Here is a 72,089-nt window from a genome sequence, read left to right on the forward strand (position 1 = left end):
CTTCAGCCAGAATGTCGCATGATTCTGAGATTTTCGTCCCATGCAAGGCGAAGATAACGAACAGTGATCAATCTCATGTAACGCTGTAAATGATAACATTTTCGATATGCGTTACACATCCTTGAAGGTCATGAAGAAAGGAATACATCATCCTTTGAAATATTTTGCATTTTTGATTTTAACAATGCAGTCATCGATTCTAGTAATCAGATATGAGTCTGTTTTGTAACAGAATTCGTTTTTCTTAAGTCATTACACAATCGGTAGGTACCAACAGGTTTCGATACCAGAATTCAAGGTGAGCTCTAGTCACCTTTACATGGTTCAATAATGTCATTGTCCAGCACATACTGCACTTCTGTTCCACCAGATTAGTTGAATTTGTTCTTTCTGGGAATATCCAAATGTCCAGTCTTGAATGATCTCAATACTGATGCCATTTTCAATACAATCTTGAAATATTGAAATGTCTTAACGTTGGCGAAAGTCAAAATGACTTTACAAGATTTCAGTCAAATCTATCAAAATACTCTTTCAACATGTTAAGAAAGCATACTCGTTTTTCTTTACCCCTATCAGACGCTTAACTACATATTTCATATCACTAAGCTTGTTGCCAACGTCACCTAGCCTGTAAAGATTGACCAGGAACAACCATAAATCCAAGATCATTTTCACCTGCTTTAAAAACACTCCACCTGGTATCTTCGCTACAGATAACTCAAACATTTTTTTTTTCAATAATGCATCAGCAACACGCAATAACTATCAAAAGCAGCTTCTAGATCTCTTACTCAACGCAAAACCACCAAAAGCAAAACATTCAAGAGCCAGAAATGGTTTGATGCAGATTTGAATCATATGTCATTTCGATACATCCATGTGAACTCGAAATAAAAGACACCAGAGTGTCTTCCACATCTGCTTCGTACTGAAAATATACATTTACTGTAAACTAACAACTTAGTTTTATGACAAACGGGATGTGTTCAGTTTCTCCATCGTTAACTTCCCATACCTATGTAGCAATATTTTACTAGTGCCTGTGTAGAGGCAAATTTTGACTCCCATAGAATAATGACAGGGAGTCATTTTTTGATGTCGAAAAATGACCCCCTAGCCGTAGAAAAATTGGATAATTTTGTAGAAAGAACACCCAGGGGTCATTATTTTGCGTGTCATACCTGAAAAATAATGATCCCCGTAGAAAAATGACCCCCTCCCTTTCTTAGCAGATTGATTTATTTTAAAGGAGTTGATACGGGTTTTTAGGTCATTATTTACCCAGAGTTATTGTTCTTGCTGCTCCTCTTATCAAATTTATTCCATGTGTAATTTTTTTTTCACGGTTAATAAAATAAAAGTAAGAACTAGTTCATTAAATTTGAGGAAAACCCACTGTAGGTTCCATGACCAATTACAACTGAAAAAAAACCCGCATATTTCAGGGACGGATCCAGGGAATTTTCAAAAAGATGTTCTACCAGAAATTTTAGTTTTCAAAAGGGGAGTTCCATTCTCAAAATGTGTTATTTTTACCTCATTTAAGCAACATTTTGTAAGGATAGGCAGAGGTACAACCTATAAAACCTCCACACCTCCCTCTGAATCTACCAATGTATTTATGCTATCTATTTACATGTATAGATCTTGTATAATCAAATACACACATAAAAAGAGCTGCGTCTAAATACAATACTTCTTGTGTCACAGAAAGGCGTGAAATCTTCTTAAAACTGATGAATTGACATACATTTTTTGCAACTGAAGTCAATAGCTTATTTCATTTACGCATCATTATCGTTTTTCAAGAATTTTGAAAAATGAGTAAGTGTTGATAGAGGTATTAGTGAGTATGCGAACGATAACTTTGGGTAGACTATAGCATTTCACTGGATGATTTATGCCTATCAGAGGTGTAGGACAAGGGGACGGGGGCACGTGCCTCTTCACTTTTGGAAGATGGGGAGGGGGGCACAAGTGGTTTTGCCCCTCACTTTTTTAACACAAAATTAACAGATTGATAAGATGAGAATATACCACGGTTAAAAGAATACTCAATTCTATGGAGCGCCAAATTAACATAAACTCAAATAATTGAAGATATCTTCAATTATTTGAAGATATCATCAATTCATTTCATGCGCGCAACAATTGAATTAAAGATCTCTTCAAATAATTAATGATATCTTCAATTCTGAATTATTGCGCGCATTAATTGAATTGATGAGAGCATTAATTCTTCAGCTGATTTGATGCGCGCTTTAATTGAATTAATGATCTCTTCAAATGAATTAATGATATCAACAATTGAATTGATGCGCGCTACAATTCAATTGAAGAGAGCAATAATTGATATAATGCGCGCATTAAATCAATTGATGAGAGCAATAATTGATTTAATGCGCGCATTAATTCAATTATTGCTCTCTTCAATTGAATTAATGATATCTTTAATTCATTTGAAGAGAGCAATAATTCTTTTAGAGAGAGCAACTATATAATTAAAGATATCTTCAATTCAACATATCCACAATTGAATTAATGATATCTTTAATTGAATTGTTGCTCTCTATAAAAGAATTGATGCGCGCATTAATTCCTTATACAAAAACATTGTAAATGATTTAAAGATATCTTCAATTGAATTAAAGAGATCATCAAATTATTTATACCGAGCTCTAACTTAATTATTGCGAGCAATATTTCTACTAAATTGATGCTCTCATCAAATGAATTGAAGAGAGCAATTATTGAATTAATGCGCGCATCAAATCTATTATTGCTCTCATTAATTGAATTAATGCGCGCATCAATTGAATTGAAGAGGGCAATAATTGAATTAATGCGTGCATTAAATCAATTATTGCTCTCATTAATTCAATTGATGCGTGCATTAACTCAATTGATGAGAGCAATAATTGAATTGAAGCGCGCATTAATTCATTTGATGAGAGCAATAATTGATTTAATGCGCGCATTAATTCAATTAAAGAGAGCAATAATTGAAATGATGATATCTTCAAATAATTGAAGATATCTTCAATTATCTGAGTTTATGTTAATTTGGCGCTCCATACAATTCTAATATGTAGGTTCTCAGCACTCAAAGCATTATTTTTTGACCTAGTTACATTTTAAAACGTCATAAAATTGTTAGTTACAAGAAAAATGTTCTCACGGTGAAAATAGTTATATATCATTTATATTAGAAGGGGATGCCCCCATTGCAATGTTCAAAAGTGCAGTATGTCGTACACAGTACAGGGAAGTAGGGGAAGGTACAGTCGGGGCACATGTCCCTCCACTTTTCAAAGGGGGAAGAAGTATGGTTGTGCCCCCCCCCCCCCTAAGTAAGGCTTTTTTACAATCTCATTAGAATAAGATCCCCGATCCGATCCTTTGTTTTCATATTGTCTCTACAACATAAAAACAAAGGAGCAGATGGAGGATCTCATTTTTATCAGATTGGGATTGTTAGTTAGTACCCACAAATAAAACAAATTTTAGTCATTACAGTTGGAAGACCCTCCAGAGGCCATGAATCTTGAATTCTTCAAAATTTTCTTCGGCAGACATGAAAATACATGAAACTTGATTAATGAAGTCAGTAGGAAATGGCATACGAGCAACGTATATAAAGTGTAAAAAAAAAAAAAATTGACAAGGGAAGTGTAAAGCCCCCCCCCCCCTCCCCCCCCCCCCCCCCAAATAGGATTTTGGAGTGTCAGAAGGATATCCTACGTGTTTGTTTATATTTTTTGCTTGTCAAGTTAAGATGCGTTTAAGGTGGATTTCTTTGGTGCCCCTCACTATTTTTAAACAAAATTACAATTCCTAATATGTTTTAATCTGGTTACGTTTCATATGATGATAGATTTACTTACAATATGACAATGTTGGACTGTCTCCCTTAGGCATTACCAGAGAAATAACCCTTAATAAAATTTACAAGGGGGTCATTATTCTACGGGGGTCATTATTCTACGGGGGTCATTTTTCTAAACGTGAAATGGACAAATTTTTTTAAAAAGACATTTTTTCTACGGGCAAAAGGGGTCATTATTCTACGTCGAATAATGACCGGGGATCACTTTTCGACGTCGAAAAATGAACCCCGGTCATTATTCTATGGGAGTCAAAATTTGCCTCTACACCTGCATATAGTACTTATGTTTCTCAACTGATTCGATACACAAAAGCTTGTTCTGTGTATTATCAGTTTTCAAATCGAGGCAGACTACTGACAAACAAGTTATAGGGGTTTCAGCAGTCCCGTTTAAAGTAAGCATGTAACAAATTCTATGATGGCTATAACGAGATCTAGTTTGGCAATACAACCTGTCACTGGATGAAATGCTGTCTGACGTGTTTCACACAAATTCTTAGGACGTTCTTGGCACACTGATTCTGACTACGGATTACTCCATTTACCAGATCAAGATATAGGGCTCAAGACCTGCGTGACCGGTCGAAAGGGGATGCTTGCTCCTTCTAGGCACCTAATCCCACCTCTGGTATATACAGGTGTCTGTGTTTGTTCAACTGTTTTGTATTGGTTATGGGCTTTATGAGATTGATCACCGTTCGTTATATTCACCTTTCATTGATCACTGATTGTTATCTTCACCTTTCATTTAAATCAATTTAGTGAATCATTCTTAATAGGATACGCGATTTGAAGGAACAATTAGCTAATGAAACAATTATTGGCAGCAATCGCTGGGCTTATTCCTCTAATATGTTTACCAAACCAAACATCTCTTCTATTTTATTATAGTATGATATTGGGCATGCACAGCGCGCATACAGACCCGTAAAAAGCAGTAGAGAGCACAACATTTGTTCCAGTTCCCACATACCAACTCGAAGGGCGCATGATTTCACCATCGAAAAAGTAACACAAGGTCTGAATTATCATATATATATTGTTATTTTTTCGAAAAGATCAAAGAGTTTTGTTTGCAAATGAGAGATTCTGGAGTCCATATTTCGTTGTGATTTGGTGCATGATATAAATATCTAATAAAACATACCTAAACGACTCAAATACACGTTCTGATTTTTAAGGGGGGGTATTCATGAAAATAGAAAACATTATTTGTTAATATTTTTTAAATCTACGGATAAAATCCCACATGTTTAGGTATGATTTACTCCACTAAGCTAGAGTGGATTTTACATGTCCTACAACACTGTCTCTCGTTGCATTTTACTGTAGGGCCATGCAATAGCATTCTATATATGAAATAATCTTGAACAGGCATCCATTTAAGAACACTAAAATATCACCCATGGAAGTCGGAGATATTTTCACATACTTTCATCTACTTTGATACACATTTTTCTAAAGTTTTTGTGCAGTACAAATCAACAGACATTGTGTTTTCTTTAACTTCCTCGTACATGTAAGTATATTACTTTTCATCCATTTCATAGAGTTTAAAAGATCATCATGCAACCTTTGCTCAATAACATCAATAGATTCATCTGAAATATCCTGTGATGTATCATCTGCATATATAGAGACATTTGAGTGTTTTAGGCATTTAGAATAATCATTAAGAAAAATAAAATGAAGAACAATGGACCCAGTATGGACCCCTGAGGCACTCCTTTGTAACATCTTATTTGTTAGACAAAACACTTTTCATAAAACAAATTGTGATCTTCCGCTAAGATAAGACTTCAATCATTTAAAAGAAGTTTGACAAATACCAAATGATAAAAGCTTGTGTAACAATACCTGGTGGTGACTTATAGTGTCAAAGGTTTTACCAAAATCAATAAAAAGAACACCTTTTAATTTGCTACTATCTATTCTACTTATCAATTTATCAATAATGAATCCGTTGGTTCAAAACCGGATTGATGTTCAGTTAAAAGATTGTTTTTTATCTAAATACTCGTAAAATGACTTTAAAACATTCCTTTCTAAAAGTTTGCTGACTATTGCCAAAACTGACACAGGTCAATAATTAATTGTCACCAGATTTTTTAAAAGGGGTAACTCTAACCTTCTTTCATTCGGATGCAACCACATCTCATTTTATATACATGTTCAACAAATAATGATTCAAAAATTCAAAAATTCCATCAATCATATTTGAGCTAATTTTCAATAACTTTACACAAATAGTATCTAACCCGGTAGCCTTCAAATTTTACATAGCGTTTATTTCATTTCTGAAAAAAATAATAGAAATATCTGGAATTCTAGATACCTCTAGGCATTCATTGTTCAATTTCAGACAATGAACTGTCCAATTCCTCTTCATGTTTGTATCCAATGCCGCAAAAGAAGTCGTTAAAAGTATTGACTATGTCTTTTGAACCTGTAACTGATTTTCTGTTCAATTCTAAGTTGCCGATTTCGTTGGCAAGAATTGTTTTATTTTTTCCTTTTGGTTTTGTATTGGCTTAACTTATATCATGGGATTGTTAACCTATATATATATATATATATATATATATATATATATATATATGATCTATCAAAGTACTACTATCGCGCGTCACACGGGTAGGCTCGTTTATCATTTGAGTAAGACCGCATGTTTCCATCATGGAATTATTTGGCCTGTATTGAAGTCACCCATGGCGACTTGTGCGGTACAGAAAGTTGATAAAACCTCCATCCGCTCCTCAAAATCCTCTATCCATTGTGCGTTAGTCGGGCGGTCTGTAAACAACTCATACATTGATTTCTGGTGAATTAAGAAGTTTGATATCTACTTTAAAAAATTCTAAATTTTCGATTAATCTTTCCATATGTTCATTACAGTCCATTTGTCCTTTATAAACATAAGTACACCTTCTTCATACCGATTACGATCCCTCCTTATAACAATGTATCCCTTCATTTGAATTTCAGAATTAGAAATATGATAATCTGTGGCAGTAAAAAAAAAATCAAATATTCCATCTTTTAGTAACATCGTGATTTGATAGAGCATATTGAGTATGCCACAGAAGTTAACATGCGCAAATATGACACCTTTAGGTAAAGTTGTTAAAATTCCATCCACATTCTGATCCAAGGTGGAATTTCCACAACAAAAATCTATTACATGAATCACAAATCCACTCAAACTTTCCAGTTCTAAATTCTGTGTTTATAATATATCTTTTATCACAGCAAATACATAGATAATGTTCAGTTGGACTGGGATTTAAGGGGGCAATGAGTCATCGTCATAATGGCGGTGATTCTGGTGAAACTTCATTGTCTTCCGGTAAAAAACTGACTTACTCGTGTAATAAATAGCTTAGGAACCCGCAAACAGAACTCTTCTTTTCATGAAGGTAAATTCAGTTGAAGTTATGTACTAAAATTTGTTTGTATAGCGGTATTTTTAGTATTGTATTGTATATCCACTGAACATGGATAAAGGAGTACCCAACGGCCATAAGGTACATAAAAAATGTACACGTCATAATGATCCAATTAAATCTACATAATTACTGTATACAGGGAAATATTCGCCCCGTTTAATATTTGTCTAATTAGCCCTCGTTTTCATTGGACGAATTTCAGAGTGGGCGAAACTGTTTTCTCTCATATCTCTCTTTTAACACAAGTATGTCTGGACGAATTTAAAACGGGGCGAAACTGTCTGCAAGTGAAGGAAGGCGAAATGATACGCGGCGAAAATAACGCTGTATAAAGTATATGAATACACCAGTTATTCCACTGTATCATCAAATTAAAATTTTCTCTCGCCGCTTTTGTTAATGAATTGAAAGTTATTATCATTATTATCATTAACTGATTTGATTAAATGTATTAATACTTTTAATTGATTGAAATGAAAACATTTCTGTCAAACTTTAAAAATAATAATAATAACTCACATAGTATCATTTCCATATTTCATTTGAACCCCTGCAAAAACTTGAAAACTTTCCAGTCGACGAGAAATCAAACGATTTTTTGTGCTGTAGTTTGTGATCAGACAGTGTTGAGTGACCTTCGCTTGCTAACCAGATATGAAATTCCCTTTTCTCCTAGGTGTATTTTTCAAATAGAAGACACGTCAATCTTGGGGGACTTGAATTTTATATTTGAACATCATTTTTGTCAGTTGTCTTTGAAGGTCGTTACCCTAATGCTGTCTTGTCATTGTCAATGCAAACATGTTCTGTACAGGGTTTGTTTGCTTTCATTGCAGCCTATTTGTGATCAGATGATATATCAGAAATTTCAATGTAAACTCACCAATACTGTGTGTTATCAAAAATGTTTGTCGACAAACTTTAACATCCTTAAATTCATAGATGTACCGAAGACGTTTTTTATTTGAATCTCCATCTTTTGACTGTCTACATTTAGATTTTATTTTCAACTTCGCCATAATATAAAAGTCTTTTTCATTTCTTGTCATCTCGGATAAGGAAATGGCGTGTTTTCTGATGTCTGAAAAGAAATGTAGAAATACAGTTTTTCGCAAACTCGCATCCCTCATCAATTAAAAATCATAATTTCACATCTTCTGTGCAAGGACCATGGGTCAAGTTGGAAATCCCTTCCCCCTCATTGTTGCTGTCATCAAATAAATTGCCGTACATCTAATCTTCAACAAACATATGTACCTGGGCCTCTGAGTTGGTTGAAATATCGTCTGATTCACTGTCATCACTGTTTTCGTCAACAAAACTCACACCTGCGTACTGATTATTAAGAGTCTTTTGGGAAAATGTTTATTGTTGGTATCGTCTAAATCTTGATAATTTTACAGAATCTTTTATCAAATGCCATAAGTGAAATAGAATAATCACATTTTACATACTGTTCGTTTAAAAAAAATTCAGATTACCTTCTACTAAAGCTGTATTTTTTGACAAAATAAAGTAAATTTGAATTTTTTCAACTTCAAAATATTCTACATATCCTCCACTTTTCATCTACATCAAATTTCTCTGGTGTAGCATGCCTCCTTAAAGTAAAACGTTTGTCATTGAATTTTTCTAATATTGGAGATAAATTAGTATTTGCAAAACATGTTTTATCATTCAAGTTTAGTGTTGCCAAAAGACAATTTCACCTATTTTTTAAAGTGAGAACAAACGATGATTGAGATAAATATTACTAAACGTACCGCTATAATTAAGCAATTGTAAGCATTATTGGTTATTTTAGGATTCTATTATCTGTAACAGTGCGACATTTAGCTCTGGACACGACAAAAGTCCGGACTTTCGCCAACCCTTTTATCAAGGTTACAAGTATATCCTTCACAAAAAATGATTGGCTTTTCTGCCCTCATGACATTCACCAAAATTTACATCTGTAATTGTTGTAGTTTTTAAGATATTTCACCTGAAATCATAAAATCCCATGGGATTATTGTGGGATTTTCACTCCTATCAGCTGTCCCATGAAAAATCCTATGGAAGAAATTAATCTTATGGGATTTTTCTCCTATAGGAATAAAACTCCCATTTTAAATTTGTTAATGGGATGAAATGTCCTATTAATGAAAAATAAGAGAAAATATCCTGTTTGTACTTGAAGTTGGAGGAAATATCCCAAATGAAAGACAGGATAGGAGTTTTTCTCCCATGAATATTGATAATAAAGAAAAATGTTAAGGATTATGAAGAGTTTTGAGCTTCTATTTTGAAGTCATGGAATATGATAGGTTTTAATATGACATTAATACTTGCAATTTGATTCATGCTGTACATGTACATACATTTCATAGCCCATATGTAGATTTTTCAATTAAGACGTTTGTGTCCTTTATGTACCTTAGATGTAGAAGATGAGTTTCATTTTTTCTTTAAGTGTACCTATTACAGTCATTTAAGAATCAAATTTTTGAAAAAGTATTATTATATCAGACCCTCTGTCTTTAAATTAATTCAACTCTTGTCGACACAGAATGTAAAGGATTTGTGTAACTTGGGTAAATTTATTAAGAATTCCTTTGAAATTAGAAATATCAATGCATAAACACAATTTCTATTCTTTCTTAACCTTTATATGATTTTAGATTTATTACATTGTATACTATGTCTATAAGCTGTATTTGCTTTTGACTAATACACAACAACAACAATTGAACATTTCTATTCTCCTGCAGGAAGTACTCTTCACAACACTTAAGGACCTAAGATACTCTAGCAAAGAACAGGTAAATAGAATGTTAATTGTGCTTCAAAACAGTTTTAAAATCCCAAGACTGAGGGGGGGGGGGGTTCTTGGGGTTGGTATTGTTCTTAATTCAACAGAGCTAAAGATGCCATTGAGCTTCTCTTATCGAAAATGTTGTCTGTTCTTGTTATTGTAAACTTTTCACATAAATTCCATCTTGAACTTCATGAGAATCACTGGACTAATTTCAAACAAACTATTTCGTATTCGTAAGTGACTCAAGTTAATTGACAAATAAAGGACCTAGGAGAGATAATCAACCAAACAAAAATTATCACAAGAACCACTTATGAAACTTCCTTACATATTACAGATTCACATTTGTATGGGGTAGATAGGAGCCACAATAGTCAAATCTTCTTCCATAAGGATCAAAGTTTTACATGCAAATATATACATATGTATATGGAAAATCTTTACATATGGGCCAAGATGACTCAGTTGAGCGATGTGGCCCATGGGCGTCTTGTTAAATGTGTGTATTGTTGGGATGGGAGGATCCAATTATTTTCCTAAAAGTTTTTGTTTTTCTAAGAGGGGTGGAGGATTTTGAATAGGTGGTGACCACTTCTCCTATATGGCTTATCCGATAGATTTGAAACCTTTTACAATGCTTTATTGCCATTTTTATATGTGCATATTGTCAGGATGGGAGGATCCAATTATTTTCCTAAAAGTGATAGGGAATCTAGGAGGAATGGAAATTGATGATGTTAAAATAGTTTGTGAACTCTTCTCCTATGTGGCTTATCAGAGTTCATAATGTCTATGTTCCTGCTAATGCTTTCTCCTCCATACCATGCAGTACATCAAGGGGAGGGGGTTTCATTTGGAGCACTTCTAATTTTGGGCTAGGGAGACATTTGTTATTTATATCAATCTCTAGTGCAATCAAGTTAAATGAATAACAATCTTGATATTGCTATATTTACATATATTGTGCAAAATATTTTAGGCCGATGAGAAGGAGAAGGAAAAAAAGAGAAGGCAGATGTTGCAAATGAGGTAATACTATTAACTTCTCTCTGTCATAAAAACTGTTTCATTGACAAATGTAAAACTTATACGGTACCAATTTTGATGCACCAGATGCGCATTTCGACAAATAATGTCTCTTCATTACATGTATGTGTGTGTCAGTGGAGCTTAACAAGGAAGGAAACATGGCTCCTAATTCTTTGATTTACTGCGATTTCATCATCGCCAATGGAGTTTTACAGAAATCTAATGACATTACAAATTAGCCAACTTATCCATTCACTACACGTTTATCTACTATGTTCGCTGAAAGGTCCCAAACCTCGTGTATCGGATTACAGGATTTCTCCAAAATTACTTCAACACTAGCCCCCATAAATCTAAGAATATATATGGCTCCCATCAGCCACATACCTCAACAATCACTTGACTCTACACTAATTAAGTGTTTCGGCGGTGTGAAAATTGAGCAAATTGATTGGATTGATCGATAGATTGAAGTTTAGCTGCATGTAGATCCGCCTCATCAGAAGTCTATTTGCACTTCACAATTATCATGCAGGTTGATTATTCTGAAATGAAGGTGTGAGCATATCCCTTAAATTTTTATTGCGTTGGTATGAACCACACTATAGGTACAATGTAGAACAGAGAAAACGTCTTTGTCTCTCTGGAGGGTGTGCCATTAATTTAAAAGCTTTTGCTTTTTGGTGGGTTGTATTTGGTGATAAAAACAAGGGGTATACCCGGTTTTTTGCTTTTATTTACACCCGATAACAGAGGTGGCTCGATCCTAGTTATTAAGTACCACTTGTACTTTTTTTATTGATTTAATTATCACTATAGCCCCTCTTTAGAGGGTTCGTTTTGAAATCTTTAAGAATTTCTTCAATCATTTCAATTAATTTATTCACTCAAATCATTCATACAATGGTACACGAGGTACATAAATATATAAGTTAGTATTTAAACAACATTGGCAAGGGTACAAGTATATAACTAATACATACACATGTATGTGCATTAGCACAAAATAAAGGTGGAGGACATAATGCATATAATTTAATATATATACATCTTAGGAAGGACAGCAGACTAACTTATGGATATACATAGTTGCTTTTTTAAAAAACTGTTTTAGGTTTCATGTTGTCATTAACTCTCTACATTTCGATGTATTTGGTACATGACAATATCTAGGAACCCAAAATTCTTTCCGTAGAGCGGATAGTAATTTACATTCTAAGATAAAGTGGTATATTCGTCGGCTAATTTACCAGTAAATATGGCAAATAGTTTCACCTTTCATAAATCCCTTATAAACTGAAGGATAATGTGCACTTTTTCGTTCCAATTTGTAGGTTTGATGTACGTTTTCAAATCTAGAATGCGAGTTGCCTCAAATCACTTTCCTCTATACACCGTACTGCCCAAGAAATGCATTTTATTTACAGATATTTCACACGTGAATTTAAGCAGTTGATGAGCAGAATTTGCTATAGCGAATAAATCATGGCCGGATTTCTTTTTCTTCACCATGAACATAATAAAATAAAGCCATCGTCATGATAACGCACTTGGTACGTTATGCGATGTTTACCTGGAAATCCTTGGTTATCTGATGTAGTCGGATATCGCATACAGATGGGGAGCATTTAGACCCTTATAACACATCCAAATATCTGACCCCAAATTTCCTGAAAATTCCACAAAAATTGCTGAAATATACTCTTATATTAAGTAGTAAATGGATAATTCTGCATACTTTTACTATATTATGAAACTTCCACTATATAGGTCCCCAATAAATAAAATAGCTATTACCCACCAAAAAGCAAAAGCTTTTAAATTAATGGCACACCCTCCAGAGAGACAAAGACGTTTTTTCTGTTCTACATTGTACCTATAGTGTGGTTCATACCAACGCAATAAAAATTTAAGAGATATGCTCACACCTTCATTTCAGAATAATCAACCTGCATGATAATTGTGAAGTGCAAATAGACTTCTGATGAGGCGGATCTACATGCAGCTAAACTTCAATCTATCGATCAATCCAATCAATTTGCTCAATTTTCACACCGCCGAAACACTTAATTAGTGTAGAGTCAAGTGATTGTTGAGGTATGTGGCTGATGGGAGCCATATATATTCTTAGATTTATGGGGGCTAGTGTTGAAGTAATTTTGGAGAAATCCTGTTATCCGATACACGAGGTTTGGGACCTTTCAGCGAACATAGTAGATAAACGTGTAGTGAATGGATAAGTTGGCTAATTTGTAATGTCATTAGATTTCTGTAAAACTCCATTGGCGATGATGAAATCGCAGTAAATCAAAGAATTAGGAGCCATGTTTCCTTCCTTGTTAAGCTCCACTGACACACACACATTATATTCTCAAAAACTGTTCTTGATTTCGTTTTTTATTTAATATTTTCGTTTTTATTTATTAATTTCGTTTTTTATTTAATAATTTCGTTTTTTATATAATAATTTCGTTTTTTATTTAGTTTTCGTTTTTTATATAATAATTTCGTTTTTTATATAATAATTTCGTTTTTTATATAATAATTTCGTGTTTTATTTAGTTTTGGTTTGCACTAATGGGCTTCCGTATTATGGGGGTTACAGGGTACAAAAGTTCGCTCCGAGAATGTCTCAATTGCGCAGTGGAAGGGCAAATTCTAGCAAAACTCATTGATCGAGGTGATATTGTGTCAAAGCAGCACATCATTGACTAGATGAAGTATACTGAGGAAATGGGGATTATTTTCCCAATCCCATCCGTCATGCTGTATGATCACCGTTACAGGGAACGACAGGCGAAAGAAAACTTTCGTTGGGGATATTGATAGCAGATAGCAGACCCCCCAAGATGACTGTGTGTAGCCCGTTGACTGAAAAAATACATTGTGGAAATCCGACCTCAACCTGACAAACATAAAGACTTCATAATATCCGGTTTTCGGTGGGGTTTTCTGATTAGTGACAAAAACCAGCATTTCGCAAATTATATGGTCGCTATAACGATCTAGTTTGCAAATATAACCTATCATTTGGGTCAAAAGCTGTCTAACGTGTTTCATACCGATTGTTAGACCGTTCTTGGCACACTGATTTTGACTAACTTAAAGGATAACTCCGTTCACTCTCTATTTTGTATTGCTTAAGGGGTTTATGAGATTGATCACTGTTCGTTATCTTCACCTTTCACAAATGTACAACCTGCAGAAGTTGAAAACTATAAAAGTTGTTTTTCTTCCCATTCAAATCTTGCAGCTACAGAGAAAACTATTTTGAAAGAAATCAATAAAGACAATTATGTAGTACCTGGTCAAAAACCCTGTATTCTTAGTGCTATAGGATATATCCCAAAACCTAATTCATCAGATATTCGTTCGATTCATAATGCCTCACGCCCATATGGAATATCTATACTGTAGTTAACAAAACAACTTCTGAATTTTTTGGACAAAGCATGTAACAATATTATTGGGGATTTTTGTGACAAAATTTACTTGTCACAGGTTTATCGCACGGTCCCAATTTCACCTTCCAATATTTGTGCTATACAGGTCTAAAATGGAAGACTTCAGGTTGTAAACAATTTACATACATGTATGACACCAGGCCTGGAGGTTATAAAACTTTTACCGTACTCATACTCAAACTCAGCCATGTTTGTTTTGAGTACAACTCTAAGCAAGATCTCAGCATCCTTGAAAAATCTTGCGCATTGTACTGTCCGTAATTGTCGTGCTCTAGACACTCATAAGAGGAACGCGTCTGTCCAATTCCATTCTTTAATTCTAAACTACATAACTAAGCAATTTCACAAACCGCGTGGCTGAGGCTGTCAACATCAATTACTGACTTAATACTAAATATATAGCTTTCGCTGATAGAGCACATTCCTAAGTGTGGGAAAACATTTAATCTGAATGAACTATTTAAGATATAGACATTACATCCCTCTTCACCTTAGACAAAAGCAAACTTTTAAAATTTTAGAAATGACAGCCTGTTGATTTAAATTTCAAAATGCTAACAAACTCATTTTTATAACATCAAAACAAAATTATAATCTAATAACTAATCTAAGAAGTCAGAAAATTATAATCTAATAATAATAAGTCAGGTCCCTTTTTTCCTCAAGTGGTCACATAGTCTCTTAGATACGCAGGTGGCTTGTGTTCCCGGGATGGTCTTCCGGTATCTGTGACAGAACGGTCTTTATCAGATTCATCTCCGGATTCTTCTGCGCTAATTTCCGGGTCACGCGATTCTGTTTCATTTTCGCGGTTCGATATGAATTTCTTTACAGCTGTGCAGTTTCGCTTTACTGATGATCCATTTTCATCTTCGAGTGTCACTGCATTCCTGCATTTCTCCCTCACAACAAACTTTTCAGGCGCGAACTCGGTTGACAGCTTATCGCGCTTAGGCTGAAGTTGTACAACTGTGTCGCCAATTTCAACTTTGGACTCTACGGCGCCACGCCTCTCGTCCGCCCTTCTTTTGAATTTTAATTTCTGTCTCGCATCTGTTTCTCGTAACTCTTGGTGATCGATCCTTTTACTCATCTCTGGTAACTTGGTATGGATTTTCCGGTTATACAACAACTCTGCAGGGCTTTTTCCAGTTGTAGAATGCGGGGTCGTGCGATACGCAAGTAAGAACTTTGGTAATTCTCGTCTCCAATCTTTACGTTCCGCGTTTGCCGCCTTTATAGCTTTTAGTAATGTTCGGTTTTGCCTTTCTACTTCCCCATTCCCTTGCGGCCAGTATGGTGTGGTCCGAATGTGTTTGATACCATTTAAATCCAGGTATCCCTTAAACTCCTCCGACACAAACTGTGGTCCATTATCACTCCGCATGCTGTAAGGTAAGCCGTGCCTTGCGAACATACTTTCAAGTTGGAAAATGATCCTCTCACTAGTTATCTTCTTCATTATGGCTACTTCCTGGAATCGGGAGAAATAGTCTATAACGACTAATAGGTATTCCCCAGAGGGAAACGGTCCCATAAGGTCTATAGCCAGATCCTGCCATGGCCCGTCAGGTAAAACAGTTGTTCGAACTGGTTCGGGTCTATTGCTGTTTGTTAAAAGTTGGCATTGATGACACACTCTGACAAATCGCTCGGCTTCTATATCGATACCTGGCCACCATACCTTCTCTCTTAGTCTCTGTTTCGTCCGGACAATACCCTGGTGTCCTTCGTGGGCCAGGGATACTGTTTGCCTCCTGAGGCACTTGGGCAATATGATGCGCGATCCACGTAATACTAATCCGTCAACGACTGAAAGCTCCGCCTCCACGGTACGAAATTTTGGACTCAGACGGTCGTCCCCCGTCTTGATCTTCCTCATAATCTCCGCGAGTTCTGGGTCCTCCGATGTTTTCTGACGAACTTCTTGGATGGTCAGTGCTTTTGGTACAGCATTTTCTGCGATGAAATACGCGTACTCCTCTGCAATGTGGCGTATTCGGCCAACCCGATTTCGGCTCAATCTCGATAGAGCATCAGCAGCATTCTTTGGCCCAGGTATGTAGATGATCTTATACTTATAAGGCTGTAGTCGCAAAATCCATCGCTCGATCTTGGCTGGTGGTTTTGACTTTGGAGAGTAAATGTAGGTCAGTGGCTTATGATCAGTCCAGATTTCGAACTCTAGTCCGTATATGTACATGTGGAACTTTTCACAACCGAACACTACACCCAGCGCTTCGCGCTCAGTCTGTGGGTATCTCTGCTCTACATCGGTTAGAGATCGACTTGAATATGCAATTGGTTTAAACAATCCGTCTGGTTGTTTCTGTACTAGTATGGCTCCCAGTCCTACGGGACTTGCATCCACTATTATCCTCGTCTCGGCTTTTGGGTTGTAGTATGCTAGTGCTTCAGCACTTACAAGGGCTTTTTTAAGCATGTCAAACGCATCCTGGTGTTTTTGCGTCCACCTCCAATGCGTGCTCTTCCTTGTTAGCTCGCGTAGTGGGGCTGCAATCGTCGAAAAATTCGGTATGAAACGGCCGCAGTAATTAGCTAGTCCAAGAAAACTCCTTATTTCAGAACTATTCGTCGGCGTCCTGGTCTCTGATACCGCTTGGACCTTTCCTTGGTCAGGCCGGATTCCTTCTGACGAAATCACGTGTCCGAGGAATACAATTTTCGACAGACCGAATTTGAACTTTTCTCTATTTAGAGTCAGTCCCTTCTCTGCCAATCTGTCAAGCACTTTTGTAAGCTTCCTGTTATGGTCCACCTCGTCTGTTCCGTAAACAATTATGTCATCAGACAAATTTCGGACTCCTTCAATTCCTTGAATGACTTGCCCTATCACCCTTTGGTAGATTTCGGATGCTGAGGAAATTCCAAACATGAGGCGCTTATAGCGATAGAGGCCCTCGTGTGTCACAAACGTAGTTATCTCCCTTGATTCCTCGTCCAGCTCTATCTGGTGGTATCCCCAACGTAAATCAAGCTTGGAGAACACCTTGCTGCCATTCATGTCTTCCAGCATTTCGTCCACCGTCGGGGTCGGGTATCGTTCACGTTGAACTGCAGTATTGGCCCGTCTCATATCGACACAAATTCGAATTTCCCCGTTTTTCTTTGGCACAACGACAAGTGGTGATACCCAAGCCGTGGGGTTGTTTACCTTCTCAATTATGTCCATCTTCTCCAGCTCCTCAAGCTTCTTGTTCACGCTTTTTCTTACATTAAATGGTAAGCGTCGTAGCGGTTGTGCTACTGGAGTCACGGTTTTGTCGACATGAATTCTAAGCTGAAAATTTTTAAGCTTCCCTACTCCATCGAAAACAGTATTCCTTGAGGCAACGATCTTATCTATTTCGCTTATAACCGAACAAAAGTCAGACCCCTCGACTCCAATATGTAGAACTCCTAGCTCGACTGTTGTATCCTTCCCTAGTAAGGAAATATAATCACCTTTAACGACAGCAAATTCTGCAGATGTTTCACGTAACCCATACTTTGCAACTGTCTGAAAAGTTCCTAGTATTTGTAGTGGTTCCTTTGATCCCTAAGAAAACAATCTTTTGGTATTTCTCGATAGGGACATATTCTCGTTGTTAGCGCGGATGGCGCTCCATATATCGGAGTTTACGATGTTGCAGGTAGCGCCAGAGTCGATTAGCATTTGCACTGTAGCTCCGCCCACATTAATGTCTATCATGCCATTTGTATACTTGTCGTGCACGGCAAACGCGAGCTCGTCCTCCGAAGATTCGCTCTGTACTAAATGAACATGTTTTGTACTGCGGTCCCTACCTGGTTATGTGCGCGGAGTATCCGATTTCGTTTTACACTTTTGCGAAATGTCCCTTTTTTCCGCACTTATTACAATTTTTGTCCTTAGTGATTGTACAATTCCTTGCAATGTGGCCCTTGCTCCCGCAACGAAAACACGTGGCATCCCTCTGTGAACTTTTCTCACTCCCGTACCTTTTTGGGTGATTCACCGACGGTCTGACAGTATTAACATCAGAGTTTGAAAACGTTTCACTGCCCTTAAAGCTGTCTGCTTGCTCGTCTACAATTTCGCCAGCTCGGGTTATATCCATCGCGTTTTTCAAAGTTAGTTCCTTTTCCTTTAGGAGCCTTTTCCTTAATTTTGACGATTTGCACTTTTCAACGATTTGGTCGCGAATATTGTCATCTGGCTTTTCAAACTCGCAGGTCACGGCCAACTTGCACAGCCTAGTCACAAAACTGTCGATTTTCTCTGTTTCACCTTGTGCCGCATTTCTGAACAAATGGCGCTCGAACGCTATGTTCCGTTTTGGTTGAAAATACTCATCCAATTTCGTTTTAGCGCCCTCCAAGTCGTCTCCCGTGTCACCGAGGGTATCGAATATTTCCTGAACTTCACTTCCCGCTGAATGCAGAAACAGAGCCCTTTTTTGCGCTTTATCTGTAATGCCGGACGCTGTTAGGTAGAACTCAAAAGTTTTCCATTTATCCCACCTTTGTGAGACACTGGTTTGGTCACCATTTACATCAAACGGACTTATTGCAGGTAGCTGCAATGCCTTTGCCATTGTGCAATTTTTTTTATCCTCGTCGCCAATGTACTGTCCGTAATTGTCGTGCTCTAGACACTCATAAGAGGAACGCGTCTGTCCAATTCCATTCTTTAATTCTAAACTACATAACTAAGCAATTTCACAAACCGCGTGGCTGAGGCTGTCAACATCAATTACTGACTTAATACTAAATATATAGCTTTCGCTGATAGAGCACATTCCTAAGTGTGGGAAAACATTTAATCTGAATGAACTATTTAAGATATAGACATTACACGCATGTACTCCATTTGAGTATGAGAATAATTTTATAGAAGTTTTATGCATTCACTTTTGAGTATGAGCACGATTTAGAGCACGGAGTTTGAGCTTGAGAATGAAAATGTGCTTTAAAAAGTTTTATAACCTCCAGGCCAGAGGCTTTATTTTGGAGCTGCAAAAGCTCCCAGTATTTTTCAATGTATAACAGAAAATGTGACTAGAATGATGAAATGTAGAGGATTTAATAGTTTTTGTGTACTTGACGATTTTCTCATTGTGAGAATTCTAAAAACATATGTATGGAGGCATTTGTGTGTCTTCCTCAGTTATTGTACAATATAGATTTTACTGTAAATTGGAAAAAGGTTATCCCTCCCACACAGTCTATTGTGTTTTGGGTGTGACAATTAACACTATTAAGTTAAATCTATATATACCATCATATGAATTGGATGCTCTTCAAAAAGAGCTAAAGAACTGGACATGCAAGACAGAAGTCACAAAACATCAACTACAGCAGATTATCGGGAAATTAAACTGGGCAGCCAAATTGTTACATGTGTCGGTGTCCCTCGGATTATCCTTCAAGATATGAAAAATTTGTCGTATGTACAGTCAAATGATAATCAGCTTTGGTAAAGATATCAAAATTCATATATCCAAATTAAAGATTGTCATGTTCCTTTAAGAGATATATTTTGATGATTCCTTTTCAGATCTCATGTGCTTGATCTCAAAATGTTCTGTAAAAAATGTAAAACTTGTGATATACTGATCACTAGAAATTAATTTAGTAGTAATATCACCGGACTTAGTTTCTGTATCAAAACTTTTGATAATTTGACTTGTAAATTGTCTAACTTTCCCTACGCCATTGAGTGTAACCTGTGTGTCTTAATTCAATTGGAAGAAACTAAGGGTTTACTTAATAAAAGAATATTGGGGCACAGATTTCAAATATATAATGGTGGTAACCAACTTCTTTTCAAGCATTTAAATATATTTTGAATAGTGAATGCGATGGGAATCTTTCCCAATATCCATAGGTCCACATCATATTCACACAAAACGTTACTCTGTTCCATTGAGAGTTTTACATGTTATTTCAAGAAGCCACAGCTAGTCTATACTTTGATTTTTCAACACCTGAATATAGACCGAACTCTATGAGTATGGATGTTACCAATCACAGGCTCTTTAAAGCACCACGGGTCATGGGTGATATTCCTTTCAAATCATACAGCCAGTTCCTTAAGCTCAAATTTGCAAACAAAGGAATAGATTTGTCATAAAAGAGTTCAATCGTGTATTCCAACTTATTTCAAATTCAAGTTTACACCCTGTATTTCTTACAAATATATTTCTACCTTTGCTTCCAAACTTTTTAATTATAAAAAAAACTTTACAGTGCCTAGATATAGACCATCTTCTACGTAATCCACCAACGTATTCTTGTTCTTCATCTTCTTTCAACTATAGTCCAGCTGCACATGTCATTACTGGTGATGTTGATATAGTTGAAAATGAGGATCTCAAATCACTTATTCCAAATGGTCCTAAATCCAGATAACCTCGGTCTTTCAATTGGCGATAGAACTTCATCTCTATTATGAATTCTGTCGAGTATTAGGCCAATCGATGGGCTAAATATGAAAATGAACTTGATACATTGTCAGAATGGATTAAAAGTATAAGGGGAATATTAAAATGCCGCATTAGACATATTAAAACAAAAGTACCAACCATCTATCCTTCTGTATTTAGTAAAGCAGAAGTGATGAAATAATTAGATAGGTTACATGAGGAATGTTTTGGTTCCAGCTGACAAAGCTTGTAACAACATTATCTTTATTTGTAAGGCTCATTATTACAACTGTATTTTAAACGAACTTGACATTGATTCCACTTTCGGTAATCGTACTTACACTCCAACTGCCCTTTCAAATGACGAAATTCTTCAAAACCATGCTTCGGTTTTAGGCATATTTAATATTTCAGTCGATGGGTCGAATGAATATGAGTTACCGTACCTATACTGGATTCCTAAACTGCATAAAACTCTTACAAAGATACATTGCTGGATTCAGTAAATGTTATACGACGCCCCTATCTTTCATCCTTAGAAAAATGTTAACAGCTGTGAAGGAGAAATTTCAAACATACTGTGCTACTACATATGCCAGAAGCGGTGTAAATCAAATGTGGATTCTAAAACATTCTAAAGAACTTTTAGAAAACCTGAAATCGCAAAACTTTTCTCAAATCAAAAACATCAAAACGTATTCCTTTTCAACGACCATTCCTCATGATAAATCAAAGACTAGACTTTTTGACATCATAGACAGTTGCTTCTTCAACAAAAATGGAAAAAGCAAATATTTGTATATAGTGATCAGTCATCCAAAAAATTACTTTGTTAAACGTCACTCTGATTCCACGTACAATACTCTGAAGTTGAAATGAAAAAAAATATGCTGGAGTTCCTCATAGACAATAACTTCGTGGTCTTTGGTCTTCAGGTCTTCCAACAGTCTGTTGGAATCCCCAGGGCACGAATTGTGCTCCTTTGTTGACTGACCTGTTTTTATATTCCTATCAAACAAATTTTATTAAGAAAAAACGTCTACTGTGAGAAGAAAAAACATCTTGCTGTGGCCTTCAATTCGACATTTAGATATATCGACGAGGTATTATCTATTAACAATCATTTCCATTTATATGTCGATTCGATATATCCCAGTGAACTCGAAATAAAAGACACCACAGGGTCGTCCACTTCTGCTTTATGCTTAGATATTTTATTGAAAGTAGATATTGATGGCAAACTAACAACTCAGCTTTATGACAAATGGGGTGATTTCATCTTTGTCGTCGTCAACTTCCCATATCTATGTAGAAATATTCCATCATCACCAACGCCATCATCAACTAATTGTTTGTTGTTTTGGTAAGTATTGTGGTTGATGATGTTATATCTGGCAATCCTATTGCTTATTGGGAACAGAACGTTACATATTTAAATGGTAAGGTACTTTGAGTAATAATAAACCCTATATAAACTCTTAAAACTCCAATCACAAAGACAATTAATTTGATTCAAATAAAAAGCAGGTGTCAAATTTAGTGCGAAGAAACAAACACGAAGCTCTGGAACAATCTAGTTGTATTTAGTGCAAATGTAGTAATATACACAACAACCTACAGGGTATTATAAAACATCTCGTAAATTAAATATAGATTAATACGTCAATCTTCCTCTTAATTTGACTCGAATAAAAAGCAGGCACATGTGAGTAAATTTTATTAAATGCATCCAAGGTACGAATGCAACAAACATTCACAAACTGCATACACTAAACCCTCCAAATCTCCCAAATGTCCAAGAAGAGCGGGGTCCTCCAAAATGTTAGCCAATTTCCATTGTAAGGAAGTGTCAACGTCGGTAACAAAAATAAGCGTTAGATTTCCAGTCACCGTGTATTTTTTATGTATTCTGCTCGAATACCACAGCTGAAAGCAAAAGTAGCACCACCTCTACGAAAGGAGTGACCAGAATACACTATCTGATCATAACCGCACGTAGATAACACTTGCTTAAGAGTTGTAACAAACGAAAGCTTATTTGTTTATAACTTTAAAAAAGCATGTTTGGATGTAATCTGTCCAATCTATCAAAGCACTGAATCTTTAATCATGGATAAAGGTAAACGCAGTTTCCTCTCCCTACATTGGATAGTTTTAGCATGTTTTACATACAAAATAGCACCCACAGTCATACATTTTACAGAATGGTAACACAAGTACTTCCTGTAATTAAATTCCTGAACACTCCGAGGTAACAGAGATGATTTTCGCATAAACGTAAAAAAACGCAACTAACATAGCCGCCCACAAGGCAACGTGTTGGGTGATTCCTGTTTAGGGGGAGCCCCGATGACTCTCTTGACACCTTTTACTAATGCACGTACATGGTAATTGACCAGCGAATTGTCAAGTCCCGCCTCCAGATGCAAATGCGAATTATGTTAAAGTATCCAGGAATGCTCGAAAACGATAATGACCTTGCTAGGACCGCGATATAACGACATATTCGACAAGCTCACAGGGACTGGTTCATAACCAAAATACAGGCAGAATCGTAGGTACATGTACGAATTTAGGTGAGAGCGATAAGTGGCCTTCGTGGATTCTGCAAATACTGACTGTATTTCTGAGCATCAATATCCAAATATTTTGCCTGAGAGGAAACAACATCTGATAAATAAAATGTGCACAACTATAGGACATATAGCTACCTAGGTCATACCATGGAAACAATATGTAATGCTCATAAGATAACAATAATTCAGCTGCCAAGATGGCAAATTTTTCATCACGTAGTCTGGATAATGCATCTTGGCACCTGATCCCGCCTCTGGTGTGTCCAGGGGTCCGTGTTTGCCCAACTATCTATTTTGTATTGCTTATAGGATTTATGAGATTGATCACTGTTCGTTATCTTCACCTTTCATCTGGGATAATATTATCACTTCCAGCGATGTGAATAGCAGAAATATGTATGTTGTACATCGCAAGAATGTAATATAGATCACGAACACCATTGTTGATGGAGAACGTTGTTATTTGGTTGTCTGTATGCAGTAATATGTTTATTTTTCCAACGATGACTCCATTGTGCGGAAATTAAGGATTCAACTAACAAGTCTCAATCCGCCTTTCCTGCTGTATCGTAGCGAGAGAGAGAGAGGGGGGGGGTGGCACAATCCAGGTCATTAAAATCATGACTGAATAGGATAGATTAGACCAAGACAAGCTACTGCCTATATCACAAACAATAAGAACGAGAGGTCACAGCATGAAACTGGCAAAGCAACAGAGCAGCCTCAACATCAGGAGATTCTCCATCAGTATGAGGGTAGTAAACAGCTGGAACAACTTACCGGATTGTGTTGTGTCCGCCAAAGATCTCAATGACTTTAATACCAAACTAGACAGGCATTGGGATGGTAGGAAGTGTAAGAGCAGATACATGCATACAAATATCGATTTACAAGTACGATGTGAGCTGGATTTACAGGCTTACTAGGCCTTTTTCCTTAGAAGAGGTATTGATCAAGGTATCGAGGTACCAAGAGGCATGATCACAATATTAAAAAAATCACAGTCAAAGCTACGAACAATTGAAAAAATTGAATAAACTATTCTAAAAATTGTGAAAGCAAACACATAAGCTTCGCAGTTGTGCGTGACGTAATAGTTGTCAAAATAATACACCCCTAGTACAGAGACGATGTATTTTCAAATATGTGAGGGCATGAAATGCGATACTTCACGCATGCATACTTCACGAAGCGCGTCAATGCTTCATGAAAGCGTTGTATAGTGTAGTTTATTGTTTTCAAAAATTAAATTCTTATATTTACATCCTGCCTTCATTTCTATCGGATTCCCAGCCGTTGAAATAGACGGACTATATTTATCAAGATTCATACGCACATTGTTCACATCTGCATCGCATTCATGATGAAATGGATATTATTACAGCTGATAAAGATATCAAAGGCAAACACATTGGAAGTATAAATATTTTATTTAGTGATATCGTTCTCTTCAAATTTGAGAAAAACATACTTTGTTCTATTTTTATAACATTTCATTAATCAACTCAGAATTAAGAACTACATGCATGATAAAATTCTAATGGCTGTATGATTTTCAAAGTCCTTAAAATATAGAGGGTTAGGAAAAGTTAAAACTGTGTTTTGAAATACAAGATAGTTCATGAAGCAGTATACTAAATGATTTCATAAATATGATCTTACAAACAAGAAGGTGTAAATCATAATTTAAATAGTACATAAGACGAATAGATTCAAAGAAATAAATCATCCAAAACAGACACGTGTAAAGTACCATGTCATTTTCATGTGAAACGGAACTTTTCAAAGCACTCTTCATTAAAGGAAAAAGAAAAGGGGTACAGGGGTTAATATTTATATCATTTGGGGGGGGGGTGTTTGGTTGTAGTAAGTATTAATATAAAATTCCTAATAAGGGACTTTTTCCATGGCTTTCAAAAGTTGAAATATATTACCTCTCCCTATATAACTCTATACAAACTTTCGTCACTGATTTGGACTTTAATGGGAAATCATGGGAATAATTTACATTCCACAAGGAACATTGTATTTATTTTTCGTATAAAACCATAAATATAGTTTTCGTTTTCACCAAATTTGCAAAACATTTGTGTGTAGGAAGTGTTGTTAAGAATCACCACACGGCTGATTGATTCCCGCTGTAGGGTTTTCTTTGTCCTGCCTGAAATGTGAATTAAAACATCATTGCATTGGCATATTTTTTTAATTATCATACCAGGGTACTATCATTACTAACAGTACATAGTCCCTACCGTTGGTTGTCTCCCTTCCCGTGACTCCGGTGTCCTGTAGGGACTATCAAGGACTTCTACCGGGACCCTGAAAACCTGGGGTCTTTTGATGGAGAACTAAAACAGTCAACACTTTCTTATAATATTTACAAAAATCACAAAGAACGAATACTAACTAGTGTAAGAATCAATTTTTCATTCCCATTGTAATCACGTTTACATACATGTTGAGATATATTAATATATTTTTGGTTAAACGTTCATGTGATTCAAAATATATACAATGAATCACGCTTATAACGAACAAGTTCATTGAGAAGTGATATCTATACCACTATGAGAGGAAATTAATGATTTTTGGGGGGATATAACAAAATTTGGTTACAACAAACTGTTTTCGTTGACACTGAATGTTAGTCATATTTGTGTTGTAATGTATTTAACAAAATGCTTTTTTTCAAAACGATGTTTTATCACAAGACAAATAACTTATGTAAGTCATGAATAACAACATGAGCATCTGCAATACTGAATGAAAAACAACAGTTATTGTTGGCGGCCTGCCTTTGAATGGAAACGATGACCTATGCCAATGTAGATTTCTAGAATATATAAAGATATAACTTTAAATACAATGTACATGAAATTGAAAGGTGAAGATAACGAACAGTGATCAATTTCATAACTCCCACATATAACTAATATAATATAATTATATGACAAGTATTGGGTTTTTTTTTAAATCCTACAATATTCAAATTAAGCATGATGATATTGCTGATGATAATATTCCCTCGCATACCGAGATATGTCGATGCTTACCAATGGCGGCTTGGTGCGGTATAGACTAGATGTATCGATGCTTACCAGTGGCGGTTTGGTGCCGTATGGACTAGGCGTCTCAGAAATGTATCTCCTCTGACTACTAAATTGTTCATAAACCTGCAATGAACTAGTATTCATTACAGTGGCGGATGCAGAACACTTTTAGGGGACGGAGTGCGACTCAAGTTTGTACCTTTTGTATCGAAAAGTAGGGAGATTGACGACCCAAAAATGGCAAAAAAGATCTTTTTCAAAACAAATATTCAACCAAACGGAGTGGGAAGAACTCCTGTAACCCCTTCTAGATTCCCACTGCATTATCACAATATCGATTTAATCTAAAGGATGTCCTTAACAAAGATTAAAACTTTGATATTTCCTACCTGGTTTGTGACACCCGCTATCCCAGGATGCCTGTACTTGTTTAGAGAGTCTCCCTCCGACCACTGGGATCTCAGATCGTCTGCATCATTCCATCGATATTTGTCTGAAATCCTGTACAGAGTACATATAACACAGAACACTTTATATATAAATTACTAAAATTAAATTATACTAATTAATTACTTGACGATGTTTAAATATACCTTCCGTATGAAAACGCTGGGTGAGTTCCGAGTGCACTGCATGCAGTATTACACGGAGTTGTCCAGCACCTAAGAAATATTCCGTGATACTCCGCGCACCTGATTCTCTGACGTGACTAGGCGGATTCCGCTTAAAATGTCTAACCATATTCAGACTAATTCATGTTTTCTTAAAAATGTCAAAGTAACAAATTTCGCTCTCAGTCAGAACATTGGGTCATTCATGTCAACTGATGCTGATCTGTTGTATCGGGCATTCTGGAACATAATCACACAAGAGACGTCGTACAAATGAAATATGATGTCAGATGTACGAGGGCTGTTCGATATGTAATGTGTATTGTACGATATCTCAAAAGCATTCGACTCAAATAGTGAAATGAACATTACATCCCTTCAAAGTATTCTCCGCTGTTTGAAATACATCATTTCATTCTCTGAGTCCATTTCTGAAATGCGTCACGGTACACTGATTTAGGTAGACCTCTGAAGGTCTTTAGGTAGAGCACTGACTGATGGCTGAGCCAAGGGCTTGTCGGGACTTGTAACGACGACCATATAAGAACTTTTTCAAGTTTCGGAAAAAGGACAAAGTCGCATGGGGCTAGATCTGGAGAGTATGGTGGGTGTGACAAGACGGTAACCTTCTCCGACTTCAAAAATTGCTTCACAAGCTCAGATGTATGTGATGGAGCATTATCATGAAGTAGACGAACATGTCTAAATCCTAACACAGGGCGTCGTTTATGATAATATTTCTTGAGCTTTTTTAATATAACATCTCGGTAATACCGACCTGTAACACTTTTGCCCTTCGGCACCGGAATTTGTATGGTTATACCATCACATGGGAAGAATATGCAATAAAGAACCTTCTTTGTGCTTTAGTATGGTTCTTTTGGCAACTACATGCCTTCTACCGTGTGTAGTTAGTCATATTTTGTTCCCAATGTTTCTTACCGGTTCAAAATAGTCAACCCATATTTCGTCACCAGTAACAATGTTTGAAAATTGTCTTTGATTGAATTTGGGAAACATTTTGAGCAATTGCTTAGCGGTTTGTACTCGCACCCGTTTTTGGTCATCTGTCAATATATGCGGTATCCATCTGGCAGAAATCTTTCATACTTTCAAAATACGCTTCAAAATGAAATGCACCCGAGATAGCGATATGCCAACAGCTTTGGCAATATCACGAATCGTGTGTTTGTCATCACTTTCAATTATTTCCCTGACTTTTTAGACATTTGCCTTGCCTGTTATACTCACAGGTCGGCCAGATTTTGCTGCATCTTTGACGGACTCTGTGCCAGTAAGAACTTTCTTTCTCCACCTACGAACTATCTCATAAGATACCTTATCAGACCCATAAATGTCCCCCAATTCAGTACAAAATCTGCATTACCGAATGACCGAGTTTTGTGCAAATTTTCATATAAGCTCTAATTTCTTCAATATTCTCAACCCGTTTCCCAACCATTTTTACAACAGTGGTCAATGACTGGCTCTATTCAAATGACTATAAGTTTAAAACTATGTGGAGCTGAAGACTCGTGTTTATACCGTTGGAAAGGTATTGAATAGTATGGAAAGCCATAGGGGACCCCAAGTCATGTTCTATATAATCCATTGTATCAACCCTGACCTACCCATGTTGACAACCCAGGATGTCAACTTGGTCATATCCCAATATTAACCTGGTATTTCCAACTTAAAAGCATGGCCAAGTCAAGATGCATCTTTGTCATCCCATGATTACAATCATGGCCTGCGCAAGATGTCATCTTGGCCCCTTGCCAACAGAGCTATTCAAGAGTATCAGCATCCACAAAATCGTACAAAGCGTTATCGCGCTGTGGTACAATACACATTACATATCGAACAGCCCTAGTATATAACCGTGTATCGTGGTGGTATGATGTTTTCGCGTTTTTTCCATTAGACTTCTTATCCAGCTTGTACACAAATAATTTTTAGGAACAAGGTTATGCACTCATAGAAGAACTAACAATGGCTGCAAATTTGATATCATTGCACACCTTTTTATTCAAGAAATAAATTCCATTGCGCTTCATGACAAATAAATGCCGGTGTGAAGCGTTGGAGTTCATACCCTCATGTATTTTAAAGCCTGAAATGTACATTCTACCATCATTTCTGTCGATATTCCCAGCCATTAAAATACACGTACTATAATTATGCATATGTATTCTTACTAACATTGAACGCATTGATGAAGGAATGGCTATCATTACAATTTGTACAGAACATTGGAAATGTAAAGACAAGTACTACAGTACAATATACGGATATAATTTTAATTGAGACAAGTTCGTTAAATACTCGGTTTACAGTCACGTTGTATCTTATTCAGTATATATCGCACTTCAACTTGGTTTTCTCTTTCTTTACTAACACAAACCTCTCAAGTATACTGTCAAGGTTCCCCTCCACCTCCTCCAATCCTCTCACAACCTCATTTGAATGTGATATATAACTTTACATGCATAAACCGGCGTCACTTACCTATCGTCTTTCCTTAAGTTAAAGAAGCGTCTGCAGCATACAACCAGTAGAATAATGAGGATCAGTCCTCCCACCACACCGACAGACAAACCAATGACGTATTCAAACCTCCCCGTTTTTTCCTCACAACGAGGTCCGTAGTAAACTGTCATCAAGTTCTTCTGACACCTAAAAACAGGGATCGTTGGTGTTGATTTCTTACACATCATATCATTTTAAAACAGATGGAAAGACTAACTTCCTCTTATCTTGGTCGGATGCATGCGCGTGGCCAGAAAGAAAATGGAGTGTACGCAAAGTATGACAAGTGGTTAGGAGCCGCCTTGAGGCCCCCAGTGGGTTCAAGGCAAAGCCCTTGTGGAGGCACAGGGGACAAAGCCCTTGGTTTTTCCAATGAAATGACCTATTTTTGTGCATAGAAACAGGGTTTCTTGTAAATTTCCAAAATAAAAAGAATTCACAAAATTATTTTCTAAAGTGTTTTATCATGCCAACTGCGTGTACTAGAACTGACTTTACATTCGTTCTACGAATTTTTAGAAATTGTTTTCGATAACAAAGAATATCCTAATCCGTCTACTACATGTACATATAGGATGTACATTAATTAAAGTGATATTCGACATGATGTTAATCGATATGAAATTCAAAAAGGACTTCTAGATTTGATTCAATGGACATCATGATGCTGATTAAATCATAAACCGGCACAATATATAATCTAGCTACGCGACTGGGGTGCCTTCTTTAACGTTGCTCTGCAATCAGATATTTTATGCTACATAACTTTCATAGATATTGCATTTCAAACATTCTTTTAAAATTATATTTATAATTTTCAGATAAATGCCAATGTAATGAAGGGCACAATACTAGTTTGTAATATCTACATTCATCCATCATGATTATACATGCAAATCAATATGAGCAAATATAAAGCGGCATTGGCGAGGAGCACATCAATGAACTGTAAGAGTTATTCCCCTTATACATTGACACCTTCAAAATTAACACAATACTTAAAAACAAACCTTACTATACAAATAATGGAGAGAGAAATCTACCTGCATGCCGGCTGTTGAGTTGCGGCGTCGTAGTAACAATGACCCCCGTGCTGACACTCCGGGTCCGAGAGGGTACACACGTGCGCGCACTCCGCAGTGTAGTTTAATGGCCGACATTCATATCCGGGAAAACAGAGTCTACTCGCAGGTACAGCATCACACTCATTCTTGTCTGTAAGTACACAGAGAAAATGATTGAAGAGGTTTACTGAGAGAGAGAGAGAGAGAGAGAGAGAGAGAGAGAGAGAGAGAGAGAGAGAGAGAGAGAGAGAGAGTATCAGAGAGACCTTGTATTTGGTTCTTGAAACTGCGTATTATATTAAGTGATGTGTTTAGGATTGATCCAGCTGTTGTGGTCATTTCTGTTAGATTGGCGAGTACGTTGTCAGAAACAATTTGCCCAAACTCCAGTAGGGTTTGTTTTTTTCCTCTTAGTTCCTCAACACTGACGTCCGCTTCCGTCTTAACTACAGTGCTACCTGTAGGTCTTAAAGATATGAGATACAATTCAGGTTAAGAAAAGACCTTCTTATTTAACAAAGAACAATTTCTTGTTCCATTTCACGAAGAGCGAAAACTGTTAATGTTCTTTTCTTTTTTAAATTGCAGATTAGTGAAACACTCTACGTTTTTAAAGTGCTCATGAAAGTATATTATACATATATACGAATTCTGGATTGAATTACAGTACTAACGCTGAAGATCGTCTGCTTCTTCTCGTGTGGAGTACATTGACGACATCACGTTTATGTCTGGTTTTGTTTGTGATTGAAGTCACCCTGAAGCAAAATACAGGAAATCTGTAGCGATAGTCTAATAATTGACACTTATATTACAATCATAATCCATGTTCTTCTTTATAGCTATGAAAATTGAATACCTTATTTGTATATCACTGTAACCAATGAAAATCTTTAATTTCAACTGAAAAAGAAAAGATTTTTTGGAAGATTTACAAACAAGAATGTATATAGTATATGATGTTATTCTCAGTAACTGTTAAATTGTTTTATGGTGGTATTGTATATACTTATCCGATATGCTATATAGTACAGGTATACAATTATGATACACAGTCATCTTGCTAAATTTACCTGTTCTATCAAGGAATCATTGAAAGCTTTTAAATTGGTGATACTACCGCTAAAGTCGAAAGACATATTCAGTTGGAATATGGCACCTGTCACTGAAAATACAAATTAGGGATACTTGAGTAAATATACATGTATTACTGTTTCGTTAGCCGCAAACACTTTTAAAATTGTTGTTCAACGTCTAATCATGAGAATGTAATATACTTAAGAAATGAATTTCATTTAATTTTTGAAAATATACGAGGGCATGGAAAACAATACTTCACATTATTATACTGCGCTAAAATAATAGAATACCGGCGTGAAGCGTTACAGTTGATAACCTCGTGCATTTTTCAAAATTAAATGAAATTCATTTTTATAATTACATTCTACTTTAATTTCTGTTAGAATTCCCAGCCGTTAAAATAGATGTACTATATCTATTAAGATTCATACGCCCATTGCTCACATCCGTTTCGCAATCACACACAAAAAATTGGTAACGCTAGAAATGTAAGCAAGAGGTACTGTGAGCAATGCTCACTAAGAATACCCCCCGCTTATCTCAATCTCCCCTAAGAGTGTTGTTAATAGGTATAAATTACCTCTTTCCTGAGTGTAAAAATATGGTATGTCTTTGTAGAAGAAAATTGAAGATATAGTCCGAACACAAATACATGGCATAAACCTAAATTTTGACCTTGAGATCAAAGGTCAAGGTCATAAAGAGGTCATGAATGTACATGACAAATAGTCTCATGGTGATACACCCATGTCTTATGGTATGATTATGTCAAAACCCTATAATCAATGTTGACCTTGATGTCAAAGTTAAAGGTCATACAGAGGTCATGAAGGTACCCGACACATCGTCTCAAGGTGATACACTCATGTGTCAAATATGGTATGCCTACATGTATGTCAAGAACAAAGAAGTTATGGCCCGGACACGAATCCATTGTAAAAAAAAAAAAAAAAAAACTTATAATTTTGACCTTGAGGTCAAGGGTCAAGGTCATATAGAGGTCATGAAGGTACTCGACACATCGTCTCATGGTGATCCACCTGTGTGCCAAATATGGTATGCCTAAGTCAAAGAACAAAGAAGTTATGGCCCGGACACGAATCTGCACAGACAGACGGACGGACGGACGGACAGACAGACAGTGATTCCTATATACCCCCTGAACTTTGTTCGGGGGGGGGGGGGGTATAATAAATGAATCAATAATTGTGCCAATTTTTTAGTCATATGTTTTTTATTGTGTATATACAGTTTTGTATTTATGATTGCTCTATATTAATTAGGGCAAATTTAGGATATGCTCTTATTGTATTGTATGTACCTTTTTGGGTTGTTCTTATTTTCCTTGTGACAGGTGTAACATATATTTTATACAGGACAATACTGCTACTTGTATATTGTTTTTACTTACATTGGCATTTGTAATAAACGCTCTTTTTCAATTCAAAGTATGTTGCTTTTATCTATTGACAAAAAACAGAGCAGAGTAGACTCTATTAGAAGGATTTGAAGGAAAAACACAGTCTATGGTATACAACATAGACGATGGTATAATTGATAATTTATGTTTTCGCTTATGAAGATTTTTGCAAATTAACACGAATGATAAAGAGAAGGCAATATTTGCTCTTGTTAATATGAAAGTGAGAATATTTCAAATGTTACTTATTTTACTGTCCAAAGAGAAGAACACATGTAATGTGAGTGTTTAAAATTCTAATGTGTGAAATACACGATCGTTTTGTATAGAGTTATAGTACTGTGTGTATATCATATATGTTTGATCATGACTATGTAATTTGAAATATCAGAGTCAGGGGATGAATTCAAAAAGGGGGAGGGGGTGCGACCCAAATTTGTACCTTTTTCCGCCTAAGGGGGTGAAGACCAAATATAGCAAATTTGATCATTTTTATTTTCATTTATTCAACGGAATGGGGAAATACAATTCCCGTAACATCCCCTCTAGATCCACCACTGACTATCATCCTTGGATTGATTGATTGATAGAATATTGTTTAACGTCCCTCTCGAGAATATTTCACTCATATGGAGACGTCACCATTGCCGGTAAAGGGCTGCAAAATTTAGACCTATGATCGGCGCATACGGCCTTTGAGCAGGGAGGGATCTTTGTCGTGCCACACCTGCTGTGACACGGGACCTCGGTTTTTGCGGTCTCATCCGAAGGACTGTCCCATCTAGTCGCCTCTTACGACAAGCAAGGGGTACTGTAGTTAGAATAATCTAACTGTGTCTCGGGACAGGCCCTCACCACAGTTAGAATACCTCCCATATACCCGTAATGTAGCAGAAAATTGCGGAATCGCTCCAAAACGATTTTAAACTTATCAAAGAATAAACGCGTACATTTAAAGTTAAATTTATATACAACTAACCTCATTGGTAATTTGTAAGTCCTTAACACTGTAAAAAATCGTATAATAATATTGTAAACTCAACACTTTGAAATGTCACTTTTCTCGATTCGAACTGACTGCCATTTTACCGGAAACTGCCATCGGAACACCCTGCTGCATGCTGTTTTCCAAAAACGAACGCTTACCTAATTTGCAAATAAGAACGGCCCAAGTGGGTCGTTAAGATAACTTTCCAAATGCATATGAGTGATGTGTTACATAATTTTACCGAAACATGCACTGTGTGCGATTTTCATTTTGCTACATTGCAGGTATATAGGACGCATTCTATCGTTAAATCGGGTCCGTAGGACATTATCATTTTAGCGATAGAACATTCTATCTAGGGGTACTGAGGACCTATTCTAACCCGGATCCCCACGGGAAGGACAGATGGAAGATATAGTTGACGTATTTTACAGTTTTCGGACAATGCACTTCTTCTTTATTTATGATTGGTAGAAAATACATGATGTCAAAATTGTGATGTTTTGTGCAAGGGAGATAATTTGTTGATGATCTAATTCACGTACGACTTCACAATTTTACAAGATTTTTACTTGAAAGATTAGAGAAAACGAAGAGATGAAAATTGCAATGTAAATAAACTGACATTTTAGTCTTATTCATAGCAACAATCAAAAATATTTCTATAATTCAATGACTAACAGAAATTGCCATTTTTGTACGCAAACCTTAAAATTCTTCTCGAGGAAATTCTGGTGATTTAAAACTATTTAGGCCCAGCTAGTATATTTTGTTTCTTGCTGTGTAATAATATAATTTTATTAAACACATTGAACATCTGCTTTCACTGTTTTCTTGAGGTTGAGAAGACAAAGTACTCTGTTTTTAATACAAATACGATGTCTACTTCGAGGTCATACTAGAAAAGATATTGTACAGTAGATTTTAGCAGGTGATTTCTATTTTTAAAAATTATCTTATGTAGATGAAAATAACGAATAGTGACCAATTTCATAACTCCTATAAGCAATACAAAATAGAGAGTTGGGCAAACATGGATCCTTGGATATACCAGAGGTGGGATCAGGTGCATAGGAAGAGTAAGCATCCCTCTGTCGACCGGTCACACCCGTCGTGATCCCAATATCTTGATCAGGTAAGCGGAGTACTGTGTGCCAAGAACGGTCTATCAATCGGTATGAAACACGTCAGACAGCATTTGACCCAATGATATGTTGTATTGGCAAACTAGATGGTTATAACAAACATAGAATTTGCGAAATGCTGAGTTTAAAAGAGACGGTTGAAACCCCTGTAAGATCAGTTATGCACAGATAGAAAAGTACACACTAGTCGTAATGTTTGGCGTGGAACATATTGAAAATTATGCATACGGACGCCATGTTAGGATACAGTCGGGTCATAAACCTCTTGAAATCATTGTGCACAAGAACTTGCATAATGGGCCCAAAAGGCTTCAAAGAATGTTGTTAAGACTTCAGAAATTTGACTACAGCATTGACTACAGAAAGGACCCAGAGATGCAGACATTTTAAGTAGGGCTTATCCTATCAATGAGTCAGATTCAGTCGAATAACATGCATAACATACACAACGTCAACCATCAGTATGAGATGAACGATATTCTCAGATAAAGGAAGCTACAGAAAAAGATGAATCTCTGCAGTTGCTGAAAAGATTATACTGGAGGGATGGCCTGACTCTTCTAAAGAAGTACACCCTGATGTACAAGTGTATTTTCCGTTTAGGGAAGAGTTAATTGTTCAAAACTGTGTCATCTACAAGGCTGAGCGAGTTGTCGTACCCAGATTCATCACGCACAGTATCGTACAGCGAATGCATAACTCTCATATTGGTATCTCAGATAGTATCCGTCGTGCCCAGGACTATGTCTATATATCGAAGGGCATTGAATCGTATATTGGTCAATGTACTGCATGCAATGCCTATCAGGATGATCAACAGAAGGAGCCTATGATAAGCCACGAGATTCCTATTCGCCCTTGGTAAATGATAGGATGTGATATGTTGGAATGCGAAGACAATGATTATCTCATACTCGCAGACTTTTTCCGGATTATTTGGAAGTAGAGGGGCTTTATGGTAAGACGGGAAGCTGAATCATTCTTTTGATGAAATCGCAATTTGCACGACATGGCATTCCAGATAAAGTAATGTCGGACAATGGACCGCCACATGGAAGCCGAGAGTTTGCAGAATTCGAGCACTTTGCATCATTGCCTAGATATGAGCAATCTAATGGAAAGACTGGGAACTCTGTAAAGATAGCAACACGACTTCTTCACAAATGCGCAATGGATACTAGAGATCCATTTTTTGCATTCTTGGATCTGCGCAATGCGCCTACTCAAGGAATAGGTTACTCACTTGCACAACGAATTTTCGGTAGACGCACCAAAACGCTATTACCCGTAGCTGAACATTTACTTAAGCCACGTCATGTCAACCACACTTAGGAAAAGCTCCATTAAAGCAAGGAACGTCAGACACACTACTATAATCGCGGAGCTAATGGGAATAAACCCTTATCGTAAAGAGATACCTTTCGAATTAGTCCTACCGGAGATGAAAAGGGATGGACAAAACATTCGTTCAGGAACAGAGTGATGTGCGATCATACAAAGTGAGAAATGAGGATGGTTGTATATACAGACGTCATCTCCGACTTAGTCAAAAACCATTCTGTCCTGATCAAGAAAGTTCAGAGCACTAATTGAACAATCACAGCGTCATGATGAACCGATTCCTCTCGTAATCAGAAATCAACCCACACCAACGTCAGAACTACGTAGTACACCAGATAACCCTCCCGTTTAGCATTCCAAGCCTCCATCACCCGCTTCAATGAAAGTGCTCGTATGATTGTGAAACCAACGTGTTACCATGATTTGTAGGGTGGAGATAGTTTCGTGTACTATTTCCTTGCACTTCATTGACACCTGTGATCTAGATTGTTCCGGAGCTTCATGTTTATTACCTTGAACTTCATGGACACCTGTGACCTAGATTGTTCTAGAGCTCATGTTTAGTAGAAAGATGATGGAATTCTTCTGATCAAAACATCTGGTTAGACACTTTCTATGCATAAGATAAGTTGAAAAGTTTAGCTGTACACTTTGGGTTAGAGATTAAATCTGCAATGGGCAAACAAAATATTAAAGATAAGGTCGCTAAAAAAAAAAACTTGTTGAAGAAAATATTTTTGAGGCATATGATTCTCCGAAACATACACTTGAACCAGCAAAAACGACGGAATTTGAATTAGAAAAATTGAAGATAGAAAGAAATGTGCAACTTGAGAAAATGAAACTAGAAAAAGAAAGGAAAGAGAAAAATGAATTTGAGAGAGAAGAAAACGCAATTTGAATTAGAAAAATTAAAATTACAACAGAAATCTGAAACATTGTCTGTCAGAAATAAATTTGATGCAGCGAAAAATATCAGATAAGTTTGAAAATTTCAAGAAAAATCAGTTGATAAATATTTCCTTCAATTTGAAAAAGTTGCAGAAAATTTGAAATCGTCACGGCAAGTTTGCTCCACTTTTTTACAAAGTGTTTTGATTGGCCGATGTTTACTCAGCGCTGGCCATAGCTAAAAGTTCAGATTATGACAAGGTCAAGGCCGCGATTTTAAAAGCTTATAAATTAGTACCCGAAGCGTACAGACGTAAAATTCAGAAAATACAGAAAATTTGACAATCAAACATATATAATTAACATATATATTTAATTGCTGTCATAAACTTTAGAAATTCATTTCAAAATTAAGGATTATCTCCCTCACGCATAGCTCTTATCCTTAGGAATTTGGCTCCACTTTTTGGCACACTGTTTTTCCTTATGATAGCTCTAAAACTTCATTGTTATTTCGGATTTCAAACATTTCGATTGAGCATCACTGAAGAGATATTATTTGTCGAAATGCGCATCTGGTGCATCAAAATTGATACGGTATAAGTTTTACATATAGAGTTTGTTAGAGAAAGAAAGATTTATTTGATCAATGGTTGAGATCTAATGCAATTAATGGCAATTTCAACAACTTTCGTCAGCTCATCTTAGTAGAAGGGTTTAAGGAGTGTGTTCATCAAGATTTGAAAACACATTTAGAAGATAATGTGAGAACTCCTGAGGAAGCCGTAGTTATTTCAGATATTTATACTCTTTCTCATAAGAAAAAATTTGTAGCAAAATCTCAAGCTAGTAGTTCAATCTAATTAAAATCAGACTTCTTAGATCCGCGCTGTATACTCTGCGTAAGTAGCGATTGTGAGCATATTCGAGGATCTGATTTTAATTAGATTGGCTAGTAGTTCATCCAAAAGTGTAGATATAGATAAAAAGAGTGCTTCATAGTTTCAATCTAGTTCCCAGTCACCACCTCACAGTGGCTCTGCGTCCACTCCAAGGTCAGGATGTTCTGAATGCTCCTCTGGTGTAGGATCTCTTCCTTCTTGTGCTTATTGTAAGAAACAAGGTCATCTGATTAGTGAATGCTTTAAGCTTAAGAGAAAAAATGACCTTGACAAACCACAGTCACATGCTTGTACAGCATTTAGAAATGATAGGAAAGCCTTTGTTTCGTTTTATGTTGACACTCCTGATGTTCAGGGTTCAAAGTCCATTTTGTTAATTATATAGAGGATTATAAGCCCTTTTTGTCTCAGGGACTTGTTTCACTCAATGGCTCAAGTGAAGTTAAACCTGTTCAGATTTTGAGAGATACTGGTGCTGCACAGACTTTGTTGTTAGAGAATGTTTTGCCCTTGTCTGAGCAGACTTCTACTGGTGGGCCAGGTTTATTACAGGGTGTTGAGCTTGGTGTCATTGATTTTCCCTAACTTAGAATTTATCTGAAATCAGATGTAATTACTGGACCTACTCTTCCTGTTCAAGGCGTTTCCTTGTTGCTAGGCAACCATTTACCTGGTGGCAAAGTTATACCAGATCTTATAGTTTTTAGAAAATCACTTCCAATGTTGCGTCCAATGAAGAAGAAGACTTATATCCAACCTGTGCTGTTATTAGATCGAAAAGAAGTCGAGGCTTACCATGTTCAACCCCTCAATACAACTGGCTCATGTCATAAAATTGACCTCAGTGCCACTTTCCTGTTTGACGTTGATGGCAGTTCACATGAAAACAGACAGCCATATAACTGAGTCTCCACTGAAAACCAGTGACAATGATGGTCCCAATATACAGTTAGGCCAGGGCAAGGACACCTTCAGTAGAGAACAGCTACTGTCGAGCAATATAAGGACCATGATATTATTCAACTGAGGAAGAGGGTACTTCTACCAGAAGAAGCCACCAAAGTTGGAGAGTGTTTCTATACCAATGACGGGATCCTTATGCGAAGATGGCGACCACCCGATGCCCCATCAGATGAAGTATGGCGGGCCGTTCACCAGCTAGTGATACCAGTGGTATACCGTAGGGACATCATGAGTTTGGCTCACGATACACCCATGACAGGTCATTTAGGAGTCAATAAGACTTTTAACAGAATTTTGAGTCATTTCTATTGACCTAAGTTAAGAATGGATGTTTCTGAATTTTGCAAGTCTTGTCATGTTTGCCAGATTGTAGGTAAACCTAATTAGAAAATTTAATCTGTCCCTATACAACCCATTCCAGCATTTGAAGAACCATTCAGTAGGGTGTTAATAGATTGTATAGGAACCTTGCCAAAAACTACGTGAGGGAACCAGTACAGTAAAACTCTGATATAGCGAATTTCTGGGGACCCTCTATAAAAATTCACTATAAGCGTAATTCGCTATACGTTTATAGCGAATTCATAATTCAAATATAACGAATTCGTTATAAAACTGATTTGTTCTACATGTATACCAGTTATATAAGAAAGCAGCAATGCAATCGATATACTTGCGTTTGTATTGTCTTTAAGTGAAATGAAGCCTATATATTTTCGAGAAGAAATATTTTTATACAAGAAATATACAAATTGATTTATATATGTAAATTTATCTTGATGGATTATTAAGTCATGCAAGAACATGTCGAGAGAGAAATGTCAACAAAATTTTGCGCAATACATACATGTACAGTCTATTGCAATTGTCATTTACTTGTTGCTTTACACAAATAAAGGAGTGTACGATAAAATAAATGCAATCAAACTTCAAATTTAATTAACGAAAATAGTAAACAATACCGACAATATATTTCCTAAACGTATGTGTAAGTATTGTTTTGCGTTAACAACCTTTTTTGAAAAAATACAAACAGAAATTTTGTAATAAGTGTGGATCCTTTATGTCAATGGAAAACGATTGTTAAAAATCACAAAGAGTTTAAAATGAAAAAAATAAATTCGTTATAAAAGATGATTTTTACGTTCATTTTTAATTCAAGGGGAATTGGAATTTACTTCGTTATATCCGTAAATTCGCTATATCCGTGTTCGTTATAGACGCAGATTTTTATATAGAATATATAGAGAATTTGCCGGGGAAATCGTTTTCACTTCGCTATAGCCGTAATTTCGCTATATCCGTGTTCGCTATATTCGAGTTTTACTTACTATCATGTGTATGTCCACTCGATTCCCTGAAACTATACCCCTTAGGAATATTAAGGCGAAAACCATAGTCAAAGACCTTACCAATTTTTTCAGTTCTGTTGTAAGTGCACTATATTAGGAACTTCCGGAACTTAACGACTGACTGACGGAGAGTGTCGAGGATTACCACGAGGAGAGATTCCTATGCACCACGAGGATAGTTTTTCCTGCGTAGTTCGAGAGCGTGTTGCAGACTACAGTACAACCACTGTTTGATCAGCGATATTGAATTAATTTAGACCCGCCGAACTTGCGGCCTTGTATCATCATAGCTAGTTTTGAAAAGTAAACACCATATTACATCAGTTATGTAGGAGTACCTAAAGCTATTTAATCAGACCAAGGTTCAAATTTTAAGTCAGGATTGTTTCAACAGGTCCTGCTTGAGTTAGGTGTTAGACAGTATAAGTCTACTGCTTATCATCCCGAGTCTCAAGGAGAACTTGAACGTTTCCATCAAACCCTTAAAACTATTATGAAGACATATTGTTATCAGTATGAAAAATTGGTGTTTAGCCATACAGTTAGAGGTCCTTTGAAATTGCTGAAAGAAAAATGGCTAACTGAAACTGGTGCTCTTAATCTTTTAAACTGTGTATCAAATTTCAAAGAGAGACTTCATAATGCTTGTAAATTAGCACAAGAAAATCTCAAGAGTTCTCAAGCTAAAATGAACGTTTGGTATTACAAAGATGCCAGGAACAGAGTTTTTAAACCAGGTGATAAGGTTCTTGTATATTTACCTGTTCCTGGTCATCATTGGCAGGCCAGGTATTATGGTCCTTATGAATTGGAAAGCAAACTAAGTGATGTGAACTATGTAGTCGGCATAAAGAAAAACGAGTTTGTCACATTTACATGTTGAAATAATATTTTGATAGATGGACAGAGGATGCTTACTCCTCCTAGACACTTGATCCCACCTCAGGTGTGTACATGGGTCCGTGTTTGCCTAACTCTCTATTTTGTATTGTTTATGGGAATTATGAGATTGATTGCTGCTCGTTATCTTCGCCTTTCAAGTGACCGAAATTCTGTAAAATCAGTTTCCACTTTATCTAATGTTAAGACATTACAGAAATGTACTGCGAATGAAATTAATGTCGAAACTTGTGAAATAGACTAAAAAACTCAGAGCTTCTTGCCAATCTTGATAACAAACTTAGACATTTGAATATTCACCAGAGAGAACAAGTTCAACTTCTCATGGCTAATTATCCTTCAATCTTCTCAGATGTTCCACAAAAGACCAATGCCGCTTGTAATGATGTCATAGTTAGTTACGCTTTGCCCATCAAGCAGCATCCCTATCGTTTAAACCCATTAAAATTGCAGTACTTAAGAACAGAAGCGCAGTACATGTTAGACAATGACATTATCAAACCAAGTAAAAGTGACTGGAGCTCACCTTGTATTCTAGTACCGAAACCTGATGGTACATGTACATGTACCTACCGATTATGTACTGACTTTCGAAAAGTGAATTCTGTCACGAAAACAGACTTTTATCCTATTCCTAGAATTGATTACTGTATCGACAAAATCGAAATTTGTAATTACATTTTACCTGTCGAAGGGTTAATGACAAGTGTCATTGACTGAGAGAGCCATAGAAATATCTGCATTTGTGACTCCCGGTGGTTTCTTTCAATACAAAGTGATGCCGCTTGGTATGAAAAATGTTCCAGCGACCTTTCAGCGGATGATTCATTCCCTTCTACATGACCTTGGAGGATGTGAGCTGACATTGATGATAATATCATCTACAGCGACACATGGGAGGGACATCTCCAAATCATACGAGTACGAGGGTCATGCATTAAATATTGCAACCTATGGCTTTCCATTAAATATATGTACAATTTCAAGTTTTTCTTTTCACGGTCTGTTAGTTCCATTAATTCCTTCTGACCTGTCGATAACCGCACGCATTTTGCTTTAGTATTCATAAAGTTCTTGCATTTCAAAGACGGCATGGTCACTACACTGAAGAATTTTTAGTTAAAAGATGGTCCCTCAGGCGAAATTGGAAATGAGAGACTATATGAGAAACTGTGTATTGCTAGGGATATCCTTAAAAGACACCTACAAGGAGATGCTTGCTATATATATGGGAAGGCTATAATTTCACACAGTACAATTTGTAGATGGATGAAGAAATTGAAACACGGAGAAACAAGTCTGGAAAATCGAACACGCACAGAACGACCAAAATGTGTAATGATCCAGAGAAACATTGATGTTACTATGATAACAGAGGATGCAAGATGCACAGTAAAAGACATTGCCAAGGCCCTCCAGATGTCCACTGGAACTGTACATAAAATTTTAACAAAAGAACTCAATCTGAGGAAAGTTTCAGCCAGGTGGGTGCCTCATTTGCTAACTGAAGAACAAAAGAAAACAAGAGTAAAAATTGCAAAAGAACTCCTTAAATCGTTTAAGAACTGTGACAAAAGAAAACTATCTAGTATTATAACTGGTGATGAGAGTTGGATTTATCATTTTGAGCCTCAAAGAAAGGTTGGTAATAGAATGTGACTTCAAAGAGGCAGAGGAAGGCCAATAATTGCAAGGAGATGTCAGAGTTCCAAAAAGGTTTTGTACAGTATTTTCTTTGATTCTACAGGTGCAATTGTTTAAATTCCTACACCTAAAGGGAGGACTGTTAATGGTTTGTTTTATAAGAACAGGGTATTTAACAGAGTGAAACAAGTTTTCTGTAAAAGACACCCAAAGACATGCCTTCGGGGAATTTGTCTATTGCATGACAACGCTGCCGCGCACAAACACAGAGATGTAAAGGAGTTTCTGAGGAGAGAAAGAGTTGTAGAGTTATAACACCCGTCATATTCGCCGGATCATATACAACTGGAGTCCATGCGACCTTTTTCTCTTTTCTAAGCTGAAGAAAATGCTAACTGGAAGACGCTATCACTCTAGATCGGTCCTTGTAAGTGCTGTCCATCACTGTTTTTAGGTATCCCACAGAATGAGTATGCTGATGCCTTCCGGTCTTGGATAAAAAGACTTGAGACGTGTGTAAAAGTAAAACGGGAATATTTTGAAGGATTGATGAAATAAATCATTTGATAAACAAACTGTGTTTTATTTTATTTAACCAATTGCATTATATTTTGAATGGCCCTTATATTCTTAGACATTCTGGCAAAAGCAAACTTAACAGTGAACCTTGCAAAGAGTTACATTTGTCATGCTACTGTACAGTATTTAGGTCATAAAGTAGGTCAAGGTTATGTTATACCTATTATGGCTAAAGTGAAGGATATTGCAAAGTTCCCGATTCTTACAAACAAAAAAGAGCTGATGAGATTTTGGGGTATGACAGGTTTTTACAGAGATGTTGTCCAAATTTTTCTTCAATAATAGGTCCACTTACGAAGTTATTGCAAAAGAGGGTTAAATTTGTATGGACAAAGAAAATGGATATAGCGAAATTACGGCTATATTGAAGTGAAATCGATTTCCCCGACAAATTCTTTATATTTTCTATATAAAAATATGCGTCTATAACGAACACGGATATAGCGAATTTACGGATATACCGAAGTAAATTCCTATTCCCCTTCCCTTGAATTAACAAGAGGCCCAGGGGCCTTATAGGTCACCTGAGTATCATGTAAGAACCTTCCAATGTTTGAATTAGGTTTGTGTTTAAATATAAGAATTTTACTTTTGGATGGAAGAAACATTGAATAGCTATGTGGTCATGAAGTACATGTTTCATTTTTATGTTCAATCAATAATCCTTTTCAAAAAACCTAGGTCTGAGACATCATAAAGAAAAGGGTTATTTACTCCTTAGATAAAACCAATATAAGAAGATTTTCAAAGAATTTCTACATTTTCACTATATGACCAATAGAGCCCCACCCTAACACAAGAACCCCTGCCCCAGGGGCCATGAATTTCACAATTTTGGTAGAGGGCTCAACGCTCATTATAATTATACCCTCAGTTTGGCTTCTTGATGTCCAGGAGTAAAGAAGAAGATTTTTTAAAATTACACTCATTTTGATGGTTTTTGCCCCACCCCTCAGGCCCCAGGGGGGCAGGGACCACGAACTTCACACTTTTTGTTCCCCTCCACCCACAGATGCTATATGCCAAAATTGGTTGAAATTGGTTCAGGGGTTTCAGAGAAGAAGCTGAAAATGTTCAAATGTTAACGCATGACGACGGACAAAAACAGAAGATTTTCAAAGAAATATAGCATTTTCACTATATAATCAATCAGCCCCGCCTTTGCACCAGAACCCCTGACCCAGGGGCCATAAATTTCAGTTTTGAAAGAAGCATCCTTGATCATCATTATCATTCTATTAGTTTGTCTACTTAATACCCAGCAGCAGAGGAGAAGATTTTCAAAGAAATAAAATGCATTTTCACTATATGATCAATAGGGCACCACCCTAATACCAGAACCCCTGACCCAGGGGCCATGAATTTCACAATTTTTAAAGAGGCATCCTTGCTCATCATTAGCATGTTATTAGTTTGTCGACTTAATACCCAGAAACGGAGAAGATTTTCAAAGAATTTCTACATTTTTACTATATGACCAATAGAGCCCCACCCTAACACAAGAACCCCTGCCCCAGGGGCCATGAATTTCACAATTTTGGTAGAGGGCTTAACGCTCATTATAATTATGCCCACAGTTTGGCTTCTTGATGTCCAAGAGTAAAGAAGAAGATTTTTTAAAATTACACTCATTTTGATGGTTTTTGCCCCACCCCTCAGGCCCCAGGGGGGCAGGGACCACGAATTTCACACTTTTTGTTCCCCTCCACCCACAGATGCTATATGCCAAAATTGGTTGAAATTGGTTCAGGGGTTTCAGAGAAGAAGCTGAAAATGTTCAAATGTTAACGCACGACGCACGTCGCACGACGCACGACGACGGACAAAAACAGATAGCAATAGGTCACCTGAATGAATTCAGGTGACCTAAAAAATGAACGGATATATCACGTTTTATAACAAATTTGTTTTTTTATTTGGTGTTTTTTTTCTCTCTTTCATTTTAAACTCCTTGTGATTTTTAACAATTCCTTTCCATTGCCATAAAGGATCCACACTTATTACAAAATTTCTGTTTGTATTTTTTCAAAAAAGGTTGTTAACGCAAAACAACTACACATAAGTGACGATATTGTTTACTATTCTCGTTAATTAAATTTAAAGTTTATTTGCATTTATTTCATCGTACACTCCTTTATTTGTGTAAAGCAACAAGTAAATGACAACTGCAATAGACTGTTTGCATGTATTACACATAATGTTGTTGACATTTTTCTTTCGACATGTTCTTGGGTGACTTAATAATTCATCAAGATAAATTATCGTGTATAAATCACTGTGTAAATTCCTTGTATAAAATATTTCTAGAAAATATACAGGCTTAATTTCTCTTAGAGACTATACAAAAGCAAATATATCGATTGCTGCTTTCTTATACAAGCATCTTTGGCATTAAATTTACTTGTTGCTTTACACAAAGAAAGGAGTGTACGATAAAATGAATGCAATTAAACTTCAAATTTAATTAACGAGAATAGTAAACAACACCTAGAATATATTTGCTAAACGTATGTGTAAGTACTGTTTCGCGGTTTGTTTTTTGTTTGTTGTTTTTTTTTGGGGGGGGGGGGTTTGGTTGTTGTTTTTTTTCTTAAATAACAAACAGAAATTTCGTAATAAGTGTGGATCATTTATGGCAAAGGAAAGCGATAGTTAAAAATCACAACGAGTTTAAAATGGAAAAAAAAATGTTATAAAAGGTGATTTTTACGTTCATTTTTATAATTCATGGGGAATAGGAATTTACTTCGTTATATCCGTAAATTCGTTATATCCGTGTTCGTGTCCGAGGGCAGCAAGAATCATTTTACATATCAAAGTACCTCATTCAGTGTCAACTTCTTGCATGCTATCAAATTTGAAATGGATGCCTTTGATTGACTATTTTATTTATCGAAAAATTATTCTTATGTTTAAAGTTTTACATCATATGACTCCAGAGTATTTACATGTTTTTAGATTTGTGAATGAGGTAAACACAAGAAATACAAGACAGAGCTCTACAAATTTTATCTATGTTACAAGAGCCAAAACAGAATATTTTAGAAGATCTTTTATCATTTCAGCAGCAATTTTATGGAACTCGTTACCAGATTTTATAAGAAAATGTACAACTACCACATCTTTTAAATCAGCCTATCTAAAACATTATTTTGACACTCAATGATACTCGTGTGTTTATTGTCTCTTTTCATTTAGTTCTTATCTGTATGCATATAAATTGTGGTATTTCCATGCTTTGTGATATATTATGTTCTCGATATGTATATATGTTATAGACAGGACCACAATGTAAACTAGTTTATACAACTAATTGTGCAATCCTGTATAAATAAAGGATATTATTATTATTATGTTCTAGACGCAGATTTTTATATAGAATATACAAAGAATTTGCCGGGGAAATCAATTTCACTTCGCTATAGCTGTAATTTCGCTGTATCCGTATTCGCTATATTTGAGTTGTACATAGAAAGACTTAATCTTTCTTAGTCACCTTGTGTACTTATATGTTTGTATAATAATTGAAAAAGACATTCCATTGTTAAATATACTCTTGAGTTATTCCTGACATAAATGCTTTCACACTTCTACATTGTATATGTTATTGATTACATTACCAATGGCAGGTTCTGTGGGAATTTCTTCTTTTGGGGAATCGCCTGGCGGGGAACGTTCTGTGGTGGAGACCGTCTCAGACGTCACTTCAAACACAAAAAAAATTAATTATTCAATTACTTCAGAATTGATAAAAAGGGTAATTATTTAATCAATTCGGAAATATTTTTTTAACAAGGAAATCATTTAATTACTTTGCAATTGTGAAAAACGGGTAATCATGAAATTGATATGCCATTATTAAGAAAGGTAATCATGTAATTAATTTAGAATCGTAAAATAAAACCCACAAGTAATCACTTAATTGATATACATCTATAAAAATTAATTTATTTATTTAATCTAGAATTATTTTTTAAAATCAGCATTTCATTAATTTATAATTATTTAAAGAATGAATCATTTAATAAATTTAGAAATGTAAAGAACATAAGGTAGTCATCTAATGCAATTAGAATAATGAAATAAGTAATGATTGAGTTAAATTAGGATTGTGAAGAAAAAAGGGGACCATTCAATTAATATACAATTATAGAAAAGGTACTAATTTCAGAATCATGAAAAGTAATCATTTAAGGTGGCTCACTACACTAAAATTTCAATTGATGGCTCGTTTTTAAAGCATCTCGTATGAAGCATGGTTTCTCCATCGAAAAAGTAATACATGTACATGCTCTCAATGACTTTATATGATTTTTTAAATGATTTTTTTTCCGGAAGGATAAAAAAGACGTTTTGTTTGCAAATAAGATATTCCTGAGTCAAAATTTCGCTGTGATTTGGTGCATGATCTGAATATCGAATAAAATCCTAAAAGACTCATATAAATGTTCCAATTTCTTATTAAAAATATTTATGAAAATTGAAAACGTTATTTGTTAAGCTTTTGAAAGGTATACAATATACAACCATATTTCATATCTAGTAAATGGATGGTGGGATTTTTGTAATCATGGTATTATTTTGAAAGGTTCATCAAATAAAAATAAAACACCATAGGAATTTTCAAAATTTTTTTAATTGCTTGATTCATTTCACCTAGAATTTAACATTGAAGTCCATGGGAAGAGCATGTTTATTTAAATATTTTAAAAGGAATTTATTTTCATATAAATATCTTGGTAGAAAGTTACATACTTTTTTTTTTTTTTTTTTTATAAAAATATGAAATAAAATTAATCATTTACCACACATATTTTCAGAAAATTAGATTTTTCTTATTTTTACAGAGGACATGTAACTCTTCCGAAAGAAAACAAATATATTTTTTAAAGAAATTAAAACGAAATTACCAAATTTCAGATATATCGTTGTATTTTAGATTTGAATCAAACGAGAGAAAAAAAGTACCAATCCCGATCAAAATTAATAGAAATTGATAAAATAATAATTTTGTTGTTAATTGTATGCAGCACTTTTCATCAAAAAATACCATTAGTTTCTTTTATAAATTCATTTTACATCAAGGGAATGTAGTTTTCTGATTACAATGTTCTTCATGACTACTTTTTTATAATTCTGATCGGGTTTGCTTCAAATTTTGAAAAATTTGCAATGTTTCTGAATTTTAAACATTTCATTTCAACTATTTTTAAAAACATATTTTTCCGATATATTTTTTATTTGATTGACATATTTTTTGAAGATTTTATCCTTAGATTTAAAAAATATTAACAAATAACGTTTTAAATTTTTTTTATTTTTTTTTTCAAAAATTAAAACGTCTATCTGGGTCGTTTAGGCGTGTTTTATTAGATTTTCATATCAAGCACTAAATCACAGCGAACTTTGGACTCTAGAATTTCCTATTTACAAACAAAACACTTTTTCTATCATTCCGGAAAAAATCATAAATATTCATATAAAAAATGGGAGGCTTGTTTCACTCTTTCGATGGTGAAATCATACTTCATAAGAGGTGTTTTAACGAGCCATTAGAGAAAATTTTGGTGTAGTGAGATACCGTGATAATTCAGAACTATTAAAAAACAAGCAAAATAAATTGATTAATTTAGAATTATTAAAATAAGATATCCATTTAACTTAGAATAAACATTGTTAAAAGGGTAACCATTTAATCAATTTAGAATTGTAAGGAAAAAGTGGTAAACATTCAAATAATTCAGACTGCACTTGTTCTCCCTGTTGGTCTTGTAGGATTTGGTGCTGCTGTAGTTGTAGGATTTGGTGCTGCTGTAGTTGTAGGATTTGGTGCTGCTGTAGTTGTAGGATTAGGTGCTGCTGTAGTTGTAGGATTAGGTGCTACTGTAGTTGTAGGATTTGGTGCTGCTGTACTTGTAGGATTTGGTGCTGCTGTACTTGCAGGATTTGGTGCTGCTGTAGTTGTAGGATTTGGTGCTGCTGTAGTTGTAGGATTTGGTGCTGCTGTAGTTGTAGGATTAGGTGCTGCTGTAGTTGTAGGATTAGGTGCTGCTGTAGTTGTAGGATTAGGTGCTGCTGTAGTTGTAGGATTTGGTGCTGCTGTAGTTGTAGGATTTGGTGCTGCTGTAGTTGTAGGATTTGATGCTGCTGTAGTTGTAGGATTTGGTGCTGCTGTAGTTGTAGGATTTGGTGCTGCTGTACTTGCAGGATTTGGTGCTGCTGTAGTTGTAGGATTTGGTGCTGCTGTAGTTGTAGGATTTGGTGCTGCTGTAGTTGTAGGATTAGGTGCTGCTGTAGTTGTAGGATTTGGTGCTGCTGTAGTTGTAGGATTTGGTGCTGCTGTAGTTGTAGGATTAGGTGCTGCTGTAGTTGTAGGATTTGGTGCTGCTGTAGTTGTAGGATTTGGTGCTGCTGTAGTTGTAGGATTAGGTGCTGCTGTAGTTGTAGGATTTGGTGCTGCTGTAGTTGTAGGATTAGGTGCTGCTGTAGTTGTAGGATTTGGTGCTGCTGTAGTTGTAGGATTTGGTGCTGCTGTAGTTGTAGGATTTGGTGCTGCTGTAGTTGAAGGATTAGGTGCTGCTGTAGTTGTAGGATTAGGTGCTGCTGTAGTTGTAGGATTTGGTGCTGCTGTAGTTGTAGGATTTGGTGCTGCTGTAGTTGTAGGATTTGGTGCTGCTGTAGTTGTAGGATTTGGTGCTGCTGTAGTTGTAGGATTAGGTGCTGCTGTAGTCGTAGGATTTGGTGCTGCTGTAGTTGTAGGATTTGGTGCTGCTGTAGTCGTAGGATTTGGTGCTGCTGTACTTGCAGGATTTGGTGCTGCTGTAGTTGTAGGATTTGGTGCTGCTGTAGTTGTAGGATTTGGTGCTGCTGTAGTTGAAGGATTAGGTGCTGCTGTAGTTGTAGGATTAGGTGCTGCTGTAGTTGTAGGATTTGGTGCTGCTGTAGTTGTAGGATTTGGTGCTGCTGTAGTTGTAGGATTTGGTGCTGCTGTAGTTGTAGGATTTGGTGCTGCTGTAGTTGTAGGATTAGGTGCTGCTGTAGTCGTAGGATTTGGTGCTGCTGTAGTTGTAGGATTTGGTGCTGCTGTAGTCGTAGGATTTGGTGCTGCTGTACTTGCAGGATTTGGTGCTGCTGTAGTTGTAGGATTTGGTGCTGCTGTAGTTGTAGGATTTGGTGCTGCTGTAGTTGTAGGATTAGGTGCTGCTGTAGTTGTAGGATTTGGTGCTGCTGTAGTTGTAGGATTTGGTGCTGCTGTAGTTGTAGGATTTGGTGCTGCTGTAGTTGTAGGATTAGGTGCTGCTGTAGTTGTAGGATTTGGTGCTGCTGTAGTTGTAGGATTTGGTGCTGATGTAGTCGTAGGATTAGGTGCTGCTGTAGTTGTAGGATTAGGTACTGCTGTAGTCGTAGGATTTGGTGCTGCTGTAGTTGTAGGATTTGGTGCTGCTGTAGTTGTAGGATTAGGTGCTGCTGTAGTTGTAGGATTAGGTGCTGCTGTAGTTGTAGGATTTGGTGCTGCTGTAGTTGTAGGATTAGGTGCTGCTGTAGTTGTAGGATTTGGTGCTGCTGTAGTTGTAGAATTAGGTGCTGCTGTAGTTGTAGGATTTGGTGCTGCTGTAGTTGTAGGATTAGGTGCTGCTGTAGTTGTAGGATTAGGTGCTGCTGTAGTTGTAGGATTAGGTGCTGCTGTAGTTGTAGGATTTGGTGCTGCTGTAGTTGTAGAATTAGGTGCTGCTGTAGTTGTAGGATTTGGTGCTGCTGTAGTTGTAGGATTAGGTGCTGCTGTAGTTGTAGGATTTGGTGCTGCTGTAGTTGTAGGATTAGGTGCTGCTGTAGTTGTAGGATTAGGTGCTACTGTAGTTGTAGGATTTGGTGCTGCTGTAGTTGTAGGATTAGGTACTACTGTAGTTGTAGGATTTGGTGCTGCTGTAGTTGTAGGATTAGGTGCTGCTGTAGTTGTAGGATTTGGTGCTGCTGTAGTTGTAGGATTTGGTGCTGCTGTAGTTGTAGGATTAGGTGCTGCTGTAGTTGTAGGATTTGGTGCTGCTGTAGTTGTAGGATTTGGTGCTGCTGTAGTTGTAGGATTAGGTGCTGCTGTAGTTGTAGGATTAGGTACTACTGTAGTTGTAGGATTTGGTGCTGCTGTAGTTGTAGGATTTGGTGCTGCTGTAGTTGTAGGATTAGGTGCTGCTGTAGTTGTAGGATTTGGTGCTGCTGTAGTTGTAGGATTTGGTGCTGCTGTAGTTGTAGGATTTGGTGCTGCTGTAGTTGAAGGATTAGGTGCTGCTGTAGTTGTAGGATTAGGTGCTGCTGTAGTTGTAGTATTAGGTGCTACTGTAGTTGTAGGATTTGGTGCTGCTGTAGTTGTAGGATTAGGTGCTGCTGTAGTTGTAGGATTAGGTACTGCTGTAGTTGTAGGATTAGGTGCTACTGTAGTTGTAGGATTTGGTGCTGCTGTAGTTGTAGGATTAGGTGCTGCTGTAGTTGTAGGATTTGGTGCTGCTGTAGTTGTAGGATTAGGTGCTGCTGTAGTTGTAGGATTTGGTGCTGCTGTAGTTGTAGGATTTGGTGCTGCTGTAGTTGTAGGATTAGGTGCTGCTGTAGTTGTAGGATTTGGTGCTGCTGTAGTTGTAGGATTTGGTGCTGCTGTAGTTGAAGGATTAGGTGCTGCTGTAGTTGTAGGATTAGGTGCTGCTGTAGTTGTAGGATTAGGTGCTACTGTAGTTGTAGGATTTGGTGCTGCTGTAGTTGTAGGATTTGGTGCTGCTGTAGTTGTAGGATTAGGTGCTGCTGTAGTTGTAGGATTTGGTGCTGCTGTAGTTGTAGGATTTGGTGCTGCTGTAGTTGTAGGATTAGGTGCTGCTGTAGTTGTAGGATTTGGTGCTGCTGTAGTTGTAGGATTAGGTGCTGCTGTAGTTGTAGGATTTGGTGCTGCTGTAGTTGTAGGATTAGGTGCTGCTGTAGTTGTAGGATTAGGTGCTGCTGTAGTTGTAGGATTAGGTGCTGCAGTAGTTGTAGGATTTGGTGCTGCTGTAGTTGTAGAATTAGGTGCTGCTGTAGTTGTAGGATTTGGTGCTGCTGTAGTTGTAGGATTAGGTGCTGCTGTAGTTGTAGGATTTGGTGCTGCTGTAGTTGTAGGATTAGGTGCTGCTGTAGTTGTAGGATTAGGTGCTACTGTAGTTGTAGGATTTGGTGCTGCTGTAGTTGTAGGATTAGGTACTACTGTAGTTGTAGGATTTGGTGCTGCTGTAGTTGTAGGATTAGGTGCTGCTGTAGTTGTAGGATTTGGTGCTGCTGTAGTTGTAGGATTAGGTGCTGCTGTAGTTGTAGGATTTGGTGCTGCTGTAGTTGTAGGATTTGGTGCTGCTGTAGTTGTAGGATTTGGTGCTGCTGTAGTTGTAGGATTAGGTGCTGCTGTAGTTGTAGGATTAGGTACTACTGTAGTTGTAGGATTTGGTGCTGCTGTAGTTGTAGGATTTGGTGCTGCTGTAGTTGTAGGATTAGGTGCTGCTGTAGTTGTAGGATTAGGTGCTGCTGTAGTTGTAGGATTTGGTGCTGCTGTAGTTGTAGGATTAGGTGCTGCTGTAGTTGTAGGATTTGGTGCTGCTGTAGTTGTAGGATTTGGTGCTGCTGTAGTTGTAGGATTAGGTGCTGCTGTAGTTGTAGGATTAGGTGCTGCTGTAGTTGTAGGATTTGGTGCTGCTGTAGTTGAAGGATTAGGTGCTGCTGTAGTTGTAGGATTAGGTGCTGCTGTAGTTGTAGGATTAGGTGCTACTGTAGTTGTAGGATTTGGTGCTGCTGTAGTTGTAGGATTTGGTGCTGCTGTAGTTGTAGGATTAGGTGCTACTGTAGTTGTAGGATTTGGTGCTGCTGTAGTTGTAGGATTTGGTGCTGCTGTAGTTGTAGGATTTGGTGCTGCTGTACTTGCAGGATTTGGTGCTGCTGTAGTTGTAGGATTTGGTGCTGCTGTAGTTGTAGGATTTGGTGCTGCTGTAGTTGTAGGATTAGGTGCTGCTGTAGTTGTAGGATTAGGTGCTGCTGTAGTTGTATGATTTGGTGCTGCTGTAGTTGTAGGATTTGGTGCTGCTGTAGTTGTAGGATTTGGTGCTGCTGTAGTTGTAGGATTTGGTGCTGCTGTAGTTGTAGGATTTGGTGCTGCTGTAGATGTAGGATTAGGTGCTGCTGTAGTTGTAGAATTTGGTGCTGCTGTAGTTGTAGGATTTGGTGCTGCTGTAGTTGAAGGATTAGGTGCTGCTGTAGTTGTAGGATTAGGTGCTGCTGTAGTTGTAGGATTAGGTGCTACTGTAGTTGTAGGATTTGGTGCTGCTGTAGTTGTAGGATCTGGTGCTGTTGTAGTTGAAGGATTAGGTGCTGTTGTAGTTGTAGGATTTGGTGCTGCTGTAGTTGTAGGATTTGGTGCTGCTGTAGTTGTAGGATTAGGTGCTGCTGTAGTTGTAGGATTTGGTGCTGCTGTAGTTGTAGGATTTGGTGCTGCTGTAGTTGTAGGATTAGGTGCTGCTGTAGTTGTAGGATTAGGTACTACTGTAGTTGTAGGATTTGGTGCTGCTGTAGTTGTAGGATTTGGTGCTGCTGTAGTTGTAGGATTAGGTGCTGCTGTAGTTGTAGGATTAGGTGCTGCTGTAGTTGTAGGATTAGGTGCTGCTGTAGTTGTAGGATTAGGTGCTGCTGTAGTTGTATGATTTGGTGCTGCTGTAGTTGTAGGATTTGGTGCTGCTGTAGTTGTAGGATTTGGTGCTGCTGTAGTTGTAGGATTTGGTGCTGCTGTAGTTGTAGGATTTGGTGCTGCTGTAGTTGTAGGATTAGGTGCTGCTGTAGTTGTAGAATTTGGTGCTGCTGTAGTTGTAGGATTTGGTGCTGCTGTAGTTGAAGGATTAGGTGCTGCTGTAGTTGTAGGATTAGGTGCTGCTGTAGTTGTAGGATTAGGTGCTACTGTAGTTGTAGGATTTGGTGCTGCTGTAGTTGTAGGATTTGGTGCTGTTGTAGTTGAAGGATTAGGTGCTGTTGTAGTTGTAGGATTTGGTGCTACTGTAGTTGTAGGATTTGGTGCTGCTGTAGTTGTAGGATTTGGTGCTGCTGTAGTTGTTGTAGAACTTAGTGCTGCTGTATTTGTATTTGTTGCCGCTGTAGATGCTTTAATACTTGATCCTGCTATAGACATTGTGCGTTGGTTTTTTGACCCTCTTGACATCACTCTGGTTAGATCCCGGAATTGCCTTTTACTTAATGTTACGATAGTCATTGGTTCCAAGTTTTTCATTGTCGCTACGTTCCTTGCTGTTACATTTTTTGATGCAGTTGATATTAGTGGAGATGTTATCACTGTGAGAACTCCAAGTAGAACTGAAAAGTAATTGTATTTAAATTTTTACTTTAGATAGTCATCAAAATTCGCTCAACTTATTACAGAAATATATAAAGGTACATGTCTGCTGTTTTTTATAGAATATATTCATCTTACATATTTTCCTGTTTCCTTTTTTAAAAGTGCATGTGTGGTTTTATCAAAGTTCTTCACTTCAATCGCTGAATTGCATATGTACCTCTGTTATCGCCACTGCTGTCGTGTAAACTCTTATATGAAATGCAGAATTTGATTGGTTATTGTTATCGTGTAACTAGTAAATAAAATACAAAATTTGGTTCGTCACTGTTATCTTGTATACTCTTCTATAAAATACAGGATTTGATCGGTTATTCTAAGGATTTATTAAGACGATAAAACTAATTTGATATCTATGGAGCGCCAAATTAACATAAACTCAAATAATTGAAGATATCATCAATTCATTTGATGCGCGCAACAATTTAATTAAAGATCTCTTCAAATAATTAATGATATCTTCAATTCTGAATTATTGCGCGCATTATATGAATTGATGATAGCATTCATTCTTCTGCTGAATTGATGCGCGCTTTAATTGAATTAATTATCTCTTCAAATGAATTAATGATATCAACAATTGAATTGATGTGCGCTACAACTCAATTGAAGAGAGCAATAATTGATATAATGCGCGCATTAAATCAATTGATGACAGCAATAATTGAATTGATGCGCGCATTAATTCATTTGATGAGAGCAATAATGGATTTAATGCGCACATTAATTCAATTATTGCTCTCTTCAATTGAATTAATGATATCTTTAATTCATTTGAAGAGAGCGATAATTCTTTAAAAGAGAGCAACTAAATAATTAAAGATATCTTCAATTAAACATATCCACAATTGAATTATGATCTCTTTAATTGAATTGTTGCTCTCTTTAAAAGAATTGATGCGCGCATTAATTCCTTATACAAAAGCATTGTAAATAATTAAAGATAAAGAGATCATCAAATTATTTATACCGAGCTCTAAATCAATTATTGCGAGCAATATTTCTACGAAATTAATGCTCTCATCAATTGAATTGAAGAGAGTAATATTTGAATTAATGCGCGCATCAAATCTATTATTGCTCTCATTAATTCAATTGATGCTCTCATCAATTGAATTGAAGAGAGCAATAATTGAATTAATGCGCGCATTAAATCAATTATTGCTCTCATTAATTCAATTGATGCGCGCATTAATTCAATTGATGAGAGCAATAATGAATTGAAGCGCGCATTAATTCATTTGATGAGAGCAATAATTGATTTAATGAGCGCATTAATTCAATTAAAGAGAGCAATAATTGAATTGATGACATTTTCAAATAATTGAAGATATCTTCAATTATTTGAGTTTGTGTTAATTTGGCGCTCCATAGATATCTTGCTCATATCGATTCTATCTACAACATGACGAAATGAATCATATTCAAATATCATAATCTACTCCACTAAATGCTTTCTATTGGGGTATTCATATATAGATTAATGACTGAATATGTGCCTACCGAGGTCTAAGCTTGCGAACATCTGCTTTCGCATAAAAACCGAGGTTGTTTTCTCAATACTCAGTCGATAAACCTTTTTTCAAATCGAATGCATTAAAATTAAGCGCACATTCGTTTGGATTTCACGGTAGCAGACGAAGTACTATATATCAGGTTTGTTACTGTCTACTAGGGATGTCAACCAGTGGTACTCAACTATCGCTCGGTCGGTATGACTAAATTTTTCATAGTCGAGTACTCGTTAAAAATAGCTTTTTCAATAATGTTCATAAATTCTAAACGCTTCAATGTTTTTGTAAGTAAAAATTATGTAAGGGTAAAGTCAATCCAATATTCAATGCGGGGTACTACGGAAGCGTATTGTTGTCAATTTGATATAATTTTTTGCTATGTCGTACGGATGAGATACTAAGTCGTACATGTACGTACGAGATATTAAGCTGTTATTACGAGATAATGTGTCGTACGTATGAGATACTGAGTCGTAATAACGACATAATAAGTCTTATTATGTTGATTAAGTTGATAAATCAGGTCAGTTACATGGATATAAACATTTACATTTGAAGTGCATTAAAAATGGTTTTGTGGTGAATCAGGAAAGTGTTCAATTGTTGCTTTAGGATTGATCCAGAAGGCGTTGAAATAAGACAGCCCCAAGGTTGCCCCGGGAAGTTGCGATTAGATCGTGGTACAGAAAACCTTTCAATTACTCAAATGGAAGGTGAAGATAACGAACAGTGATCAATCTTATAACTCCTATAAGCAATTCAAAATAGAGAGTTGGGTAAACACGGACCCCTAGACATACCAGAGGGGGTATCAGGTGCCTAGGAGAAGTAAGAACCCCCTGTCGACCGGTCACACCCTGATTATCGTGACCATAATCAGGGGATTTAATCATGGTGGGGATTTTTCTGAATGCATTGTAGCCAATACTGGATGGATACCTTTGAAACGCTGTGAATGAGGCCAGTTTTACCCGTGACTTTGTAGACAAAAAGTTCCTAGAACATATCTTAAATCTAAGGAAATTCTAAGGTCATTCTTAGACAAACTTTGGATGTACATTATGTCATGAATAAAGAAATGCGTCGTTTTAAAACCAGGTGTAAAACTATGGTCAGAACTATACACTGTAGTTATGATAATTTTTAAAAATCCCACTTATTATCTGGCTACCGCCACTTATTTAACTGGTGGCCGCCAATAAATTTATCTGGTGGCCGCCACTTGATTTATACATGGCTGTCAATTTCAAAAACAATTTAATTCATACTGCTGAGTGATTACTTTTGAAATATTTAGAATGGTACGCAGACACGTTACATCATTTTTCAAAGTGCAGGGACAGTCGGAGGAGAAATTGTCCTCTAAAATTGTTAACAAGCAGAAAAGGAATTTGATAATTTCTCTTTTGCCCAAATTTTATGCTCCTAAATTGGAGGGAGGGGCCTCCGTTCGTCCTTGAATTCATCAGTTTATTCATTATTACATTACATAGGGTAAGGGCACTGAATATAGCATAAGTGGAAGTGGATTCAAAGACAATTATGGACAAAAACTGCACAAGTCGCCACATAAAGATACGTCTCAGACGTGTCCCAAATATAAAAAAAATAAAATATGTTAACAAACATTTAACATTTGCAGTATGAATCAAAATTTATCCAATAGATAGTTATATTCTACTTTAAAATTAGACTCATTTTCAATATACTCCTTATACATATCGAAAGAATTAGTGGTTTGAAAGATGCATGGGGGAGAGGGGAAGGGGTTAATATGTACCCTTGATAATATCAAAAGGCTCACAAGCATCGTAGACCATTAAATTAGAAGGACCATTTTAAAATTTGGATGAATAATGACATGGGATAAAACATGTTTAAGCGTTATATTCTGTCTGTATTTCCGATGATAATTACATGTATTTTTATTCTTAACAATAATCATTTTCATTTTTAAAATCATTAATATGTCGATTCGATATATCCCAGTGAACTCGAAATGAAAGACTACAGAATCTGCCACATCTGCTTCATACTAAGATATTTTATGGAACAGAGATATTAACGGCAAACTGACAACCCAACCTTTTGACAAACGGAATGACTTCATCTTCTCCATCGTCAACTTCTCATATTTATGTAGCAATATTCCATATGACCTACATATGGTATTATGTCTCATCTTATTCGTTACACAAGAACTTGTTGTTCTGTGCATGATCAGTTTTTAAATCGACGCAGGCTATTGAGATCATTATTAAATGATTTGATTAAATGTATCAATACTTTAAATTGATTGAAATGAAAATAATTCTGTACAAATAAAAATATTAAAAACTCACACAGCAGCATTTCCATAGTTCATTTGAAACCCTGCAAAAATCGGGGGGAAATCACAGTCTGAACATTGAAGATTTTTTTTCAGGACTGGACTTTGTGATCATACAGCGTTGAGTGACCCTCGCTTAGTAACCAGATATTAAATCCCCCTTCTCCTAGGTGTAGTAAATCTCAAAACTTTGAATTTTGTGTGAAGTGATCTGCTTGTGTTTTGGTGTAGTAGAATAAATCATTGCATTATTTATCATTTTCGTACGAATATTACACTTATGTATCACTAAGTTTTTTGGAGTAACCCAGGAATTTCTTTGTGAAAGCATAAATATGGTCTGACAGGAACGAGGATGTAGGTTATCACAGGGAATTATTTATTTCTTGAAATGTCAGATAACGAGATAGGATAAGCTTTACATGTTTTCTCTTTATATTGGAGCTCTGAGTAGTGCATAACGTACGGTGATGCCGTTTGTCCGTTACTATATATATGACTAGTACATTTCAATGAGTATCGCTACCACTGCGTCTGTCTATCTGTCCGTCTGTCTGTACCTCTGCCTTTCCACTCTTTTATCAAGGTCACTTCAAGGTAGAAATCGTATGACACAATACCCAGTAACTCTAAAATCATTGCCAACCATCAGAATTCATTATCAACACGGAAGTAGACAGAGAAAGGCACATGTGGTTAAATTAACTAGGTCAAGGTTGCAGAAAATTTAGGATGAGACAACTCAATGTTTGTTCAGTTGACAGATATCAGATTTGGTAGAAAGAGAGGTAAAGGTAAACATTTATCAAAAAGACGCATATTGAATTCTTGACATATCTTAAATATCACATTTATAGACAAAAGCTTTTAGCGGAACTTGTGTGGTTTTTTAAGTACTAGTGCTGGTTGTGATTACCACATGCCTCGCCGAATCTGAATCTTAGTTGATACCAAATATATATAGTCCACTCACAATCCCCCACATCGAGAGTAAATTGTGGTTATCTGTACAAATATATCTAATTTTATATCAGTTCTTGTAAATACATGAACGGACATTTTATTGTCATGAATCAATTTTCACAATACCTAAGTTTTTGTGTCATGACAGTGAAGAACATGGCCTTCAAATAACCAATACTTAACTAGATATTAATTTGCCCTGCTACATAGATACATGTATAAACTTCCCTGTCATTTTCAGTTTGTTTCGTGATATTTAGGCAATGAAGTGTGGTTTTCTTGTCATTATTGGGGTTATTGACGGAAGACAGCAAACGCTCGATAGGGACGTAAAACAATATTCAATCAATCAATCTTTCTCTGATTCTCTGTGTACTGAAAGAAAAGAATGAGTGTTTGACATTAAAGTACATTTTGGAGTGGGTTCAATTATTCTCCCTCTGGGATTAAAGTGAGATCAATAAAGACAACATATATCAGAAAAATGCAAATGTGAAACTGTTCTACACTGATCTTGACCATTGTGCACACCTGTATATAACTAACTTTCTATCTAAACACCACTCCGACACTCAGAAGTTGATAAAGATGCTGAAGTTCCTCATTGACATTATCTTCGTAGTATTTGGTGATCAGGTCTTCCAACAGCCTGCTAAAATTCCCATGGACACGAATTATGCTCCTTTACTAGCTGAACTGTTTTTATATTCTTACGATGTAGAATTATTCAAAACCTTCTTTAGATTGAGAAGAAAAAAATATATCTTACTTTGGCCTTCAACTCAACATTTGGATATATCGACGACGTTTTATCTTTTAACAATAATCATTTTCATTCATATGATGATTCGATGTATCCCAGTTAACTCGAAATAAAAGATACCACAGAGTCTTCCACATCTGGTTCGTAATAAGATATTTTATTGTGCATAGATATCAATGGCAAACTAACATCTCAAACTTATGACAAACGGAATGACTTCAGTTTCTCCATCGTCAACTTCCCATATTTATGTAGTACCATACCATCATCACCTGCATATGGTGTTTATAACTCTCAACTGATTCGATACGCAAGAGCTTGTTCTGCATATGGTCAGTTTTTAAATCGAGGCAGGCTACTGACAAATGAGTTGATGTTACAAGGATTTCAACAGTCTCGTTTAAAGTCAGCATTTCGCAAATTATATGGTCGTTATAACGATCTAGTTTGCCAATACAACTTATCATTGGATCAAATGCTGTCTGACGTGTTTTATACCGATTGTCAGGCCGTTGATCTAATTTGCCAATTGTTTAAATGCTATGGGACAATGGAGACCGTTCCTTTTGGTCAAATGCTGTCTGACGTGTTTCATACTGAATGTTAGGCTGTTCTTGGCACAATGATTTTGACGTCGGATTGCTTGGTTTGCCTGATCAAAGTATAGGGCTTATGGCGGGTGTGACCAGTTGACAGGGGATGCTTCGTCCTCCTGGGCACCTGATCCCACCTCTGGTATATCCAGGGGTCTGTGTTTACCCAACTCTCTATTTGTATTCGTAATAGGAGTTGTGAGATTGATCACTGTTTGTTATATTTGCCTTTTTATATATGTACATGTACATCGGGGACTTTGTCATAGCTTCCACTTTAACCATAATAGGTGTAACATAACCTTCACCTACTTTATGACCTAAATATTCTACAGTAGCATGGTAAAAGGCACTCTTTGCAAGGTTCATAGTGAAGTCCATTTCAGCCAGAATGTTCAAGTACGCACGCATGCTTTGGAGATGTTCCTTCCATGTACCGTTTTAAATCATAGCATCATCAATGTAGGCTTCACATCCTTGAAGGTCATGAAGAAGAGAATCGTCCTCTGAAAGCTCATTTAATGAGAAAAGGCATCACTTTGTATTGAAATAGGTCATCGGGAGTCACAAATGCAGAAATATCCCTGCCTCTTTCAGTTCAAGGACTTGGCATTAATCTTTCAACAGCAGGTCAAATTTACTGACAGATTTTACATTTGATTTTATCAATACAGACATCGGTTCTGGGAATCGGATACGAGTCTGTTTTTGTAACAGAATTCCCTTTTCTGAAGTCAGTACACAATCTGTAGGTATCATCAGATTTCGATTTAATTTGATTGGATTTAAACGATAAGGATGCTGCTTGATAGGCAAAGCGTCACCCCCTATAACATCATGACAACCAGCATTGGTCTTCTTTTTTGGAAAATGCAGAAAGATTGAAGGATCATTAACTATGAGACGATGTACTTGTTCTTTCTGGTGAGTATTCAAGTCTTTTTCACAAGTTTCTACACTAATTTCATTCTCAGTACAATTATGTAACGCCTTAACATTGGCTAAAGTGGAAACTAATTTTACAGAATTTCGGTCACATCTATCAAAATGCTCTTTCCACATATTAATGTGACAAACTAGTTTTTCTTTACGTCGGCCAGGAGTCTTAACTACATAGTTCATATCACTAAGATTGTTTTCAATTCCACAAGGACCACGATACTTTGCCTGCAAAGGATGACCAGTGACAGGCAAAAATAAAAGGACTTTATCACCGCATCACATCTGTTCCTGGCATCTTTGTCATCCCAAACTTTTATTTTGGCTTGAGAACTCTTTAAGATCTTCAAGCATTATAAAGTCTCTCTTTAGAATTCGATACATATATTAAGCACCTTTGAGCGTACACAGTGTATGAAAAGGGTGCTATATAAATATGGTATTAATATTATATTCTAAAAAGTTAAGAGCACTAGTTTCAGTAAATCACTTTTCCTTCAAGAACTTCAAAGGACCTGCTGACGAAAGTTTTTGAAATCGTCATTGATCGACTAAATCTTCCTTTTTTCTCTTGCAAATTTAACACAATTGTTTTCTTGTCTATTTTTTTTGTACTTTCGTCTCTACACGTCGGGTACTAATTCATAATATTTTAGAACCGCGGCTTTGACCTTGTCATATTTTGAACTCTCTGCTATGATGAACTCCATCATCTTTTCAGTATCAACTTCGGGGTACTTGTGCATAGAATCAGAGTGGTGTTTAACAACATAAATTTGGGATGATTGATAACAAAATTATGAATATTTTCGTGTTCCATTTATATTGAAAAAGAGTTGCCTATGTTGTCAAAAGTCGTCTTTAATTCATCGTAAGGAATGGCCGTGTACAATGTTGAAAAGTCATACGTTTTGATGTTAATGTTTGGTGACTTCAAATTCACTATAAGTTCTTTAGAATGTTTTAGAATCCACATTTGATTTGCACCACATCTCGAATATATTGTGACACAGTGCATTTGAGGTTTCTCCTTCACAGCAGCAATTTACGAAAATAGCTGCAGTGAAGGAGAAACTTCAAATGCACTGTATTACAAAGATAGGGTCTTGGTACATGTAGAACATTGAAAGGGTTTTCGTGAAGTTTAGTTTCCTCTTTGCCGTGGCGTTGCCATACTGAGTTAAGATAAAACATGGCATTAACTCACTTTAAGGCTTCACATTACTGAAGCCTGCTATGATGGATTCAATCTGACACTACTACAGCTATATGTAACTAACAAAGCCACAGAAATCTACAGACATTCCCGTTACCACGCAATAAAATACAAAACCGGAAGGAAATTTACTACATCTTTATTGCACACTATTCAAAGTGTTCTCATAAAATCAACTAACCCATATGTTCCATTATGCCATATATATCTAATAAAAATCAATTTGGCTTTGTAGGACCACTGTTGTGAACAAAAGATAGGGAAACAATTATTTTAATCTTTTACAGGAAACATTTGCTTAAATCTTCTACAGGAAACATTTGCTTTAATCTTTTACAAACATTTACTGTATTCAGTCATTTAAGGCCAGAGTAAGCTTGTCATATGGATGGAGTCGGGATATAAAACGTACATACATGTATCGAAAAACAGCGATGAATTTCCACTAGAAGCATTACTAAAATCAGCACACTGCATCAAAACAGCTAGTACAGTAAAACATGCTTATAGTGAAGTGTTGGGGACAAACAGTTACAGTAAAACACGCTTATAGTGAAGTGCTGGGGACAAAGAAGTTTGATTCATTATTAATGTAATTTATTATCTAGTGAGTTCACATGTTTTAAAACTACAGGGAAATAAATATCACTTCAATGCAGGTGTGAATGCTGTAAGCAAGATTTCATTATAAGTGAATTTACTGTAACCATGATTTACTGTACTTACAAGGCACAAAAGAGCTGTTGTTATGAGGTTTGGCAACTCTATGGTCAATCTCTACCCTGAGTTGTTGTTCGTACAGTCTACTCCACTTATATTGAAGTCGCTTATATTGAACTATCTGTTATATATTGAATTATCTGTAATATTCAAGTTGCTTATATTGAACCATCTGTTATATTGAAGTAAAATAAATCTCCAGTAAAAATTTTAACATAGTTGAAATTCAGTTACAATAAACTTTGAATATAATGAACCCCTGAATTTCAATACATCTGGAGTGGACTGTACCTCGAATACACGTGAGAACAAAGAAGGACAACTGTAGGTAGAGGCTGCTGTATGATGAACACAAAGTGGCACACTGACTGGATCATAGTTTAATACGGAGTATTTTATGTAGAGAAAGAAAATTATTTGTAAATAAATCCTGATGTAATTAAATAAAATAAGAATATGGCATGAAAATTTTATAATACAGTGCCATACTGGGTGAGAGAGACTTTGTCATTGATAATCTCCCAAGGCAAGAATTCCTATGAAACAATCACAAACAATCCGTATTGAAAAACTTTCAAAACATGCCTATTTTTTCCCAATGATTTTTTTAAAGTAAAAAAAAAAACTAATCAAATGTTTTGAGGACCTCGAGACTTAATGATTAGTGTAAAATATATTTATTACAATCACACTAAATAAAATTTCATTAATTTAGACTTTTAAATAAATATAGGTAGAATGAGTATTATGTTTGGGGGTCTTAGACCCTGTCTTTTGTATTTACAACACTGATCCTAATACATCTCAGCACCTTCCCTGTTTTACAAGGGCTTTTCTCAAAACTACATACAATGAGTACATGGTTCCAAATGTCCGAGTAACACCATACATAGCTGAAGATATGTATAAATAAACGGATATCATAAAACATGTTTATCAACAGAATATAGAAATACAGGTAGATATGTCTGTCATATATATCCTGTGTATTATAAAAGCATTATCATAATATATTATCTGTTACAGACCTTGCAAACACTCACCAATTACAAATTTTAAAAAACGAGAAAATATCACATTAACTGAGTACAACTGAGAGTTGTATCGGATAAAAATAACTTCCATCATACAAAAAAAAAATTACACCAAAATCACAGTAGACATTGAATTATAAACCCTCCCTTACACACTCTGATTGACATCTGTATTATCCATCACAGTAGACATTGAATTATAACTCCTCCCTTACACACTCCGATTGACATCTGTATTATCCAATCACAGTAGACATTGAATTATAACCCCTCCATTACACACTCTGATTGACATCTGTATTATCCAATCACAGTAGACATTGAATTATAACTCCTCCCTTATGCACTCTGATTGATATCTGTATTACAGACTGGATTATCCAATCACAGTACACATTGACTTATAACTCCTCCCTTACACACACTGATTGACATCTGTATTACATACTGTTCATATTATTCAATCACAGTAGACATTGAATTACAACCCCTCCCTTACACACAATGATAGACATCTGTATTACAGACTGGATTATCCAGTCACAGTAGACATTGAATTTTAACCCCTCCCTTACACACACTGTTTCATATCTGTGTTACAGACTGGATTATCCAAAAACCAAACAAGAAATGAACAAAATGTACTATGTCAATCAAAAACAGTCAAAATGTCAGATTACTCGTAAAACAGTCAATATGTCAGATTACTCTTTCAATAAATAAGCATTGCAAAACAATATTCGTGGAGAACAATAAATGCTACGACATCTGATTATCTTTTGGATGTGACATCTCTGACAAAAATCTAAACCGTGATCTTAGTTTTAAGGCTGTGTCATCGGATTTCTGATCGATTTTTCACTCCTATTATGATAAGTTTCCCGTCGCGGAGACCAGCAAATATGTGACTGTTGCTAGCGGTGATGCCCAATGAATGTACAGGCACATGAAGTGGCAGAACTGTCAGCTGTCTGAGGCTAAAAAAAATATAAAAGTACATCTTCACAAAGAGATAATGCTAAACAATAAATCCAGTATGTTTTGAAGCACTTAATATTCATGTACGTACTGTACAAATGTGTCATCCCACATTAAATAAGAAAAGGTTAATTCTTGCTTGCCATAGGAAATATGATCATAGCTACACTTTAATATCTCCATGTAAAATTAAACAGAATGAAGACGACCTTACCCAAACGTTTCCCAGATACAGAGTTGACCCTGACTGTCTCCCGTGATCAGGTGATCTCCGACATTGATCACATGACCCAGACCCAGACTAAGTCTCTCTGTACATAGGTGTTGTCCATTAATGGAGTAAAGGTGAAGGGAGAACCTCTCCTGTAAATCAGAAACAAACGTCAGCAATGTCATCCTTAACAAGGAATAATACATCGTATTATATCATATGATATTATATACATCATAAAAAATAAAGTCAATAGGGGATTTTCGAGTTCTTCTGTTCCATGCATATTTTGTGTTTTAGAATCTACCCAAGTCATGCGATTTGGCAATTTTTTTAGGCATGCTCTCTTCTGGTTTAGCTAACAATCAAACGATTTCGTTCATTTATTTTACTTACTACATGTTTTGATACCGGAATTTAAGAACCAGTGTCATTGGTGTTTGGCAGAGTAATACGGAATTATGTAAGAGGGGAAAACATGCACATACATGTAGCATCATGTTTAAGGGAAGGGGGGGGGGGGGTAAGCCAGAGAAGATGCCTTCACACTATTTTGTTTAAAATTCTTGACAAGAATAAATAAATACATCAAAACAAACAAAACCTAACATGTTCTTTTGACTAATATTCAAAATCTTTCAAATTTGAAATGCATGGATGAAGATTAAGTAGTGACATACGACTTATTATGCCTCAATGTATGGGGGGGGGGGATTGATTGATTTTAAGACTCGTCCAGAAGTTTTCACTCATCTTGTGATACCACCAGCTTTAGGTGAAGTACCGCAAATTTAGACCTATGCTTAGTGCTCAGGGCTGTAGTAGGGTTCTTTATCGTGCCAATGCCAGGGGTAGGGGATAGGATAGTAGCTTATACATATTGCCTAAGAAACTTTTTCCCCAAGTCCGATTACTTGAATCGTAGGGAGAACACATTGATTCACTTCATAAATTGCATTCGTACCATTCATTCACTTCTGCTGCCATAAAAAGTCGGGGGGGGGGGGCTTGGTGGTTGTGTCACGAAATATATCTTTATTTGAATATATAAATAATAGAAAAATATGGTTTTTAAAATGGGGACCATTCCTTCCCCCTCCCTCTTTCTATGTGCATGCCTCAGAACTACCGATATATCCATTATCGGATTTGCAATGCCAAAGTCACCATTCATTCCAATGGTACCCAATATTTGTAAAGATAAATCATGACATAATAACTTTTTAAAATAGCTGGGATGTCTTCATTTTTTCACTACATTCTTATTGATTATAATTATAACTATAAATATAGTTATCATATAATAACTTTCAATTGCTGGTAGGTCTTCATTTTTTCTTATTGATGATTTCCGACAATTCAGTCATTTTTCTTTACCGATTGGCAATTGACTTTCAAGAGCTTGAGATCATGTATGTATGTTACCTACACCAACGTTTTTGGAAAGGATTTCCAAATTTATACCAATCGCAAGCTTACATAGCCTTTGTATGTTACTTTTATAGTAAAAGGAACAAGAAACACTTATTTGTAACAAAAATTTCTTCAGTTCGATTATACAGTTTGCATAGATAATTGTGTATCGATAACTACGATAAACCGGATATGACCATGCCTAAAAAAGTATGATGTAATAGTGACTAAATGCAGAATAAACACGGACATGGAAGAACTCGAAAATCCCCTATAGGTCAATGCTTTGCCAATTAAATTGTCATAGTTAAGAGTTTACCGATGACATTAATCAAACATTTTCAGCATCTCAGAATAAAATTGTGCTTTGCTTCAATGTACAAAGCTGTATTAAATCACTCACTTGCGGAAATACATGAATTAAAGCATCATGGAATAATCAAGCCATACTATATATTGGGCAATTTTGGTGTCAGAAACAAATATTTACATGCAAATTTTTTTTTAAATTATACTGTAAAAGTGGTTATTTACGCTGGGGGTTAAAAACGCGTTTTTCCACGTCTAACATTACGCGTGGGGGGAATACGCAGTCACTGAACATAAAATATATTAAATTTTTATAACTATATGCATCGGGGAAATTTTCGCGCTTATTTCGTGACTATGTAGTTTAGTGTAAAACATACACACACACACATATACGATAACAGCGATACATGTATATAATACCAGTGATACACGTATACGGTACTGTGATACAATAATTCATTCCTTCACAGACAAACTACATACTTATTTTATACAGTCACAATACACAACAACTTCAAACTGTACCTTCGGTTCAATAGGTAAAGTTTCGTGGCAGTATAACACAATCCGCCCCGTGTCATCCATCACCATGTGAGGAATATTTAACGTGTATCCCATGGTGCACGGCGGGCGGAGAGTCCTCATATAGTGTCCCCTCCGGACTGTATGGATAATTACCGTGCCGTCCTATCATCACAAAAGTTAATCAGTTACATGTATGCATCAACAATGATTACAACCACAAAAATTGATCGGTTACATATATACCGACAATGATTACACCACAAAAATTGATCAGTTACGTATATACCGACAATGATTACATCACAAAAATTAATCAGTTACATATATACCCACAATGATTACATCATAAAAGTTGATCAGTTACATATATACCCACAATGATTACATCACAAAAGTTAATCAGTTACATATATACCCACAATGATTACACCACAAAAGTTAATCAGTTACATATATACCCACAATGATTACATCATAAAAGTTGATCAGTTACATATATACCCACAATGATTACACCACAAAAATTGATCAGTTACGTATATACCGACAATGATTACATCACAAAAGTTAATCAGTTACATATATATTAACAATGATTACATCACAAAAGTTAATCAGTTACGTATATACCAACAATGATTACATCACAAAAGTTAGTCAGTTACGTATATACCAACAATGATTACATCACAAAAGTTAATCAGTTACATATATACCCACAATGATTACATCATAAAAGTTGATCAGTTACATATATACCGACAATGATTACATCACAAAATTTAATCAGTTACGTATATACCCACAATGATTACATCACAAAAGTTAGTCAGTTACGTATATACCAACAATGATTACATCACAAATATAAGTTAATCAGTCACGTGTATGCATCAACAATGATTATAGATAAGATGAAATATCCGCAATATCAACATGGTAGACCAATCAAGGAAATTATTTGCATGTGTTTAAGTCTATGCTGAAACTTTGACATGAATAATTTTGCACATTTCGTTTCTTTAACATTGTAGATATATGTAAACATTGTATCACCTTTGAGGCCGACACTGCGGTATCTAGTTCCACTGACAGCTGGACAGCGGTCACTTCCGCGTCATGTCCGTACAACGTCTGTAGCCGCTTGCTGCTCACATTGCTACTTACACCACCCTGAAATTGACATCCAATTATCTTCCTATATTTAATCTACATCAATTTCTTCTCCTTGATTAACATCAAGTTATCCTTCATCAATTTGACTGATGTCAAATTATTTTACTGTGTTGGATTGAAATCATATCATTCTCCTATATTTGATGGACATAAAATTAATTTCCTATATTTGATGGACATAGAATTATTTTCCTATATTTGACTAACATCAAATTATTCTTCAATATTTGATTGATGGGAAGTTAATTTTCCCATTGATCAACATCAAATTTTTCTTCTTTAATAAGCTGATGATTAACTGACATTAAATTCTTCTATAATCAATTGATGCTAAATTATTAAAGTAATTAACATCAAATCATTCTCAGGTCCTCAGTACCCCCTTGCTTGTCATAAGAGGCAACTAAATGGGGCGGTCCTTCGGATGAGACCGCAAAAACCGAGGTCCCGTGTCACAGAAGGTGTGGCACGATAAAGATCCCTCCCTGCTCAATGGCCATAAGCGCCGAGCATAGGTCTAAATTTTGCAGCCCTTCACCAGCAGTGGTGACGTCTCCATATATGTATGAGTGAAATATTCTCGAGAGGGACGTTAAACAATATTTAATCAATCAAATCATTCTCCTGTAATTTGATTGCCTTTAGTTATCCTGCTTCTAGATAGAATTTTTGTCATTTCCAGTATGCACTGGTTAACCAAGTCTATCAACTCCACATCATAATTACTATCACAATATCTAACAACAAATTTCACTTGAATCTTGCATCAGCATACCTGTATCAACTGACCTTCAGAATATGTACAGTAAAACCTGCCTATTCTGAAACCTGTGTATAATACAGTGAAAACTGCCTAATCTGGAAACTGTCTATAATACAGTGAAAACTCCCTAATCTGACTCCTGTGTATAATACAGTGAAAACTGCCTAATCCGACACCTGTGTAGAATACGGTGAAAACTGCCTAATCCAACACCTGTGTATAATACAGTGAAAACTGCCTAATCCGACAACTGTGTATAATACAGTGAAAACTGCCTAACCTGACTACTTTGTATAATACAGTGAAAACTGCCTAATCCGACTCCTGTGTATAATACAGTGAAAACTGCCTAATCCGACACCTATGTATAATACAGTGAAAACTGCCTAATCTGACACCTGTGTATAACAGTGAAAACTGCCTAATCTGACACCTGTGTATAACAGTGAAAACTGCCTAATCCAACACCTGTGTATAATACAGTGAAAACTGTCTAATCTGACACCTGTGTAACACCTTTCATTTGACATTCTGACCGTTATTTCCATTCTCAATTTCATATTTTCATTGTTTTTACACTACATGTATTCCAACACACTGTGTATTCTGACAAATAAATAGTTTCCCAGTGCATGTCAGATTAGACAGGTTTTGCTGTATCACTGTTGGTTACAATTCCATTACCTGCATGATAACTTCCCACACTATGCAAGACGTGTCTGCCGAACCTGTGATCAGTTGTCTCCCACAGTGATCCAATGCTAGGCACGTCACCACATCTGTAGAGTATAAAACTATCACTAGAATACAATGTCATGTCTGTAAAGAATAAAACTATCAGTAGAATACAATGTCATGTCTGTAGAGTATAAAACTATCACTAGAATACAATGTCACATCTATAAAGTATAAAACTATTACTAGAATACAATGTCACATCTGTAAAGTATAAAACTATCACTAGAATACAATGTCACATCTGTAGAGTATAAAACTATCACTAGAATACAATGTCACATCTGTAGAGTATAAAACTATCACTAGAATACAATGTCATGTCTGTATAGTATAAAACTATCACTAGAATACAATGTCATGTCTGTAAAGAATAAAACTATCACTAGAAAACAATGTCATGTCTGTAAAGAATAAAACTATCACTAGAAAACAATGTC

At 36.2% G+C, this 72,089-nt stretch overlaps 2 protein-coding genes across 5 annotated transcripts in view; both read right to left on the minus strand.

Moving 5' to 3' along the window:
• Window positions 1-25,019: 25,019 nt before the first annotated feature.
• Window positions 25,020-50,007, minus strand: LOC125679738 (uncharacterized). The gene is made up of 12 exons (XM_048919197.2): window positions 49,819-50,007; window positions 47,688-47,771; window positions 31,936-32,027; window positions 31,722-31,765; window positions 31,537-31,620; window positions 31,129-31,328; window positions 30,842-31,013; window positions 29,778-29,945; window positions 27,048-27,159; window positions 26,707-26,781; window positions 25,861-25,956; window positions 25,020-25,769 (listed from the first exon to the last, which is right to left on the minus strand). Coding segments are annotated over exons 1-12 (1,176 nt in total). The 5' UTR covers window positions 49,820-50,007; the 3' UTR covers window positions 25,020-25,721.
• A 13,898-nt stretch (window positions 50,008-63,905) lies between these two features.
• Window positions 63,906-72,089, minus strand: part of LOC125679017 (neurobeachin-like protein 1) — an 84,977-nt gene continuing 76,793 nt past the window's right edge. For all 4 annotated transcript variants that reach the window (XM_048917887.2, XM_048917888.2, XM_056153692.1 and 1 more), the window contains 5 exons: window positions 71,599-71,693; window positions 70,032-70,148; window positions 68,976-69,137; window positions 66,729-66,877; window positions 63,906-66,513 (listed from right to left, as the gene is read on the minus strand). In XM_048917887.2, coding sequence (XP_048773844.1) covers window positions 66,372-66,513; window positions 66,729-66,877; window positions 68,976-69,137; window positions 70,032-70,148; window positions 71,599-71,693 — 665 coding nt within the window. In that variant the 3' untranslated portion in view covers window positions 63,906-66,371. The remainder of the gene's footprint in view (window positions 66,514-66,728; window positions 66,878-68,975; window positions 69,138-70,031; window positions 70,149-71,598; window positions 71,694-72,089) is intronic.

The sequence above is a fragment of the Ostrea edulis genome, chromosome 2, assembly GCF_947568905.1.
Source record: "Ostrea edulis chromosome 2, xbOstEdul1.1, whole genome shotgun sequence".
Lineage (NCBI taxonomy): Eukaryota > Metazoa > Mollusca > Bivalvia > Ostreida > Ostreidae > Ostrea > Ostrea edulis.

Bases quoted from the DNA above. Each gene is read 5' to 3' on its own strand.
- LOC125679738 (XM_048919197.2), bottom strand. The intron at 31,766-31,935 runs GTAAATTTAGCA...TTTCTTTTTCAG, and splicing joins ATGATTCCTTGATAGAACAG to TTGAAATTAAAGATTTTCAT. The intron at 29,946-30,841 runs GTAGATTTCTCT...CCCTGTTTTTAG, and splicing joins ACTCAACAGCCGGCATGCAG to GTGTCAGAAGAACTTGATGA.